The 72,089-nt window shown below is 39.4% G+C and overlaps 4 protein-coding genes and 1 long non-coding RNA gene across 5 annotated transcripts; all 5 read right to left on the bottom strand.

Moving 5' to 3' along the window:
- Window positions 1–2,121: 2,121 nt before the first annotated feature.
- On the bottom strand, window positions 2,122–5,601 carry LOC143888363 (uncharacterized). The gene is made up of 3 exons (XR_013254541.1): window positions 4,806–5,601; window positions 4,285–4,352; window positions 2,122–2,379 (listed from the first exon to the last, which is right to left on the bottom strand). It is a non-coding gene; the product is annotated as an uncharacterized LOC143888363 (long non-coding RNA).
- Window positions 5,602–16,360: 10,759 nt separating this feature from the next.
- LOC143888870 (transcription termination factor MTERF8, chloroplastic-like) lies at window positions 16,361–17,476 on the bottom strand. Its single transcript, XM_077393259.1, has one exon. It carries the CDS (start codon window positions 17,474–17,476, stop codon window positions 16,361–16,363), a length of 1,116 nt encoding a protein of 371 aa, XP_077249374.1.
- Window positions 17,477–18,889: 1,413 nt separating this feature from the next.
- Window positions 18,890–44,701, bottom strand: LOC143888869 (uncharacterized). The gene is made up of 7 exons (XM_077393258.1): window positions 43,265–44,701; window positions 36,000–36,054; window positions 35,675–35,934; window positions 35,320–35,452; window positions 35,171–35,235; window positions 30,946–32,182; window positions 18,890–20,466 (listed from the first exon to the last, which is right to left on the bottom strand). Exons 1-6 carry the CDS (start codon window positions 44,413–44,415, stop codon window positions 31,036–31,038), a joined length of 2,811 nt encoding a protein of 936 aa, XP_077249373.1. The 5' UTR covers window positions 44,416–44,701; the 3' UTR covers window positions 18,890–20,466; window positions 30,946–31,035.
- Window positions 44,702–60,194: 15,493 nt separating this feature from the next.
- On the bottom strand, window positions 60,195–61,352 carry LOC143888868 (transcription termination factor MTERF15, mitochondrial-like). Its single transcript, XM_077393257.1, has one exon. It carries the CDS (start codon window positions 61,350–61,352, stop codon window positions 60,195–60,197), a length of 1,158 nt encoding a protein of 385 aa, XP_077249372.1.
- Window positions 61,353–70,451: 9,099 nt separating this feature from the next.
- Window positions 70,452–71,990, bottom strand: LOC143887409 (transcription termination factor MTERF8, chloroplastic-like). The gene has a single exon (XM_077391499.1). The coding sequence runs from the start codon at window positions 71,738–71,740 to the stop codon at window positions 70,583–70,585; it is 1,158 nt and encodes a 385-aa protein (XP_077247614.1). The 5' UTR covers window positions 71,741–71,990; the 3' UTR covers window positions 70,452–70,582.
- Between the last annotated feature and the right edge of the window lie 99 nt (window positions 71,991–72,089).

Here is a 72,089-nt window from a genome sequence, read left to right as displayed (position 1 = left end):
TATTTTTGAGAGAAATTGAAATAATTCCCTTAGTTTCCATTCCTCTATATATATACTAGTAAAAAACCCCGTGCGATGCACGGGCCGGCAAAAAACTGTACGAACCACGTCATAGGTTGATCCAAACCGTCCATGTGATGGAACACAACATAAATAGGTTGTGCCCCAAAAATCATTTCCATAGGCTGATCCTAGCCGTCCAATCTATAGAGGTTTCCATAATTCCCCTTAAATCGGATGGTTAAGATCACCCTATAGATTTTTTATTAAAAAACCATAAAAGAGGGGGGTAAGATTGAAATTATGTGGCTTTAATGGGTGCGTGCGATGCACGGGCCGACAAAGAACTGTACGGACCACGTCATAGGTTGATCCAAACCGTCCATGTGATGGAACACAAAATAAATAGGTTGTGCCCCAAAAATCATTTCCGTAGGCTGATCCTAGCCCTCCAATCTATAGATGTTTCCATAATTCCTCTTAAATCAGATGGTTAAGATTAGGGCTGGCAACGGGGCGGGTCGGGGCTGGATGTTGGGGTCCCCTACCCCTTCCCCTTTGCGGGGAATTTCCCCCCTCCCCTTCCCCTCCCCTCTGCGGGGATGGTGGGGAATCCCCCTCCCCTCCCCGCGGATGGTGGGGAATCCCCCTCCCCTCCCCGCGGGGAATATCTAATCCCCTTCCCCTCCCCGCATCCTTCGGGGACAAAATCCCCGCCCCGCCCTGCCCTGCCCCGCTCTAACATCACCCCCTCTTTAGTCATTGATACACTGATGATGGGTGTCCCTAATCAACTTGATGCAATTTCAATATATAAAAATGTTATAAACTAACATACTTGTAGACGAAGGAGATATATTTCTTACTCTTCAGAAGATAGCAAAATCCCTTGAAGTACTGACTTGACTCTTGAGTGTTCTCGCAGCAGTCGCATCAACAGGCGTTATAAACCCAAATAGATGCCTGAGCAATGTTCAGAGGCTTGGGAATCACCAAAATACAAAAAGTGAACTGTGTCCCTAACCTGAGCAATGTTTCTTTCGTGGGAAGGAATTAATGAAACCCTAAGTCCCTAACCAAAATAAAAATGCAATTTATTTTTTTATTTTCGCCACCGATGTTGGCACTACGATTTTTTGATAATGGCATACACTCAGCTTGTCTTTATTATTTCAACATCTGTCAAAAGGTTATTATAGTTTCCAAAATGCTCTCAGAAGTTAATTAAAAAGAAAAGACAAGCTAAGTTTATGTTTGGGAGAATCTTGTAGCCGATCCACAGAGTTTCTAGTAGTTTTCCTAAAAAAAATTACTTAAAAATATATAAAAAAAATGGCATTGATTAACGGGGCGAGCGGGGTGGGGCGGGGAGGGGACAACTACATCCCCTTCCCCTTCCCCTCCCCGCACCGGGGAATTTTTAAATTCCCCTTTGCCTATCAAATCGGGGAATCCCCGCCCCAAACGGGGCGGGGCGGATCCCCTCTTTTTCGGGTGAAATTGCCAGCCCTAGTTAAGATCACCCTATAGATTTTTTATTAAAAAACCATAAAGGAGGGGCGTAAGATTGAAATTATATGCCTTTAATGGGTGCCTTTGTTAAAAGCATAAAGGAGGGGGTAGGATTGAAAATATGTGAGTTGAATGGGTGCCTTTGTTAAAAAAAGTCAAAAAAAGTGATGTGTAATTCTCATAGAATTTTCAAAAAAATCAAAAAATTCTCTTCTTTTCCATCATGCGTATTATAGTAGATATATATTAGTAAGAAACCCCGTGCAATGCACGGAGGAGAAGAACAAAGTAAAACATGATTTTAAATACAATGACAAAGTGAACAACATGTGAAACCTTTTTCTCATTTCTCATTAGCAACAAAACTCACTAATGCCATATATAACAACTGAATTAATACAATTAATTGATTAATTTGGCAAAAGATAAAGGATATATTCCTGACTGAATTTAAAAAGGATAGTCTGCTTCCACTCAGCAGGTTCAATTTATATCAAAGATGACCTGTTATCTGTTGGCTATTTTTTATGCCGATATATGGGATACCTAAACATATAGTACATAGAGTAAAGATATTAACAGTGGAACGAAGATGGAGATGGTGAAGGCTTTCGAAGTAAACGCAGAAAATCTTATAGTAATGTTTTTTTCAGAACTATTCAAAAGGTGTTACATCCGAAATAACAAACAGTAGAATACTATTGGGATTACATTCAATCAGCTACTTCCAAAAAACAAAGTCCCATTCAAGCATTCTATCAAACAATTGAGAAGCAAAATCCACGAACCCTTATAGGTAATGGAAACAACAGGAGAAATTTTGCAAGAAAACATGCGACATCAGAACCTCTCCCTGAGACCGACCGTCTGTATGAAATATGGAGGGTTAGAAAAATAAAATAGAAATAAAAAAAGCAAGAAATACCAAAAACATGTTATTGGAGGAAAAACTTTTCAAATAATTTCTTCAAAGGAAACTCCAACCCTCCCTGTTTGTATTGTAGGAAAAACTTTACAGATACAAACCATTTCCCGAAGTTTTTTTTTGTCGTTTTCGTAATTTAGAAGAAAATGATGTGGATATTGTTGATTTGGGGGATAGCATCATAAATTGTAGGTCACTCCAATTTAAAGTGATGGGTTGGCTATGCTCTTGGGAGTAGCGAACATGATATCTGAAATTCTTAATCAAAAGTCGTCATAGTTTCTCCAAGCAGGAGGATAAATATCACAATTGTAAACTGTAAAAATAGCACATGACCACCAAAGAATGATCAACAAAAGAAAGATTGCAAATGAACAAACTTAATAATAAACTCTAAAAATATCACATCATGACCAAAGAATGATCAACAAAAGGAGATTGCAAATGAAAAACCTTAATAATAAACTCTAAAAATATAACACCACCACTAAAGAATGATCAACAAAAGGAAGAAAAACAAATCTTGCGGTCCTTGGCGTCTCGCTTTCAAGATTGATGAGATCAGGGATTTGGTGGCAACTATTCGACCTGTGGTGAAGCATACTCTTAGATCGAGTAATGATATCGCGGATGTGTAGGAAGGGGTGGACCGTGAATCTTTGCTACTCTCCACTAATATTGTGTTGTAAATATTTTTGCTCTGTTTGGATGCCGGGTTTTTTTTTTTGGCCCTCTTATGGGTGGGGCCTTTTCGCATTGTCATTGTTGACCTTGGGGATGTCTCGTCCCTTTGCACTCTCTCTCTCTGATATAATGCATTTTTCGTTACCTTTAAAAAAAAAAAGAAAACAAATCGTGTGATGCCTGAAAAGGCACACAATGTAACACACTCTAGATTAGGCAGGTAGAGATATTTATATAACACATTCTCGATCAAAGATAATAAAGTAGCTTCCAATTTAAACATGCAGCAGAGACACAACATCATGCTTTCAAAGAGTACTTTGTTGCTGCAAAAGCCTAGAAGCCCACAAAAGAAGATAATCTAAGCCAGTTCCAAGGCAGACAACATCAAAGGCCTTCTGAAAAAACAACAGTTATGAGTGGAATTCATAAAAGATGTAAAAAGATGATATTCAGAGAACATGTGGATAAGAGAATCTATATGATGAAGGGTCGTATAAACCTAAAAAGGTATTACGATAGAAGTACCACTGGTGTTAATTAAAACAATTAAGGAAATATAACATGCACTAACAGAAAAGGTTTAAAAACAGAACAATTTCTTTGAGGGAAAAATTCAATCACCATAATTGAAGGTGTCTCCAATTTCAACTGTAAGCATATTGGTTCAAACTATTTCCTTTCATGTATGATTAAATAATGAGAAATTGGAAATTTTTGAAAAAGTTTTACCCCTTCCAAACTGTTACAACAATCCAAACAGAGACAACAAAGTAAAGCAGGCTTTGCAGTATATTAGTAGACTCCAACCGCACATGTTGCAGAAAAGAAAGCATGACAGAAAAATCCCAAACCCTAAAAAAAAAAGCATTAAGGACGGGAGAAAATGCCAAAAAAAAAGCTCCAAACACCCATTAACAAATAATTATGCAATATTCGAAATCCATGTAACAATTTCTTGTTCAAGCATTCCGTCAAACACCCGTCATATATCAAATAAAGAAGATACACAGTAACTTTGCAGCCATAGATACACAATAGCTGGGTGTCCCAAGTACTGAAAATATTTCTTCATCACCATAAATAACTATGACTTAAGTATAACAATTGCAAAGCCATGGTATAACTGTATATAGTAACAATTAGAATTTGACGGAATATACCATGCAAAAAACAGAGAATCAGGATCTGTTTCCACAAAAGTAGCTGTAGACAGTGGCAATTTTGTAACCTACAAAGCACATTACAGAAAATGAGAAAGAAAAACTTATTAGAACATTACACCTAAAATAAAGGATCAACTAAATTGCATTAGTAATTGATTTCTGAATTCTTATAACCTGCAAATTGTATTACATAAAAGGAAAAAGGGAAAACTCTAATGGATTGATGATTCATGCACTAAAACTCTAATCCAACGATCAGAGTATCCATGAGATAATTCAAACAATGTCGACCATTTAATCAGAGAAGAAAACATGCATGATTCGGTGGGAAAGGAAAGTAGGCCACTACCACCTACAGACAAAAAAATCATAATAATAAAAAACTCAAACCACTTCACATGTAGAAAATTCTAAATCACTCCAAAGCCCTCAAAAACCCAATTTTTTAATTGGGGTCTCAAGGGAAAAAAATTTCAGACATTGTAGAGAAGACAAAACCAATGAGAAATAAAGGGTACCTGGGGTTGTTGGGTGCCTTTTCTGCAACCTTTTTCCCGGCAATGATGGTGGCGGCTGTATTTGAAGGCAATGATGGTGGCGGCTGTATTTGAATAGCAAGAGCCTTTGCATCTGGTTCTCATAGCTCGAATACACAAAAGTGCATAAAAAAAAACAAAAAAAAAACACAATGATCAGAAACCCATGAAGGAAGGAAACCCAACAAACAAAATTGCAACAAAATATTGGGAAAAAATCACAGATTGCTAGAGAGAGAGAGAGGAGGCCGTGCGTTGATTTGCAGAGGATTTGGCGAGATTTGAAAAAATTTGAAAAAGTTCCCTTTTATAAAAATCGTAGAGGAAAACCTGGAGGATTTGCAAAAAATCAGGAAGAAACGAATTGGAAGTAAATGCCTAAAAATCTGGAAGAAACTAATTGGAGGTCAGCTGATTTGTGGAACTAGAAAGAGAAGAGGGAGATTCAAACCTTGCAATCGGATTAGGGTTACTGAAATCAGAAAACCCAAGGAAGGGAAGGGACAGTAGCATAATGCCAATGGTTAGGTTCTAGGGTATGGTGAAGGTGAGGGAGGTGATGGCGGAGGGACTGAGAGGAGATGAAAATAAGAGGGGAAATGCGGGCCGTACAGAGAGGGAGAGAGAATGGTGAATGCGGCGAGATTTTCTCTTGTATCCTAATCTCAAATCGCTAGAGATTTCGGGAGTTTTCTATGGGGTACGAAGGGAGGGGAGATTTTCTCTCGTGCGTATCGCGAGAATACGTAGGGAGAGAGAGATTCTATCTTAGATTTTGTGAAAATCTCGAAAGAGTATATCGCAATAAGAGGCAGTTTTAGGTTTTTTTTGGAATTTTTTTAATAACAAAATTGACGTGAGGAGGAAGGTGAGGCCGACACGTAAGCGCGTGAACAGTAAAACGGGCTTTCCTCCTTAATATATATATATTGGTAATGACAACCCCTCCCATTATTCTACGAGATTGGCAACCAAACACTACTTATCACTATTCTACCAGGTAAATCCTAAGTAGATCAAATACTACAAATGTTTGTCTCCTACGTATACCACTAATCTACAAGGTAACTATCAGCATCCAAACAGAGCCGGGTTGAGTTGGTTGGTAAAAAGATGAGGTGAAATAAACCCAATCCCAGCCTGAACTTAGGGTAAAAGATCAACCCAAGTTCCCAAAAATCAACCTGGAGTTGCACCCCTAGGTCACAGTGATCAAGAAGCTCGTGTGGGATGGATCCCATGGTTTGAGATACAAGTATGGAATCATCTTAATCTTGATGAATAGGCACTTAACAACAATAGCGAGTCAAGAATCGTTAGAATGTGGAATTGTGACTAGGGTTTCTTTGAAAAGATTTTGTAAGTATTCATGAGATTCAACTGCCCTCCAATCTCTTCAAACATCTACAAAACTGGGGAAGAAAAGATTTTTTTCTTCAAGTAAAACTGCTTCAATTCTGAGATATTCATCTCGGGAAGATAATTCCATCCACTGACTGAATAATATACTGAATGATACGGGGATCACAACGGGACTAAGCAATCATGAAAATCATTTTTTCCTTGGAAAATAATTTTTCCAATCTGCATCATCATGCAAAATGAAAAGAGCCCCAACAGAAAAATATTGGAAAGGTAAAATGCTTTGAGGATCTGTTCCTGTGCAGTAGTGAGGAATTCTTGAAGGTATCGAGCTGGAATAATCTGTTCTACCCCTTTGATTCAATGCTAAAGAATTTCCTGCAGCTACCATATAATATTCATGTCAATTGGTGATAAATAAACAGTCTATATACCTCTTGATCTCTCACATATTGCATAAATCGTTTTGGCAATGCCTTATTGTAGGTTTAAATCATTTCAACTAAATATTTTCCAACAAAAAACCTTTGCAAGTTCTACCTCAAACAATTTTTATCCAAAATAGGATCACCAAAAACTTGGAAAAATCATTTCTAACGGAAAAAAATCAAGAACAAAAAATTTCATGTTGGTCAAACATGAGGAAAATAAAATGATATACTGTTAATTTTGCTGAGATAATCATCAAAATTCTAAGAGCCGCAAGCAATACAAGTATAGATGAAGAAAATAGCATTTGCCGCTCTAGATGTAGAAATTATATGGTTGAACCAGAGCTTCAAAGTAAACTTTTACGAGGCTAGATGTAGAACTAGCATTTGCCGCTCTAGCTTGGAAGGGAAAGTACACGATTGTGAGAAACCTCCCACAAGCCCAAGAATTAATACTCCACCACAAAATCAAAGTCAAGTTGCATATAATCCATCCAAGTTTCCACGAGGATGTTTGTTGATTCTTGATAAGCATGGCATTTGGTGGATTGTTTAAAGTTGCATCATGTTCATAGACCATTCTCTTATTTTTCTGATTTCATCCAACCAAATCGGATATTTCTGCCAGTCAAATGTCGAGCATTTAGAGTATGGATTGATTTCAACTCCTCAAAGAAAAGCATTACCAACTAAGTTATTTGTGAACATAGAGATTGAAATATATCATACATCTGGTTTGAGCTCCAAAAAAAACTAGATGACAATGATGTAATGCATAAACTTTTAATTATTTACTAATAAACAATTATGTGTCGAAAATCCAACTTATCTACTAAAAAAGCATACAAGAACTGGCAGACTAAATTAAAAAATAATAATAAACATTTCCACCCGAAGGTTAACTTCCAATGTAGACATAAAAAGCAATAGAAAAAAGGGCACAGCATGAACTGGGAACTAACCTAGAAAGGAAGCCATTTGCCAAATCCTGCGGAGGTTTCTGGCTTTTCAGGGGCAGTTGCTAGCTCAATACATATTTGTGATGCCACTTGTGAAGGTGAGCTCCATAGCTTAGAGAATGGCCTTGAGTTCCAGCAAGTAAATATCATCAGCATGCATATTAACAGAGAAAGCCACTCTAATGGTGCTCATGTCATCTCTTATAACTTCACCAATTGCTCCACTCGACGAGTCAAGGGAGGCATCCATATTAAGTTTAATTTCTCCAACAATCGGCTTAATCCACAAACAAGCTTTGGGAGATCAGGTTATGGGCATGAAAATGCACTTAAGATTACCCATTATAGCTCTATTAATAACATTGTCTTCATCATTTAAATAGAGAAATCCAAACCAACAAGCGGTGCCATGGAGGATGTCTTTTGAGGATGAGAATCTTGTGCTTCACTTTCTTTTCGAAGACCCTCGGATTTCATTACATCCAGAGATGATAAATGCAGGTCACGAAGGCGATCGATCCCAAAGGCCATTGCAATCTGCTCCTTACAAAAGAAAAACTTCATCACCCATTGGACCTTTCTTTTGCCAGCGTCCTAACGGTTTTCCCCAACCCAAAAATCTCCACAAAATAGATATCCATGCCCAAGCAGAAGACACACAAGAATAAGTGATCATTGCCGCCAGAAGTGGATTTGCAAAAGTGGCAAACCGGGTTGGCAACTTGACATTCATTCCCATCTTGATGATTCAATCAGCAGTATTCAGTTTCTCAGGAATGACTTGCCAAGCCTTCAAAGAATTCGTTAGAATGAAACCTTTGACACAAATGATTTTGGCCCAGCCCACATTTGGATATTTCACTCTAGTAGCAGCCCTATCTCCCAGGAGAGTTGGGCTGCAAAACTAGAGTCGGTTTAGCATCAGCAACAAATATGTCCTCCAGAACCTTGTCACGGACGACGGCAAGAGAGGGCAAAGAGATGATTGCAGAGTTCAAATTCCCATTTGACTATGAAATTCACCCCCTCTCTACGTAAAGCAGAGTCCAAAGAGGATCATCCGAATTGCCAACTTATTTCAAAAATCAGTTGCCTCCCAATCGCAAATGAGGTATCTAATATACAGCCGAGCAGTGTCCCTAGTGTGGAGAAGGATTGTCCATTGTCGACGATGTTCCGTATTTGCCAATCTTCCATCCTCCTAATTCCCAGCCCTCCTCCATCTTTAGGTTAACATATTTCTTCCTAGCTGACAGCATGCATTCTCTTTTTGAGTCAGGGCCTAAAAAGGCAGCGGTAAAAATTCTCTCAATTCTATTCACACGTCTTCCAGTGAATAAAGGTTGTTAGAAGTTTCCAAGTGAAAAAGGATTTCCACCTAAGAAAACTTGTCATTACATAAAGAAACAACAAAAAGCGGTGAAAACATGGAAAACCTCTTCCTTCCCACCACTTTCCAAGAGGGATTTCCGCTTAAGAAAACTCGTCAATACACAAACAGAAAAGGTTAAAAACATGGAAAAGTTCAGGGAATTCTGCCTAAGAAAACTTGTAATTAAACAAACAAAGAAAGGGGTAAAAACATGGGCAAGCTCTTCCTTTCCACCACTTTCCACCTCTTTCTTGCTAACCAAACAACCCCTTAAGGAAGATGAGTTCAGGGTTATTAGAAGTTTTGAGTTGGTCTTTGTTTCCAACGTGGAGGAAGATAGGAGGGTTCGGGCATGACTAATTGACTCCCCATGTCTCTTCTCAGTTACCTCCTTTTCAGGTACCCAGTGGTGATGGTGGTGGTTGGGTTCTTTGGGACATCATTTATAGTTCTCTGGCTCCCCATAAGGTGCAAGAAAAAATGGACAGTTGGACACGAAATTTGCTAAGGAAGAAAATTTCTGATTGGCTAACAGATGCATCTTGAGTAATGAGAGGAAGGAATCCAGCCATCACCTATCTATTCATTGATCCCTGTGCAAGGAAGATTTGGATCTCAATTTTTGGGTGTCGTGGAGTGCGTGCTGTCTCTATGTGTGGGGCTTTTCAGTTTCTTTTTCCCTACTTTTAGTAAAAGGAGGAACTCACACCTTGAGGACAGAGGGTGTTCCCCACGGAACATGTCTTATTTGTAATGCCTTGGTACCTTCAGGAAGAATTCGGAGGATTTTTTATGACAAGATGCCTTCAGTGTAGAAGATGGATTTCTAAAAAAACATTTAGGTCTTGATCCCCTTTTGGATGTTAGTGCATGGTAATTTTTTGGGGATCATGACCCAACTTCACCACAGGAAATAGAATGGGATTATCTTTGGCTGAAATCTAAAGAGTATAAAGTTTAAGCAAAAAAGGCGGGTTCTGTATTCTATTATTAAGTTGAACCTTGATGGTTTCTCTTTTGAAATTTGGGCCTAGTGGGTACTGGTAGAATATTCAAAGATGACAAGGGTGACATGAAGAAGCATTGCTTAAGGGAGGCAACTCATTTTGTGGCCCTGACGACTCAATCATTACTTGATTGGGTCGACTCAGTTTTACCTTGGGTGAGTTCTTGTCTGAGTAAGTATTTGTAAACTTTGGTTGAACGAGGAAAACGGTAGGCTTAGATTATGATGAAACCTTCGCTCCTGTTGCCAAATTGACCACAGTTCGTGTTCTCTTAGATGTCGCTGCCATCAAACAATGGCATCTTCATCAATTAGATGTCAACAATGCCTTCCTACATGGTGCTTGTTATCACTGGAAATCCATCCAGTTTCCCAGGCGAAATGAAACCGTCAAGCTTCAGCCTCACTCCAATAACTGCAGTCTTGTTTCTAGTCGTGCTCCAGGGGCGCCGCTTTTAAGGCTTTTACGTCACGAGGGACAGCTTGGATCAGCCGTATATAGGAGTGCCTTAGTTTTTGGGCAATATCTACCCCCTCTACTAATACTCAACTCAACTCAACTAAGCCTTTGTCCCAAACTAGTTGGGGTCGGCTAATGAATCCTTTAGAAAATTTTCATGAAGAAGGTGAAAGAATATACGCGGGTCAAATTGACTAAGTCTAATCCTGACACTAGTTGAGTTTGTCTACTTGGATCATTTTCTTCCATTCTCTCCTATCCAATGTCATGTTCTCTGTTAAGTTCCTAGCCATCAAGTATTTCCTCCCTGTTTCTACCCAAGTTGTTTCTGGTCTGCCCCTACCTCTTTTTACTCCATCAACTTGGCACGAGTCAATTCTTCTCATCCAAAGGCCTACATTGGAGATGCCCAAACCATCTTAAGCGGTGCTCTCTCGTCTTCTCCTCAATTGGTGCCACCCCCACCTTTTTACAGATGTCTTCATTTTTAATTCTATCTAACCTTGTGTGGCTGCACATCCATCTAACCATTCGCATCTCCGCTACACTCATCTTATGCACATGCTGCTTCTTGGTGCCCAATATTCTAAGCCGTACAGCATGGCTGGCCTCACAACTGCCTTATAAAACTTTCCTTTCAACTTTGTAGGTATTTTAGGGTCGCACAGAATTCCTGAAGCATGCTTCCACTTCAACCAACCTGCTCTTATTCTGTGGTTAACATCCTCTTCAATCTCTCCTTCCTTATGTTTACCCCCTCTACTAATATTGTGTAATATTTTATCTTTCTTCAATAAACTATCACAATCTTTCATAAAAAAATAAAACAGTTAACTTTTTTTTTTTGAAATGATGGAGATTTTATTGATGATGAAGACCGAGGTGGTCGAAACATAACAAGATATTACAAACGCAAGAGCAAACAGAAAACTAAAAGAGAACAGAAACAAATGAAAAAAGCATAAGTCAAGGGGGAATATAGTAAAAATCTTCCAGGCTTTACCTGAACACCCCCTCCCTGGCGAGGCAGTTAGCCACCTCATTAGCGGTCCTCATGACATGATGGAACGAGATTGTACAAGACCCCACTTTGTTTTGAATCACATCCAAAAGATGGGCAGATCTCCAGGGGCAAGGTAGTGAACCTTGTAGTCATTTAATTACATTTAAAGAGTCTCTTTCCACCACCACCACCTTGTCAAACCTTTCCTCATCCAATCGCTTAATTCCTTGGTGAGCCGCCCTCACCTCCGGTTCACTAGCATCGGCTACCCCAATGGGGCCAGAAAACGACCAACTAAACCTCCCCATCCTCATGTCTAAGGATGCCATCAATACCACCCGAATTGCCCATACTGGGTCCATCAAAATTAAACTTTAGAAAACCCTGACTAAGAGGTGCCCATTCCTGAGATATCACATCCCGCCTCTCAACTCTAGTGCATACTTCTCTCCACCCATTCCAAAGATCAAAAGCCGACACAAACTTAAATTGAGGGAAAGACTTTACCCAAGATATAGATAAAGCAATCACCTTAAAGAAAAAGGAAGATGGGTTCCTATAGAGGCCATCAATGATTCTCGCATTCCGCTCCTTCTATAACATCCATGTAGTGGCTAGGAAGCATACATTCCATAAAATCGTCCTTTTTTTTCCAAGGCACGGTTTGCCAACCCTCCAATACCTCAATTAGATTCTTGGCGAAGACCCATTCAATCTCAAATCTACTTAGGATGAGGCTCCAAATCTCCCTAGCAAACCTGCAATGTATAAAGATGTGGTCAACTGATTCCACTGCGCCAATGCAAAGAGCACAGTGATAGATAATCAACATTTTCCCTTTTCTTAGAAAGTCCACCGTCTGAATCCTGGATGACGCAGGGCAAGACCCAAGATAATGATAACACGACTTGATGGTGAAAACCCTGATGAGTTCCAGATCCAAACTCGTTTATCCTCTTCCCTTAACTTAATGTAGCACCTTTCTACTATTCCCAAGAAGCTCGGCACCATCACTATTTCTCTGTCAAAGAAATTCCTTCTGAAAACTAGCCTCCAAATTACCCTCCTATCAATTTTGTCAAAACAATCTTTCACCAATGCTTCCTTTGAAACTACAATCACAAACAAGGCTGAAAACATATCTTTTTGAAGAAGGGAGCGCCACTTATCAAGCCAGAAGCGCACCCTATCCAAGGTTTTATATTTCGGTTTCGGTGTCGGTTTTGGTCACCACCGAAACTGAAATGTTTCAGTTTCGGGCCAAAATTTCGGCCGAAATCATGTAAAAATATGATAATGATTTCGTTTTTGTTTTTAATTTCGACCGAAATTTCGGCGATTTCAATGGAAATTTTGGCTATTTCAGTGAATACCTCATAAATTTCGGTGGAAATTATAACATTTCGGTGGACTTTTAAAAAAAATTTCGGTGGATTTATTTAAAATTTCAGTGGCGAAATTTCAACCAAAATTTCAGTGACATTGGTGAAATTTTGCCGAAATCTTGTAAAGAAACAACTTAATGTAAATTTCGTTTCGGTTGCGGCCGAAACCAAAATATTTTGGCCGAAACAAAACATTTGGCCGAAATTTAAAACCACGACCCTATCGCCATAGTATACCCTGAACCTGATTCCATCACATAATATCTCTCTACATCATGACTCCTGATTGCCTGAAATGATCCTCAGACTCCCAATGCCCAGGAGTTATCCCATATTTGCTTGCTATGACCTTGGCCCATAGCTGAGCTTCTTCCTCCCCAAACCTCCACAACTATTTGCCAAGAAGAGCTTCATTCACTTCCTTGATTCTCATTATACCCAGCCTCCTGCTTTTATTGACTTACATACCTCATCCCAACTAACCAATGGGATTCATCGCTTCTCATTCGATCCCCTTAAAGAAATATTCTTTGAATCTTCTCCAATCTTTGAGCTATGCTTACAGGACACTTGAACATAGATAATTGATATAAGGGGATATTTGCCAGCACCGCCTTAATGAAAGTAATTTTGCTGCCACGAGATACTAGGTTTTGTTTCCATGTATCCAATCTTCACTCTACTCTGTCCACAATCAGGTCCCAACAAAATTTTATAGGTCTTCCCATTCCCAATGGCAGCCCTATGTGATGGAGGGAAAGGAATCCAGTGAGCACCCTATAATTAATGCCATATCTTTGAGCACCTCTTGGTCCATATGAATACCAAACATTTTTTATTTGTGAAAATTTGAACGTTGGCCGATAACCGTCTCATAACATCTTAGTATGGTTTTTAGATTTAATAACTTCAACATAGAAGGAGAGCTGAACAGAAGGGTGTCGTCAGCAAATTGTAGGTGAGACAATTCCAAGGCCTTTGATCAGCTCCAACTCCTTACCCCTTTTGTAACAAGCGGCTAAGAGTCTCTGCCATTATAACAAAAAGAAACGGAGAGAATGGATCCCCCTGTCTTAATCCACGAGACGATTTAAGGAAACCTTTAGGGGCTCCATTGATGAGAATAGAGAACCATGCCGACGAGATACATAATTTCAAGATCTCCACCTAATCCCAAATCCCATTCACCCAAGAAGGTAATCCAAACAATTCCACTCCAACCTGTTGTATGCCTTTTCCATATCCAATTTACACACTACACCGCTCCTTCCCGATTTTATGTAAGAATCCACCACTTCCTTTGCAATCAACAAGCAATCCAATATCTGTCCCTCATGAACAAAGGCACACTGACTAGAGGGGATAATTTTGGGGAGGACCTTTTCTAAATGTTCCGCCAGTACCTTAGGAAGCACCTTGTACAGAAAACCCACAAGACTTATGGGACGGAAATCAGTCAACTTCGAAGCTCTTTTATTATGGGTATTAAAGTATAAAAGTAGCACCAGTTCCACGGTCCAACTCCAACCCCTTATGGAACTCCACAGAGAATCTGATTATATCCCCCTTCACATAACCCCAACAACTTTGAAAAAAGGCTAAACAAAAGCCATCCGGTCCCGTGCTCTATCTCTTCCCAAGGCAAACACCGCTCCTTCAATCGCCTCTACTATAAAAGGTTTCTCCAAGTTATATATGTGCTGCAATCCCAACTGAACAAACTCTACCTCCTCATGTAGAGGACGAAGGATCTCCTCAGAAGAGAAGCCCTGATAGAAATCCACTTTTTCTTTAGTTATTATGACAGGTCCATCAACCTCCACCATTTGTATCCGATTGCCCCCCCCTTGCACAATCTTTTATTTCATGAAGAAATAAAACATGTTCATGGGTCAATAAACTATCACAATCTTTCATAAAAAAAATAAAACATGTTCATGGATCGACATGGAAATAACTCAAATGAGTAAATCGGTCGTACTCTTCAGGATATGTCACTATGTTGCACTCTAACTCACACCGGCCACTGCCAAGGAGTTGATCCCAAACAACCGTATTTTGACTCCCCGGTGGCTGTCAATGACTTTGGGATTTTCCCAACACTGGAATATATGTAAAACAAGCAAGCTATATCAGTTTGGAGCTATGTTGCATCAGTACGAATACGGGTGTCGTAATCCGACATAGGTATCGAGTGCCAGATTCGTCAAACCTCAAAAAGAAGGATTTGTGGATTCACAAAAATATGTTATTCAATTATGAAGATTTGGTTTTTATACATATAATAATATGAATAGAGCAATGACAGATACAAGGGAGCCCTTGCATAAAGAGCCGCAAAAGGGCTTTCATTGCATCCACGTCATTTTCAGTTACATTTTAAAATCAGTTAAAAAAGTAAAATTAGTTACATTTGATGACATGGATCCAATCAAGAACCCCTTTTTGGCTCTTTATGCAAGGGCTCCCTTGTATCTATCATTCCTCATATGAATATAACAAGTAATATATTGAAAATTTTAAGAGGTTAAATACACGATATTTTATTTCCATTTAAGAAACTTACTAGTAGGATAGGTAAAACTCAAAATAGTCTGTAATTGTAAATTTGCTGCAGTGGCATTCATAAAAAAACATATAAAAGAGTCTACAAGTGTCTCAAAGAATCCTTAAGTATTGGAGCCTGAGACATGGTCAACACGGATTATTTACCCATTTAGAAGAATTCACGTAACATGGTTTTGCGGCAACCCAAACAATTTCTCCTAACACATCCAAGGTGCAATTGTGGTGAGTTTGATGTTCAAAACCAAGTTCAGCCATGTGTATGGAACTTCTTAAAACTTGGGCCAACCATATCTCGAACATCGTAAGGGAATATGGGAAAACACTCACGGCCTAAAAAAATGCACTTAAGTAACACGAGCAATAATCAACATGCTAAAAGTGGATCTTTGCAACGTGCACAGTGACCTTTGTCTTTGGTGACTATCAAACAGAGAAAAATATGTTATAAGTCTTTAGATGATTAGGATTGAGAGTGCACAGAATTTCTAGTCTAAGGATCGGATTGTAGCAACAACTTTTAGGTGTTTCTCAGGGGAGAAGACAAGAGCATTGCAGTTTAGATAATGACATTCGTGAAGGCTGTCATGATTTGTCATACTGCATTTTGCCAAGTGAAAGCGCAAAAACTCTTCCAAATTGAGTGCAGTGTCTACATAAAATGATCATTGACAACCCATCCAATTCTCCATCAGATGTAAGTCTTTGAACGACAGTTGAAAAATAAAATAAGCATTGCCTCCAATGAACTAGAACCTGTGGTACAACAACAAATTAAACTAAATTGCTGAGTAGCAATCAGTACCATACAAAAATAAAATAAAATAAACATGACCTCTAATGAACTAGAACTAGAGGTGCAAGAAAAAATTAAATTAAAATGTAAAGTAACATACAATTAGTACCATACTGAAAATGTGCATCTTTCCAGCTCTTTCATATCAACATTTTACAATTTCCAAAGCGCATCTGATTCTTTACATCCAATGTCTAATCATATATCTGCTGTCTTGCCCTGGTAGACACTCAGTATTTCTGGAACTCTCTCTTTATTCTTGGTCACATACTTCTCCATGAATTCCATCTCAGACAATCGCATTGCGGTGGACAGATTTAAATCTTTCTTAAGGATGCCCTCTGCCACCAAAACTTGCAAAACTAAACATCTAGGACGAATCTGCTTCTCCAAACTAAACAAAAGAAGATGTGGGTGTTTGGACAGAAATGATGGCTTCAGACCCATTTTGTTGATAAAGAAATCCATCACCTTCTTAAGCTTCTTCTCTGATGTGAGCATACACAGTGGTTGCTTTTTGAATGCTGAAAGAATCTCATTGTCAGACCAACCAACGCTCCGATAAACCTCCAATTTTCTTTCCCAGGTCTGTTTGCTCAACACTGACATCGTGTTGACCGCAAATACAAATAATGAACCTGACGGATTGAACCCCATTTCCTTAACCGCTGCTACAACCTCACTAAAATGATCAGATTTTAGCCCTAGTGCTGCAGGATATGTCCTGATAAGTTTCAAAATACTTGTTTCAGGCACACCATGATTTCGCAGGGTTGTGATATTGGGTTCCAGTACTTTTTGTGGGTTACATTGAAAAAGATATCTTGACTGTCTGAAGAGGAAGATGATGTCTTCGTTGGTGTGAAAGGTGCTCTTAATGAAATAAAAGATAGGAATGATTTGATTATCTAAACTCCTTAGTAACACATATGGGTTTACGCAAAGGGTCCTTGCAAGGTCAGGGGCTGAAATCCCCAAACCAAGGAAAAACTCGAATTTGGGCTTTAGGGTTTTGTCTGGATTGGATACGAGTAATTTTGGACACTTGGTAATGATATTTGAGATGTGGGTTTTGGTTAAATCATGGTTTCTGAAGAAAGCTATGACAGAGTCTGGTTTGTCTGCGGTTTTAAATTCGATCTTTTTAGCAACTTTCAGAGCTGCTTCTTCTGACAGCCCACATGAGTTCATGAGGTAGGAGACTGTAAATGATGGTTGATTTGTGGGATTTGAGAGTCGAGAGATGAATTTCAGAGATGGGTTTTGAAAAGAATAGATGTGGAATAATAGCTTTCGGCTGAAATACGTAAACATTGATGCAATAAAGGAGTAAGAGAGAGAGAGAGAGAGAGAGAGAGTTGATAGAAGAACTTACAGTTAGTAAGGAATGGAACACATCTGCGAGGTAGGTCATCCAATAATATTCGCAAGAATATCGCGGTAGAAAAACTACTTGCATATTAGTATATTACTTCTCGGAAATGATATATTCACACCCCAATTTTACATGTTGGAAGGTGGAAAATACTCATTGAGCAACAGTCTGTCTGAGTCTCTACGTTGAAATGTTTTGATAATTGCACTAACTCACCTTGTCTTTTCTTATTCAAATGGCTATTAAGACCTTTTGGGAATTGTGATAATCTTTTGCAGATGGTTAGATGATAAAAGACAATGTGCTTTAGTGAATTGTGATAATCTTTTGCAGATGGTTAGATGATAAAAGACAATGTGCTTTAGTGGAATTATAAAAATATGGTCGTGTGAATATCAGTAGCCTAATTTTTTTTGTGGAGTGACAGTCGAATACATGGATTTTATAATCCTGGTTTATAAAATCCTGAATTTTATAAGCTAAAACCTTTACAAGCAACAATTATATGCTATTTTTTTGGTGTCCCGTGGCCGTGTGACTACATGGAATTTATAATCCTTGATTTTACGAGCTAAAACCTGAATTTTATATACCAAACCTTGTTTTATATCATTCAGGATTGTAAAATCCAGGTTTTAGCTTGTAAATCCATAGATTCTCATTCAAATGATGAAATGAAGTTTACAGTTGACAATGTGGAATAGATTTTGGATAGCTACTCTGTGGAAGACACACCCCATAGTCTTATTCTCCGTCTGAATGGGAAAGAGTGTATAAAGTTACAACATCTAGTTACAACATTTGGACTTGTTCTCCATCTTCAAGTAGGTGCACAAAAAAAAAAAAAACCATTTGTTCTTTAGCAAGAGAAATTATATGGTGGCCGCCCTTTACATATAAAGGGAGGAGAGAGAAAATATCAACCCCTCGATTTTTTTATAAGGGAAAAGTAAAAAAGGAGAGTTTGACTTGGATCAAAAATCAAGGGGGAGAGTTTTTTCTCCCTCTGCCCTTTTGGTTTGACGGTCGGCCACCATATAAATTCTCAGCTAGCCATAAGGAAACTCTGACTGAAATCAAAAATCAAGGGCATTTTTTTTATGGGTGAAAGAAAACACCCGTGTATGTCCTAGATTATAGCACGCCGTGACTTTAGCTAAAGATCCTAACCATCTTTTAAAACTACATTCTCTTTTATTTCCTTGTATCCGGCAAGTAGCTCTATCTATGTACACCTTTGAAGTTTGAATATGGAGCTCCAACAACTAACTAGATATCCTTCTTCAGCATCTCACCTTTGGCGCACTTGAATTTGGTTTGTATTATACTTTTTATTTTCCAATGTAGAAACGTCATCGAAGCCCATTGCAGTTGCATCATTGAAGCTTGTAATGTGTATAAGCGTATTATATCCATTAAGAAAATCTACCTCAACCCATTTCTATCTATCTCCTTGTTTACAAAGTAAAGGATTTCAACTCAGTACCTTTCGATTGAGATTTTGACAAGAGTTGCTTTTTGGAAGTATTTCTCGAGCAATTTCTTCTTACTAGGACTGTTGTAACTTATTAAGGAAGTTGATGTCTGGGATCTTGTCATGGAGTTGTGACTAGGGTTTCTTTGACACGATTTGTTTGTTCGCGCGGTTCGGGGGGCACTTGAGTCAGCCGCCGGCGCCCGGCTGCGTCTTGACCCCTATCCCATTTTTGGGCCAATTCGATAGAGGTTGGACAGATTCCTGTTACCAGAAGGAGGAGATAATAAGGGATTCGCTGCTCTAGACTTTGCTATAGTTGAATTCACTCCTAGGCCTTCGTGCTCATCGGTAGGCGATAGTGCATGCAGTCGAGAGATGCGGATCACAGGAGTGATTGGCCAGCCTTGCCTCTCCTGCAAAGTGTTAAAGAGATTCCAGTGCCCTCCAACCTCTGCAAACATCTGAAAAAACTGGGGAAGATTTGTTTCTTTCAGTAACACTCCTTCAATTCTGAGATATTCATCTTGGGGAGATAATTTCATCCGCGAACTGAATGATACGAGGATCGCAAGGAGATTGAGCAATCATGAAAAACCTTTTTCCTTGGGAAAATACTGTTACTGATATAATGAGAGAAGCCGCAATAGAAAAATATTGGAAAGGAAAAATGCTCCGAAGATGAATATGTTCCTATGCAGTAGTGAGAACATCTCCAAGGTTTAAATCTAGAACAACTTGTTCTTCCTGAATACCGTGATTCAATGCTAAAGAATTTCCTACAGCTACCATATAATATCAATGTCAACTGGTGATAAATAAATCGTTTATAGACCTTTAGATATCTCACATATTTCATAAAACGTTTTGGCAATGCCTTTTTGTAGTTTAAAATCATTTCAACAAAAATTTTTCCAACAAAAAACCTTTGAAAGTTTTACCTCAAACAATTTTTATCTAAAATAGGATCACCAAAACCTTGGAAAAATCATTTCTAAAGGAAAAAATTTCATGGTGGCCAAACATGAGGAAAATAAACTGATATAGTGTTAATTTTGCTGAGATAATCATCAAAATTCCAAGAACCACAGACAATTCAAGTATAGATGAAGAAAACAATATTTGCGGCTCCAAATGTAGGAATTATATGGTTGAAGCAGACCTTCAAACTAAACGTTTATGAGGGCTAGCTTGGAAGGAAAAACTACTAGATTGTGAGAAACCTCTCACAAGCCCAAGATTTAACACTCCACAAAATCAAGATCAAGTTGGATATACTCTATCCAAGTTTCCAAGAGGATGTTTGTTGATTCTTGATAAGGAGGGCATTTTGTGGATTGTTTAAAGTTGCATCATGTTAATAGACCATTCTCCTATTTCCTGACTTCATCCAACCAAATCAGATATTTCTGCCAGTCAAGCATTTAGAGTGTGGATTGATTTCAATTCCTCCTCCTAAAAGAAAATCATTACCAAGTTATTTGTCAGCATAGAGATTGAAATATATCATACATCTGGTTTGAGCTCCAAAACACTAGATGACAATGATGTAATGCATAAACTTCAGATTATTTACTAATAAAATGTTGGATGTAGAAAATCCAGCTTATCAACCAAAAAAGCAAATATGAATTGGCAGTAAACTAAATTAAAATAAAATGATAAACATTTCCACCCGAAGGTATTAGCTTCCAATTTAGACATAAAAAGCAATAGGAAAAAGAGCAAAGCATGAACTGGAAAATAACCTAGAAAGGAAGTCATTTGCCAAATGCTGCGGAGTTGGGCTGCAAAACTAGAGTCGCTTTAGCATCGGCAACAAATATGTCCCCTAGAAGCTTGTCACTGACAACAGCGAGAGAGGGCAAAGAGATGATTGCAGAGTTCAAATTCTTATTGACTTGGAATTCACCCCCTGTCTCGGTAAAGCAGAGTCCAAAGAGAATTGCGAAATTGTTTCGAAAATCAGTTGCCTCCCCATCCCCAATGAGGTATTTAATAAATAACCGAGCAGTGTCCCTAGCGTGGAGAAGGATTGTGTTCCATATTTGCCAATCTTCCCTCCTCCCAATTCCACCCCCCCTCTCATCTTTACGTAAACATATTTCTTCCAAGCTGACGGAATGCATTCTCATTTTGAGTCAGGGCCTAAAAAGGCAGCGCTAAAAGATACAGCTCACCAGTGGCGAGAAGAATCCCACTGACGAGGAGATATGATAGGGTGTTGGAGACCAAAAAGGAGTACCGGAAGGAGGGCGAAGTGGGTTCGAGGATCAATTTTCTCCCGAGTGACTGGTTTTGCAAAGGGTGCAAATACCATAACTTCAGGAGGAGATTGGAATGCAGACGATGCAACAAGAAACTAAATACGAAAGCGGGAGTTCACATGGAGCAGCATCGGGAAACATCACCTCTGGCTGCTAAAACGGATGAAAATATGTTATGGCCAGAGGAAGGCTCAACAACGGTCATCGATGAGGGCCAGCAGAAGACCGTTGTGATTTTTGGGACTCAAGTGCAGACATGCACAAGGCTCCTAAGGACATGCCTAATCGGAAAGGTAAAGAAATCGGAATGGGAGATTGATGAAGTCTGGAGGTGGGCAAAATGGTTTTGGGACTTATCAGATTTATCGGAGCCCTTTAAAATTTGCTAGAACGAAATTATCTTCGGGTTTGATTCAGAAGAACAAGCCAACAAGATTTTTGCAAGGGGAGCTGCGGCTTTTGGAGAATATCTTTTATCACTTAGCCCATGGCATCCCGCCTTTAAAACGGGAGCAAAAGCTACCTGGATCAGATTTTTCGGGATTCCTCTGCATGCAAGGGCCACATCTACGGTGGAAGCCCTGGCTGGCCTCTTTGGGACTGTCTTGGAAGTTAAGTTTGACGGAGATAACCCTTAAAGTATGGAATACGCGAAAGCAAAAATCTTCACAACGGAGTGGACTTTCCTCCGATCGGTGGTCAATCTAAGGGTTGAGAATAGAAACTACGCAGTCAGAGTTGCTGGTGAGTTCGGGGAAGACGAAAAACTGCAGAAACGAGTTAATATTAAGAAGGAATGGAAGGTGATTCTTTTCTACTGTCATTTACAAACCCGTCTGCTTGGTTATTAGATGATCCTTTCATGTGCATGAATTCAAGGTGAACCGAACAAAGACCTCTTATGTCTGGTGATCTCCGTAAACCTCCATGGACCCGATGCCTTGTGCTTACTCACACTAAAGCATTCGTTGAGTTTCCAATGATTTAAGGGCCCCGGCCTATGATTTGCAAACAACATTAAACCCCATAGCAAGGTTCGCATATAGAAGAAAAGAAAGTGAACTATAAAGTTCTCCCGAAATAAAAACATAACAGTTTTGTACTAAAATACCCTCTAATGACTTAAAAGACTATCCCTACTTAAAATTTTCATAATGCATAAAACACTCATAACTCAAAAGAAGTTTAGTGATTTTGATAAGAAAAGACTCTACTACCCCCCATGACTTAAAAAGACTTCAACAATAATCTTAAAACTAAATAGAACTCTTAATACTAATAGTAATGATGTTCCCAAGGTTTTAAATCTCGGTTTCGGTTTCGGTCATCAGTGAAACCGAAACGTTTCGGACGAAATCTTGTAAAAATTTCACTGAAATTTCGGGTGAAATTTTGTACTTCACCGAAACGTTTCACCGAAATTTCCGAAACATTTCGGTGAAGTTTGGTACTTTTCCGACTCAATGTGGAAAACGAAACCGAAATATTTTGGCCGAAACGAAATATTTCGGCCGAAACGTTGGATGTTCCCCATCTTCTTAACTCCTTGATTCTTCATAGTCCATAGCATCTTGGAAGGCCCAAATCACCCACTTGATACCAAAGCTTTTAAAAAGAGACCTACATAGCCTAACGGAGAAGGAACAATGTACCAAAAGATGATACTTGATACTCTTCCTCTGCCTTACAAAGGATGCATTCACTTGCAAGCACTATCTTCTTCTTTTTCAATCGATTGCAAGTGTTGATTTTCTTCGTCGCCACCGTCCATGATGATGCCGTTTTCGAAAGTCTAGAATAGCGTGGTGTAGTATTCCTTCCTCAATCAAACTATGGAAAAAAGAACGAAGGTGTCATGTATACCAGGTATCCAAATCCTACGGTCCAGTTTCAAGGGTGAACAATACCAGGATTTTAGACGACCAAGCAGGGTGGTTAAACTCTCAATTTGAAAGCCTTTTAGGTTGCACCTACGCCTAATGACCCAATCCAAGCCCCCGCCACCCTCCTATCAATATAATCACTCACCTTGGCCGCTCTATCGGTCACTAGACAGAACAAGTTCGGCAATGCATGGCACAACAGACTCCCTTATCCAGAGGTCTACTCAAATCTGGTCCCCTCCCCCCTCTAAATCTAACTAACAGCTCATATAGGGGTCTGGCACCACAATTGAACTTCAATTCCTTTACCTACAAAAGGGTTACTCTCCAAATCCCTCAAACCCGCTGATATTTATCCCCGATGATTTTTGTTTACTCTTGAATCTCCATTGCCAATTGCCCAACAACGCCGTGTTCCTGAATTTTAAACCTCCAATCCCAATGCTCCCCTGTTTCTTCTTCCAGCACACTTTCTTCCAATTCATAAGGTGTTTAAGGTTCTTTTTGGTTTCTCTGCCTTCCCATAGAAAATTCCTTTGTAGTTTTTCTAAGCGCTTCACTACTTCTAAAATTTTGAAGAGCGACATGATCCTTCCACCCAAAGAAAGATACTTCTTTTTCCATGCGGCTAAGCTTCTTTCCATCCTTTCCTATCGTATCCCAAAGTGATACTTGTGGTACTTCGTAACCCAAGGGGAGCCAGATATAGGTGATGGGCAGATCCTCCTTTCTACACCCCAAGGCCTCTGCATATTCTAAGGATTCCTCATTTACTCATAAAAAAAAAAAGGAGTCCTCATTCTCCATATTGATACCCACGAGAAGGCTCTGGGGAAGATTGATTTTCTATCCTGACATCATCTCAAGCCATCTAAAATTCCCACAAATCAAATCAGAGTACGAAAAGATTGACTCATTTGTAACCTGCTGCCAAAAAACATAATATCAAATGGAGAAAATGGCATTACTATATTATGGGTAGGGGTGGCCAACCGGTTCGGTTCTCGGTTCTCGGTTCTGTTTTTTTCGGTTCTCGGTTCTCGGTTCCATGAACCGTAAGAATCGAACCGAACCGTAGTACACAGTAGGACCGAACCGAACCGGACCGAACATAATCGGTTCGGTCCGGTCCGGTTCTTCGGTTCTAATGGCTAATTATTAATTATTAAGTTATAATATAATTAAATTATAATATAAGTTACTTTCTTATTATAAGAATAGTATTAACTATTACTTATTATTATTATAAGTAATTTATATTATTAAGTATATATATAATAGAAATATAAAAATATTATATATATATATATTCAAAGTTCGGTTCTTCGGTTCCGGAACCGAACCGAGAACATTAGACCCGGAACCGAACCGAATAAGTTCGGTTCTACATCAGTGGAACCGAACCGGACCGAAAATATTTTTAAACAGTTCGGTTCCGGTTCGGTTCTTCGGTTCCGGTTCGGTTCTTCGGTTCTGGTTCGGTTCTGGCCACCCCTAATTATGGGAAACATACCCTTCTAGTATTCTACAACAAAAATCTAGCAATACCGAAACATCTAGAAAGCAATAGCTGCAACTAAAACCTTTTTAGTTGGAGAAAATTAAACATAATCTAAAAAAATCACATGTTTGATGGATACTTGTCGAAGTAACTCAAAAAATGCTATCGTACTGTGGAAAGATCAAATGAGCACTAGTCAACTACTAAAAAAATATAACACCAATTCGCTATTAATACATCACTACATTCCAAGATGAATATTGAATTGCCAAAAGGACTATAGAGTAATAAAATCAATTAAAACTAACTAAACAAAACATTATAGAAATCTACACTTCTTAATGGGTTCCAATCTGAAATAAATCGAGCAGAAATTCACTGTACTCCAAATAGAGCTCACGAATATTTAAGCGTTACTATTCTACCATTAAAAATGATTAACATCTAACAAAAAATAAAACAAGTATCAGTACAATGTCAAAACTATACAAATCTAGCATTCTATTACTAAAAACTGAGAAAAGAAACTCAAATTTCTAGCCATTTCTGCATAAAAAACAAGCATTGATGTTTTACCAAACTATAAATTAGTGTTTTATCATTTCCCTCTTTCTTTTTAATTGTCTTTTCTTTCATGGTCTCTGCTTCAGAAAATCTGCCAAGTTTTCTCTTCTTTTTAATGGTCGTTTCTTACGTGGTCTCTGCTTTAGAAAATGTCTTCTATTTTGTTCCCTATTATTAGCTGATAAGGGTAGCTTTCTATGCATTAATGTGAAATTTATAATTCCTCACCTACCTAGCCAAAAAAAATTTCAGCGAAAGTCGAATACAAGGTTATTAGAAGTTTCCAGATGACAAAAGAATTTCCACCTAAGAAAAGTCGTCATTACATAAACAAAGAACAAAAAGGGGTAAAAACATGGAAAAGCTCAAGGAATTCTGCCTAAGACAACGCGTCATCAGACATACAAACAACAGAAAGGGGTAAAAACACATGGACAAGCTCTTCCTTTCTACCACTTTCCACCTGTTTCCTGTGCTAACCAAACAAGCCCCTAAGGAAGAAGACGAGTTCAGGGTTATTAGAAGTTTCGAGTTGGTCTTTGTTTCCAATGTGGAGGAAGATATGAGGGTTTGGGCATGACTAATTGACTCCCCGTGTCCCTTCTTAGTTATGCTATTTTCAGGTACCTAGTGGTGATGGTGCAGTTGGGTTCTTTGAGACATCATTTAGAGTTCTCTGGCTCCCCACAAGGTGCAATCGTTTTGCTGGTTTGAAGGCTCTATAGAGAATTGACACACAATTCTCTAAATAAGAAAATTTCTGATTGGTTAACAGATGCATCTCAGGTAATGAGAGGAAGGAATCCATCCATCACCTATGTATTCATGAAGATTTGGATCTCAATTCTTGGGTGGCTTGGTGTGTCTCTGTTCTAGGTTTTTTCAGTTTCTTGTACCCTACTTTTAGAAAAGAAAGGAGGAGCTCACACCTTGGGAAGAGAGGGTGTTTCCTATGGAACGTGTCTTATTTGTGATGGCTTGGGACCTTTAGAAAGAATCCGGAGGATTTTTTTATGCTAAGATGCCTTTGGTGTAGAAGATGGATTTCTAAAAAACATTTAGGTCTTGATCCCCTCTTGGGTGTTAGTGCATGGTATTTTTTGGGGATCATGACCCAACTTCCCCATAGGAAATAGAATGAGATTGTCTTTGGTTGAAATCTAAAGAGTATAAAGTTTTACAGCAAAAAGGGTGAGTTCTGTATTCTATTACTAAGTTGAATTTTGATGGTTGTAGGCAACTCATTTTTGGCCCTGGAACATGTCTTATTTGTGATTGCTTGGGACCTTTAGAAAGAATCCGGAGGATTTTTTTATGCTAAGATGCCTTCGGTGTAGAAGATGGATTTCTAGAAAACATTTAGGTCTTGATCCCCTCTTGGGTGTAAATGCATGGTATTTTTTGGGGATCATGACCCAACTTCCCCATAGGAAATAGAATGAGATTATCTTTGGTTGAAATCTAAAGAGTATAAAGTTTTACAGCAAAAAGGGCGAGTTCTGCATTCTATTACTAAGTTGAATTTTGATGGTTTGAGGAAACTCATTTTTGGCCCTGACAACTCAATCATTACTCGACTGGGTTGACTCAGTTTTACCTTGGGCGAGTTCTTGTCTAAGTAAGTGTTTGTAAACTTTGGTTGAACGAGGTAAACGGTATTATGGACTCCTTGGTGAAGGCAGGCTATATAGGAGTGGCCTTAGTTTTTGGGCAATCTCTACCCCCTACTAATATGCTGCAATGTTTTATCTTTCTTCAATGAACTATCACAATCTTTCAAAGTTGTTGGGGAGGCATTGGAAAAGCTTGATAGGGAAGCATTGGAAAAGCCCTTTGGGGGAGAGGAAGTTGAAAATAGTGTCTTCTCTTTGAGTCGGGACAAGGCTCCTAGCCCCTTATGGTTTTTGTCTCGCATTTTTCCATAGTTGTTGGGGATATGTAAAGGATGATGTCTTACGATTCAGGAATTTTTCGAGGGAATGGATTTGGACAGAGGTACAAGAGCAACTTTCATCGCTCATATCCCTAAAGTCATTGGCACAGTGAAGGTCTCTGATTTTAGAATAATAAGCTTGGTGGGTTGTCTTTACAAGGTTTTGGCAAAGGTTTTAGCTGAACGCCTAAGAATAGTTCTACCTAAAATGATTTCCCTTAATCAAAGTGCCTTTGTTAGCCAAAGGCAAACCTTGGACTGTTCCTTGGTAGCAAACGAAGCTGTGGAATTTCTATCGAGATCTGGAGTAAGAGGAATTGTTTGAAAGATGGACAAGAAGAAAGCTTACGGCAGGGTAGAGTGGCAGCGTTTGGATTATTTATTCGGAAAAATGGGTTTTGGCGAAAGGTGGAGAGGATGGATTAGAAATTGTGTATCCTCAGCCTGGTTCTCTATCCTCATTAATGGTTCACCAAAAGGTGTTTTTAAATCCTCGACTGGTTTGCACCAAGGTTACCCTTTATCCCCCTTCCTTTTTGTTATTGTGGCCGAGACTCTGAGTCGTCTTATGGAGAAAGGGAGATCACAGGGCTTGATTGATGGTTTCAAAGTGGGCGAAGGTGGAGAGGTAGTATCTCGTCTTCAATTTGCAGATGACAATCTGCTATTTTGCTCGCTTCAAGTGCCAATGATCATGAACCTTAACGCGATTCTCAGGTGTTATGAACTAATCATAGGACAGAGATCAAATTTCAATAAGTTAAGAATGTTTGCTTTGAACATGGAAGCTTTAGAGGAGCATGTTTTAGCTAGCCTTTTGGGCTGTCCTTTGGAGAAATTCCCCACCTTATCTTGGGCTTCCTTTAGGAGCTGGAAGACCTCGCAAGTTAGCTTGGGATCCAATAGTGAAAAGAATAGAAAAGACGTTAGATACTTGGAAGCGGAATCTAGTGTCGAGGGGAGGCAAGGTTACTCTCATTAAGGTTGTTCTGTCAAATATTCCTATTTACCAGTTGTCTTTGTTCAAGTGCCCTACAAGTGTTGCGAAACGCATAAAACAGATTCAAAGGAGATTTCTATGGGGAGGAGGGGTGGAATGAAGAAAAAAGGGAATTCTCCTAGTTAAATGGGGTGGTGATGTTTGCAAATCTATCAAAGGTGGTGGGCTGGGCATCAGAAAAATAAAGGAAAAACCATTCTCTACTAGGGAAATAGTTATGGAGGTTCGGGGAAGAGCAATCACAGCTATGGGCTAAGATAATTATTAACAAGTACAGAGTAGAGCCAGATAATGGAAATCCAAAGGCTGTTTTAGCAAAAAAGGGGTAACTATTTGGCGAGATATAATGCAAGTAAGTCACAGTTTTAACAAAGGCATCAGATATAGTGTACTCTGGTGGCAGAATCAGCTTTTAGCATATGAGTTGGTGCTCCCTTCTACCTCTCAAGGAGATTTTCCCGAATCTTTTTGCAGCAGCTGTCTATAAGGACGCCATGGTAAATGAGCTTTTTGTGAGACAAGGTGAAAGAGTAATTAGAAAATCGGTTTTCAAAAGGAATTTTTTTGATAGGGAGTTGACCTCAGTGGGAAGATTTTTGGACATTGAGGGTTTCTATACAAGTTTTTCAGGGGTGGATAAGAGTGTTTGGATTTGGGGTTCTATCAGAGTCTTTTCAGTTAAATCCTACTACAATCATCTGGTGCCTAGGCATGTGTGCCCTATTGAAGCTAAGGTATGTTAGATCCAAGCTCCGCCTAGAGTATGCACATTTAGTTGGGCGGCTCTGCATAACCGGATCCAGACAGTGGACTTTCTTAGAGGCCGAAGAATGATGATAGTTGACCATTTTGCGTTATGCATAGCGGCAGGGGAATCTATGGATCATATTTTTATTCATTGTAGTGTGGCCAAAGAGGTGTGGGGTGGCATACTCTTCAGGTTTGGAATCTCATGGGTCTTCCCATCATCTATACAAGGGCTTTTTGAAAATTGGTCAGTAGTCCCTTGGAAGAAAAAAGGGAAAGTCCATTGGTCATTAGCGAATGATGAGTTTTTGAAGGGGTATCCAAATCGCCTCACTTTCTTTTCATCAAAGTCATTGCCTTAACTATAGTTTGAGCTAAATCCCTTCCATTATTCCGTTTTGTTCCGGCTTACTCTATGGGAGGGGTGGAAGGAAATTTGTTTCAGTGTAGAGCGTAGACCTCCTATTGTACAACAGTGGCAGGCCCCACCTCAAGGGTTATTGAAGCTCAATGTTGATAGGTCTAGTATTGGAAATCCGGGGCCGGCAGGTATAGGTGGTGTTTTAAGGGATTCCAGGGGTGAAGTCATTTGGGCTTTTTCTGGCCTATCGGGGTTTCGGATGCGAGTGAAGCGGAAGTTAGATGCTCACCAGGGGATCATTCTTCTCCAAAGGGATTACTTGGATAGAGTTATAATATAAGGAGACTACCTTTAAAAAAAAGGAAGGAGACTCTCTTAATGTCATCAGATGGCTTAAAGGTTCTTTGGCCCCTCCTTGGAGATTCGCTCAATTCTTTGATGAGATCCAAGATAGACTGAGTGGTGTCTCCTTATCTTTTATGCATGTAAGAAGATCAGTAAATGGGATTGCGGATAGATTAGCCAGAGAGAGAGAGTAGACAAGCAGAGTCTAGAGCTTTTTAATTTCCTTCCGCCATAAGTGGGGCATTCTCTTTTTTCTCTGAAGGCTCTGTATTTCTCGTCTTTCTTGTATGTTCTCTTGGGGTGTACTTACTCAGTCGCCCTCTTATTAATGAAAACGGCTACTGTCAAAAAAAAAAAAAAAAAACTATCACAATCTTTCATATAAAATAAAACATGTTATGGATCAATAAACAATCACAATCTTCCATAAAAAATAAAACATGTTCATGGATCGACATGGAAATTACTCAAATGAGTAAAATTGTCGTAGGATATGTCACTGTGTTCCACTCTTGGTTACTCACACCAGCCACTGCCAAGGTGTTGATCCCATGCAACCGTATTTCGCCTCCCCGGTGACTGTCAATGACTTTGAGATTTTCCCAACACTGGAATATATGGGAACCCAAAGAATTTCTCCTAACACGTCCAAGGTGCAATTGTGGTGAGTTTGATGTTCGAAACCAAGTTCAGCCATGTGCATGGAACTTCTTAACACTTGGGCCGACCATATCTCAAACACCATAAGGGAACATGGGAAAACACACACGGCCTAAAAAGAATGCACATAAGTAACACGAGCAATAATCAACATGCTAAAAATGGATTTTGCAACATGCAGTAACCTTTGTCTTTGGTGACTTCAAACAGAGAAAAATATGTCATAAGACTTAAGATGATTAGGCCTTGAGAGTGCAAAGAATTTCTAGTATAAGAATCGGATTGCAGCAACAACTTTTAGGTGTTTCTCACGGGAGAAGACAAGAGCATTGCAGTTTAGGTAATGACATTCATGAAGGCTGTCATGATTTGTCATACTGCATTTTTCCAAGTGAAAGGCAAAAACGCTTCCAAATTGAGTGCAGTGTCTACATAAAATGATCATTAACAACCCACCAATTCTCCATCAGATGTAAGTCTTTGACCGACAGTTGAAAAATAAAATAAGCATTGCCTCCAATGCAATAGAACGTGTGGTACAACAACAAATTAAATTGTTGAGCAGCAATTAGTACCATACAAAAAAAAAAAAAAAAAATATGGCCTCTAATGAACTAGAACTAGAAGTGCAACAAAAAAAAAATTAAAAGGTTGAGTACCATAGAATTAGTACCATACGGAAAAATGTGCATCTTTTCAGCTCTTTCATATCAACAGTTTACAATTTCCAAACCGCATCTGATTCTTTACATCCAATGTCTACTCATATATCTGCTGTCTTGCCCTGGTACAGACTCAGTAGTTCTGGAAGTCTCTCTTTATTCTTGGTCACATACTTCTCCACGAATTCCTTCTCAGACAATCGTAGTTCGCTGTACAGCTTTAAATCTTTCTTAAGGATGTCCTCTGACATCAAAACTTGCAAAACCGAACATCTAGGACGAATCCGCTTCTCCAAACTAAACAAAAAAAGATTTGGGTTTTTGGAAAGAAATGATGGCTTCAGATCCATTTTGTTGATGAAGACATCCATCACCATCTTGACCTTCTTCTCCGATGTGATGATACACCAGGGTTGCTTTTTGAATGCTGAAAGAATCTCATCGTAAGACCAACCAAAGCTCCTAAAAACCTCCAATTTTCTTTCCCAGGTAGGCTTGCTCATCACCGACATCGTGATGACCGCTAATACAAATAATGAACTTGACGGATTGAAGCCCATTTCCTTAACCTCCGTGACAACCTCACTAAAACGATCAGATTTTAGCGACAGGGCCCGAGAATTTGTCATGATAAGTGTGAGAATCCTGGAGTCAGGCACACCATGATTTCGCAGGGTTGTGATATTGGGTTGCAGTACCTTTTGGGTATTAACTTGAATAATGTTTCTTGACAGTCTGAGGGCGAGGATGATGTCTTTGTTTGGGTGAAGGATGCTCTTAAGGAAATCAAAGGTAGGGATGATTTGATTTTCTAAACTCCTTTTGAAAAGGTACGGGTTTACAATCCTTGCAAGGACAGGGGCTGAAATCCCCAAACCAAGGAAAAACTCGAATTTGGGCTTTAGGGTTTTGTCTGGATTGGATACTAGTAAAATTGGACACTTGGTAATGATATTTGAGATGTGGGTTTTGGTTAAATCATGGCTTCTGAAGAAAGCTAGGACAGAGTCAGGTTTTTCTGCGGTTTCAAAGTCGACCCTTTGAGCAACTTTGAGAGCTGCTTCTTCTGACAGCCCACATGAGTTGATGAGGTAAGAGACCTTAAACGATGGTTTTGTGGAGTTTGAGAGTTGAGAGATGGATTTCAGCGATGGGTTTTGAAAAGAATAGATGTGGAATAGCTTTCGACGGAAATACCAAAACATTGATGCAAGAAAGGAGTAAGAGATAAAACTTACAGGTTTGATGAGTTAGAAATTAATGGAACACATCTGAGAATAGGGTTGCTCTTACTCTTTTCTCCACCAATAAGCTCCGCAGCTTTCTTGTTTTTTAATGGCTACTCGAAGGGTTTTACAGGATGCTCGTCGCACCGTAGTCTCTTCCTCAACAGAAAAATACACAATCCTCGTCAAAATAGGTTAGTGTTATATTCGGCCCCGACTCTTCTTCTCTTGCCACCCCTCCACGGGTGTATACATTAGGGGTGGACATGGTTCCGGTTCGAACCGAGGAACCGAACCGGTTCGGTTCTATTTCTATATGGTTCGGTTCCGGTTCCAAAATCCAGAAACCGGTGAAAATTCGGTTCGGTTCTGAGTTTGGGATCCCGGAATCGAGAACTGAACCGATAACCGAATTGGTTTAATGAGGGCCTGTTTGCTTTGGATATTAGGGCCTAATTATTTCCCAAATTTGTAGTTCATGGCTTCATGCATTGCCAAAATTTGTGCATGATTATCCCACCTGTTTGTACTTCTTCATACTTCATATAAGTTTTGCATTGCCCAAATTTGTGCCTGTTACTATTACTGTTAGTGCTTGTAATTCATATATAAACAGGGCCATTGGTGAAGGTTGGGAAAACCCAGAACCGAACCGATTATATATGGTTCTGGTTCGGTTCGGTTCCACAGATATATGGTTCAGTTCTGGTTCCAATTTCAGGGAACCGATTATACATGGTTCGGTTCTGGGTTTAGCCCAAAACCGAACCGAACCGAACCATGTCCACCCCTAGTATACATGACACCTGCTTGGCTCCTTTTACAGTACAAGGGGGTGCCCCAGGAAAAAAAGAAAGGAGGGAATACTTCAATGAGGTGCCCCGAGAAAAGGAAGGGAATATATTATCATTCCCTATTACTTATGGCTCCGTTCACTTGCCTTCTTAAGAAAGGAAATGAACAGAAAGTAAGCCAAATTTTCCCGTGATTGGACATGATTTGACATTTTCCGCCGTTCACTTGTTTTCTCGGGAAAGCGGAATTACGTGGAATAATGACGTGGAAAACCAACTTTTTTGCACTTTCCCTCTAAATTTTCTCACCAAAAGTATGGGAAAATAACTTTCCTGAGAAAGCCACTTTGCCTGCATACTTTCTTTTCCTTTCTTGGCCAAGTGAACAACGGAATTTTCTCACAAAAGGAATTTTCTCACAGCTTCTTTTCCTTTCTTTTCCAGTTTTCACACCGTTCTACTCATTTCCACCCCAATTTGTATGTTGCAACTTGCAAGGGGGAACTGGAAACTACTTATTGTGTCATATTGAGCAACCATCAACAACAATAATAATTTTTTGTGACTATTATCTTGTCACTTGTACCATTTTATAAAAATGAGTTCTCTAGGTGTATGCTATTTTATAAGAGTAATGCTAGATTGAAGGGCGCCCTTGCAAATGAACTTCACCCATGTGCATTTATGCCCCTTCAGTCTAGCATGGGTCAAGTATCCATAGAGAGGGTGCAGCCATTTTACATGGTGGTTCTGTAGCCTCGCGACAGATCAAGTCATCTCCTTCTCTGACAAAGATTTGGAGGGAGTACTTCTTCCCCATGACGATGCCTTGGTAATCACCATGCTCATCGCCAACTTTGAAGTACACAAAATATTAGTGGACAACGGCAGTTCTGCCGACATCCTGTGCTATCACGTTTTTAACACAAATGTCCATATCAAAAGCTTGCCTTCAGCCAGTCAGCTCAAATTTATATGGGTTCTTTGAGAATGCCGTCTGAGTGGAAGGATCCATAGAGTTACCTGTTCTTGTGGGATCTCCACCTTGTCAAGCATCTTCCATGCTAAATTTCCCTGTGGTCAAGGCACCCTCGGCCTACCGTGCAATACTCGGAAGGCCCAGGCAAAATCTCTTAAAAGAAGTTACTTCAGCTTACCATCAGAAAATTGATTTCGTTACTCTAGACGGCATAGGCGAGGTTCGAGGAGATCAGACCGACTCCTGGGATTGTTACGTGTCATTACTTAAAGGCAAATCAGGAGTAGAAACACTCCTAATTGAGATGTTCGACCTGAGGGATGAAACCCAAATCACAAGGAACGAATCGGACGAAGACCTTATCCACATCCCACTCTTAGAAGGAAACTCAGATAAAGTCGTTCAGATAGGATCCCTCCTCCTAGATAACATCTGGGCAGAATTAATTCAGTCCCTCAGACAAAACTTAGACGTGTTCGCATGGTCGCCAACAGATATGCTGGGGATAGGCCCAGAGCTAAGTGTTTACAAACTAAACGTCGACCCCTCACACAAAACTGTCAAGCAAAAAGGAGAAATTTTGCACCTGAACGACAACGGGCAACAAGGGAGGAGGTCGAGAAACTCCTTCAAGCAGGATTCATCAAAGAAATACGCTACCCAGAATGGCTCGATAATGTCGTAATGGTAAAAAAAGCTAATGACAAGTGGATAATCTGCATCGACTTCACGGATACAAACAAAGCTTGTCCTAAAGACAGCCACCCACTTTGAAAAATTGACCAGTTCATCGACGTGACATCAGGACATGAAATGCTGAGCCTCATGGATGCCTTTTCCGGATACAATCAAATTCGAATGTATAAGGATGATGTACCCAAAACAGCGTTCATAATGGACCAAGGCTTGTACTGCTACAGGGTTATGCCCTTCGGTCTGAAGAATGCTGGGGTGACTTACCAATGACTCGTCAACAAGCTCTTCCAGAATCAGATCGGGCGCAACACTGAAGTCTATGTAGACGACGTGCTAGTAAAAAGTCTAAGACTAACCAGCACATAGACGACCTCAAAGAAGCATTTGATGTCCCGAGGAAAAATAATATGAAGTTGAACCTGACTAAGTGTGCTTTTGGGGTGACAGAGGGTAAATTTCTAGGATTCTTGGTTAGCCAAAGGGGGATGAAGCGATCCCTGAAAAGATCAAAGCCGTACTGAATATGGCTCCCCCCAAATACCATCCAGGAAATTCAACAACTGACACGGCGGATAGTAAAAACCAGTCCACTACTCCAGCCGCGTCCTGCACGACTCAAAAACTAGGTACCAGAAGGTGGAGAAGTTGGCTTACGCCCTCATAATGGCGGCTCGAAAACTGAGGCCATACTTTCAGGCCCACACCATCAATGTTCTGACAGATCAACCATTGAGGCAGATACTGCACAACCCAGACTGCTCGGGCAGACTGATGAACTAGTCGGTGGAGTTGGGAGAATTCAACATACGATACAAACCACAACCTTCAATCAAAGCTCAAATATTAGCAGATTTCCTAGTAGAATGCACTATTCCCGGAGAATTGAGTGGGGGAGGTGCCAAACCCAGAATTAGTCACTACCGACAACCACGATATGCGGATTGACACACCAGGGCTCGGCCTTAGAGAGGGAGTGCCGGATGGAGAGCATTACATACTTGGGGGGCAGAGACTAGGTGACGAGGTGGATAGGCCCAGATGGGACCTCTTCGTTGATGGCTCGTCCAGCTCACATGGAAGTGGTGCAGGTCTCTTCCTGATCAGTCCGAAAGGATTCACCCTGCAGTACGCCCTACGTTTTTGTTTTAGAGCCTCCAATAATGAAGCAGAGAACGAAGCCCTTATTGTGGGTATGAACTTAGGTCTTGAAGGGCAGAGAACCTCCAAGCCCACAGTGACTCCCAGTTGATCGCAAGTCAGATCAAAGGCGAGTATGATGCCAAAGAGCCCAGAATGATGAAATATCTGGAAAAGGCAAAGGCTCTAGCAAATACATTCATTAAATTCGAGATCGTTAGGATACCTCGAACCGAGAACACGAAAGCTGATTCTTTATCCCGACTACCAGTGTCGGGGTTCCCAAACCTGGGGACCATTTATACAGAAGTGCTCAAGCAAGCAAGCATCGACCCCAAAGTGCTATAGTCCTACACTGGGACCAAGAATCGAGCTAGATGGATGACATCGTTAAATATCTAAAGCAGGGGACACTCCCCGGGGACAAAAAGAGGCTCGTAAAATCATTCAACGCTCTGCTCTTTTTACGATACATTGCAACGACCTACACAAGAGATTGTATACCTGGCCCTATTTGAAATGCCTTTGACCCATTGAAGCAGAGTGCTCTCTCAGAGAGGTGCATGAGAGAATCTGTGCATGAGGGAATTTGTGGGGATTACCTGGGAGGAAAAGCCTTGGCTCATAAAATGCTCTACTACGAATATTATTGGCCAACGCTGAAGAAAGACGCGTTGGAACTTGTAAAAAAGTGTGAGAAGTGTCAAAGGTTCGCCTCCATAGACCACACACCTACCACCGCACTTGTCCCAATCTTAAGTCTGATTCCCTTCACAGTGTGGGGAATGGACATCCTGGGACCTTTACCCCCAGCCAGTGGGCAGAAAAGGTTTATGGTTGTAGCAATCGATTACTTCACGAAGTGGGTAGACGCTGAGCCCGTTGCTAAAATCACCAGCTGCTCGAGGGATTTTTACATTGTACTTCTTTCAACAAAATACACACCCTCCTTGCCTTTCCCAATGGACCTAAGGAGGAGAAGTAAGTGATATATATTAGCCCCTTTCTTCCCGGGGCCATCCCACTAGTGTATTTATGGATTGCCCCTCTTTTTACACTAAAGAGGGTGGTGGCCCGGGGAGGAAATGGTGCTAATATATCAACCCCAGTTTAAAATATGGGATTTGCTAGCGTCCATCGCAGAAGATCAACCATGTTTTAATAATTGCACAAACCCAACTTGTTTTTCAAAATAGGGATTTGCTACGGCAGAAAGACATTTCGCAGCTGGTTGTTGCATGTGAGAGCAGCCACATATGTATTGAAGTGAAATTTGTGATTTGCCCGTTGGAGCATACCTCCTCACCACTCGAGAAGGGCTTCTCCTCGAACCCATCAACGGAAAGTATCTCAAAAACGATACTATCCATAAAGCCTAAACTGCATGGCACTCCTAGCCCGCACGAGCCTAAACTGCATGACGCTCCTGGCCCGCACGAGCTTAAACTACTAACGGCATAAACAAATGAATCTTTTATTCATTGTACTACTCCTGGCCCACATGAGTATAAACTAGTGATGTTAGGCTGGTTTGGGCTATCATTGGGCCCAGTACTAGAAGGGAAGCTCGTTAGGTTAGCTCGCCCGGTAAGAAAAAGTGCAAGTGACTTACATAATTTCTAGTTCCGTGCTCTAGGGCTTTGACTTCTATTTACGAGATTTGCAGGGTGGCAGCTTTCACACAAACAACCATCCGTGGAATGCCTTTCATTGTACTACTCCTGGCCCACATGAGTATAAACTAGTGATGTTAGGCTGGTTTGGGCTATCATTGGGCCCAGTACTAGAAGGGAAGCTCGTCCGGTAAGGAAAAGTGCAAGTGACTTATAGGATTTCTAGTTCCGTGCGGCTTTGACTTCTAATAACGAGATCGCAGGGTGGCAGCTTTCACACAAAACAACCATCCGTGGAATGCCTTTCTACGGGCCCCTGCTTTCAACAACGCACCTTGTCTTTTCTTGTTCAATTGGCTATAGAGAGCTTTTTTGGGAATTGTAATAACCTACAGATATAGACAAGGTGCTTTAGTAGAATTACCAAAATATGGTAGTGTGAATATCAGTACCCTAATGTTTTGTGGAGTGGAAGTTGAATACATAGATTTTAGGGATTTGCTAGGCAATTTCGCGGAAAGCCATTTCGCGGCCGACTTTTGCATGTGAGAACAGCTACACAGGCCCACTTTTGAGCAGACTTTGTCTTATTCATGGATTGTAAAATCCTGGATTTATAAGCTGTTTTCTTTTACAAGCTAAAACCTGGATTACAAACTAAAACCTTGATTTTATAAGTTTTTTTTTTTTTTTGGTGTCCTGTGGCCGTTCCAATACATGGATTTTATAATCCTGGATATTAAAAGCTAAAACCTGAATCTATATACTAAAACTTCTTTTTATATAATTCAAGATTGTAAAATCCAGGTTTTAGGTTATAAAATCAAGATTTTAGCTTGTAAAATATAGGATTTTACAACCTTGGATTATAAATCCATGTATCGAAACGAAGTTTACAGTTGACAATGTAGAAAAGATTTTGGGTTGCTACTTTGAGGAAGGCACACCCCATATAGAGTCTCATTGTCAGCCTGAATGGAAAAGTGTTTACAGTTACAACATCTGGACCTGTTCTACATATTCAAGTATGTGTGAAATACAAAAAATGAGAGCACTCATTTGTTCTTTTGCCATAAGGAAACTCCAACCGAAATTGAAAATCAAGGGCATTCAGGAGGATGTCTTTGAGGATGAGAAATTTGTGCTTCACTTTATTTTTGAACACCCTCAGCTTTCATTCCATCCAGAGGTGATAAATGCAGCTCACCAAGGCAATCCCAAAGGCCATTGCAATCTGCTCCTTACCTGAGAAAAACATCTTCACCCATTGGACCTAGCTTTTGCCAGCATCTTAAAGGTTTTCTCCAGCCCAAAAATCTCCACAAAATAGATATCCATGCCCAGGAAGAACACACAAGAATAGGTGATCAATGCTGCCAGAAACGGATTTGCAAAAGTGGCAAAAAGGTTGGAACCTTGACATTCATTCCCATCTTGATGTTCTGATCAGAATGGCTTGCCAAGCCTTCAAAGCATTCCATAGAATGAAACCTTTGACACAAACGATTTTGGTCCAGCCCACATCTGGGTATTTCACTCTAGTAGCACCCCTCTCTCCCATCAGAGTTGGGCTAGCACAACCTTTGTCGACGAGGTTCGATATTTTCCTAGATAGCACTTCCTTGCTCCAATATTCCACTCTCCTGATTCCCAGCCCTCCCTCATCATTAGGTTGGCATATTTCTTCCTAGCTGACGGCATGCATTCTCTTTTTGAGACCGGGCCTAAAAAGGCAGCCGTATAAATTCTCTCAATTCTATTCACACGTCTTCCAGTGAATAAAGGTAAGCCAAGATAAGGGCAGAAATCATTCCTGCATATTCAGGATGAGTGGTAGCATTCGCCTGGACAGTGTTAATATAAATTATCAATACATGCGAAAGATTAAAGCAAAGGCATTTCCATCTTGCAAGCTGGTGCGTTCTTTGCAGAGAAGCAGAGGAAAGCCTCGATCATCTTTTGTTACATTGTCCCTTCTCATACTAGCTCTGGATGAAATCGATGCGATCCTTTGGTGTACCATGGGTATTCCAAAAGGGCATTAGTTCGGTATTACTGAATTGGCATGGTGGAGTATTTGGCACTACTGGGCAAATGCTATTGAAACTCCTACCACTCGCAGTCATACGGAATATCTGGAAAGAAAGAAATAGGCGAGTCTTTGAAGAAACGGCAAAGAATATGGGGTCCGTGTTGCTGTAAATGAAAATCGAGCTTATTTCGTGGGTTAAGTAAGAGGAAACCTCCACTATGAAATAGAGGAGATACTGAGGAACTCGAAAGATATAATTATGGAAAGGAAGGTCAAAGAGAAGGCGTCCCCAAAATGGAAACCACTACCAACTGAGTGGTTGAAGTTGAACTTCGACGGGAAGGGCCGGAATCGGAGGTGTGATCCGAGATTCAAGCGAGGGTGATTATAATGTCACATTCCGGTCGAGTGGGCACCTACGATGCAAACGAGGATGAAGTGAGAGCACTGCACTTTGGGCTCAAATGGTTTGCCACGAACAAAAGTGGACCACTAATTGTTGAGGGAGACTCGTCAAACACGATCACTTGGGCATCGACCAACTCGAAAGGACCGTGGCGGATTCGGCACCTCATCACGGAGATCAAGGACCTTGTGACTGCAATTAAACCTTCAATCGAACATAAGAGGAGATTGGCTAACGAATTGGCAGACAAATTCACTAAGGAAGGCGTTCTACGGGTATCTATGTTGATTATTGTGGCATCATCACAGAATACGGTCAACTGAATGTTACCGTGTTGCTTTTTGAATAATCAGTTCATGATTTTGATGCTGTAAACACAGGTCTAGGGACCGCTGTCCCCTGCCTGTAGATTTTATTTCGTAATAAAGTCATCTTTAAAAAAAAAAATAGAGACTCCTAGCTTTATCTCTCCCTTCTGTCTGTCCATGTAACATGACTTCTTTGTTCCCCACCAAAGTACTTTAAAAAATGTGGTTTTGTGGTAGGAGTCTTGTGATTTAGTTCTCTTCTCTTCTCTCTTTATTTATTGGTAACTAGGGGTGTTCATTATTCGGTTAAAACCAAATAACCGAATCTCAATTCGGTTCGGTTCAGTTTTTTTCCTTTTTGGTTCGGTTTCGGTTTTTTTTTTTTTTTGGAAATTCGGTTATTCGGTTATTCGGTTTCGGTTTCGATTATCTCAAAAAAAAAATCGGTGAACCGAAATAACCGAAATTATGATAAAAACCATTAATTTTTCAAAAAAAAAAAAGTGCTATATGGGCACTCCGTAGGATGTTCAAAACCGTCCATCTGATTGATCACAACTTAATTAGGTTGTGCTAAAAAAATCATTTCGATTGGATGATCCTAGCCCTCCGATCGAAACCAAGATTTTGCCTTTTTTCCTCTTTTTCTCCCACTATTCGGTTATAATATAACCGAATAACTGAATTTTTAATCGGTTATTTCGGTTCGGTTTCGGTTACCGAAATTTGATAAAATTTCGGTTATTTCGGTTCGGTTATAACCGAATAACCACCCCTATTGGTAACTAGTTCAGTTGACCAAAAACTATTTACCACTATTCTACGAGGAGACTACTCTATTATTACATTTGTTTACTACTTCAGTTCTACTTCACCATTACTCTACGAGGCAACTATGTGCAACCAAACTGACCCCAAGTGATATTGACAGAACCCTTCCAAATTGAGTGTAGATTCTACTTAAAATTATTATTGACGACCCACTCGCCATCAGATGTAAGCCTTTCAAAGACAGCTGAAAAATAAAATAAGCATCGCCACCAATGAACTAGAACTAGTAGTACAACGATAAAATTAAACTAAACTGTTGAGTAGAAATTAATACCGTATAGAAAAATATGAATCAGACGAGCACTTTCATATCAGCATTTTACAATTTCTGAACCACATCTGACTCATTAGATCCCATGTCTAATCCTATAACTGTTGCTGCGTCTTGGTATACACACAGTATATCTGGAACTCTATCTTTATTCTTGGTCACATACTTCTCCATGAATTCCTTCTCAGTCAAATGTAGTACGGTGGGCAGCTTTAAATCTTTCTTAAGGAAGTCTCATGATTTCAAAACTTGCAAAACCGAACATCTAGGACGAATCCGCTTCTCCAGACTAAGCAAAAGAATAATTGGGGTTTTGGAAAGAAATGATGGCTTCAGATCCATTTTGTTGAGAAAAGAAATCCATCACCCTCTTAACCTTCTTCTCCAATGTGAGCATATGCTGGGGTTGCTTTTTGAATGTGAAAGAATCTCATTGTCAGTCCAACCAAAGCTCTTAAAAACCTCCAATTTTCCTTCCCAGGTTGATTTGCTCAACACCGACATTGTGATGACCGCTAATACAAATGATGAACCTGTAGGATCGAACCCCATTTCCTTAACCGCGGTGACAACCTCACTAAAACGATCTGGTTTTAGCCTTAGTGCTCCACTATTTTTCATTAAAAATTTCAAAATCCTGGACTCAGGCACACCATGATTTCGCAAGGTCATCAAATTGGGTTCCAGTGATTTTTGGGTATTACATTGAATAAGATATCTTGCGTGTCTGAAGAGAAAGATGATGTCTTCGTTGGTGTGAAGGATGCTCTTAAGGTAATAAAAGATAGGAACGAGTTGATTTTCTAAACTCCTTTCCAACATATATGGGTTTACACATAGGGTCCTTGCAAGTTCGGGTACTGGAATTCCCAAACCAAGAAAAAACTCGAATTTGGGCTTTAGGTTTTGTCTGGATTGGATAAAAGTAATCTTGGACACTTGGTGATGATATTTGAGATGTGGGTTCGGGTTAAATCACAACTTCTGAAGAAAGATAGGACAGAGTCTGGTTTTTCTGTGGTTTCAAAATTAATCATTTTAGCAACTTTCAGAGCTACTTCTTTTGACAGCCCACATGAGTTGATGAGATAAGAGACCTTAAACAATGGTTGATTTGTGGAGTTTGAGACTTGGGAGATGGATTTAAGAGATGGGTTTTGAAAAGAATAGAGATGGAATAGGTTTCGGAAGAGATCGTGAAACATTGATGCAAGAAAGGAGTAAGAGGCAGAACTTACAGCTTGGACAAGGATTGGAACACATCTGAGATTAGGGCTGCTCTTGCTTGCTCTTTTCCCCACAGCTTTCTTGGTAGTTTTGTGGCCTACTCGAGGGATTTTTACAGTATACCCCTCGCCTAACCCTCTAGAACCCCTAGTCTTTTCTCCTCCAATAAAAATAATCAAATGCTAAAACTATCTTTACTACTGGCATAGTGACCTCTAGCTTTGGTTACTTGACATCTAGCTTTGTTGACAGACTTACATGCTATAGGACTTAAGCTATTTAGGCCCGAGAGTGAAAAGAATTTCCAGTATAAGGGGATTGGAGCAACAAATTTTCATTGTTTCTAAGAGGAGAAGACGAGAGCATTGCAGTTTATATAATGGCATTCATGAAGGCTGTTAAGATTTGTATTACTACATTTTGCCAAGTGAAAGTGCAGAAACTCTTCCAAATTGAATGCGAACTCTATTAACAAGCCACCCAATTCTACATCAGATGTAAGTCTTTGAACGAAAAAATAAAATAAACATTGCCTCCAATGAACTAAAATAAGTGGTACAACAGAAAATTAAACTAAATTGTTGAGCAGCAATCAGTACCATCTCAACCCAACTCAACTGAACTAAGCCATTGTCCCAAACTAGTTGGGGTCGGCAGCAGCAGTCAGTTCTATACAAAAAAGAAGAAAAGGCATTGCTTCCAATGAACTAGAACTAGAGTACATCAACAAATTAAACTAAATTGCTAAGTAGCAATTAGTAACATATAGAAAATGTGCATCGTCCCAGCACTTTCATATCAACATTTTACAATTTCTGAACCGCATCTGATTCTATAGATCCAATGTCTAATCCTGTAACTGCTGTCTTGCCTTGGTACACACTCACTATTTCTGGAACTCTCTCTTTATTCTTGGTCACATACTTCTCTATGAATTTTGACTCAGACAAATTCAATGCGGTGGACAGCTTTAAATCATTAAGGATTCCCTTTGACATCAAAATATGCAAAACCGAACATCTAGGACGAATCCGCTTTTCAAAACTAAGCAAAAAAATTTTTGGGTGTCTGGAAAGAAAGGATGGCTTCAGATCCATTTGGTTGGCAAAGAAATCCATCACCCTCTTAAGCTTCTTCCCCGATGTGATCATACACCGGGGTTCCTTTTTGAATGCTGAAAGAATCTCTTCCTCAGTCCAACCAAAACTCCTATAAACCTCTAATTTTCCTTCCCAGGTCGATTTGTTCGTTACCGACATTGGGACGATCGCAACTACAAATGATGAATCTGACGGATCGAACCCCATTTCCTTAACCTTCGCTACGACCTCACTAAAATGATCAGATTTTAGCCCTAGCGCTGCAGGATATGTCTTCATAAGTGTCAAAATCCTGGAATCAGGCACGCCATAATTTTGCAAGGTCGTCAAATTGGGTTCCAGTGTTTTTTGGGGATTACATTGAATAAGATATCTTGCTTTTCTGAAGAGGTAGATGATGTCTTTGTTGGTGTGAAGGATGCTCTTAAGGCAATAAAATATAGGAATGATATGATTTTCTAAACTAATTCGCAACATATACGGGTTTCCGCAGAGTGTCCTTGCTAGTTCGGGTGCTGGGATTCCCAAACCAAGGAAAAACTCGACTTTGGGCTTTAGGGTTTTGTTTGGATTGGATAAAAGTAATCTTGGACACTTGGTTATGATATTTGAGATGTGGGTTTGGGTTAAATCATGACTTCTGAAGAAAGATAGGACAGAGTCTGGTTTTTCTTCGGTTTCAAAGTCGACCCTTTGAGCAACTTTGAGAGCTGCTTCTTTTGACAGCCCACATGAGTTGATGAGGTATGAGACCTTAAACGATGGTTGATTTGTGGAGTTTGAGAGTTGAGAGAAGGATTTGAGAGATGGGTTTTGAAAAGAATAGAGATGGAATAGCTTTCGGCGGAGATAGTGAAACATTGATGCAAGAAAGGAGAAAGAGAGGGCGTCGATTTAACTTACAGTTGGATGAGTGAGCAAGGAATGGAACACATCTGAAATTAGGGCTGCTCTTGCTCTTTTCTCACAGCTTTCCTGGTCGTTTTGTGGCCTACTCGAGGGATTTTTACAGTTTACCCTCTAGAGCCCCTACTCTTTTCTCCTCCAACTCTGCCGGAGTCTCTTCATAACAAAAATGCAAACCCCCATTGTATTTCCTGACGGATAGCTCCTTATAGGAACAGGGAACTAGGGAAGTGACGATATATTCGCCCCTTTTTCTTTCCCAGGTCACTCCTCCTCTGCTGTATTTATGGCCACTCTTTTACAATTCAAGGGGTGGACTGGGGAGGAAAAGGGGCAAATCTATCAGTATGGTGCCCTTAGTATTGGGTCATCTGAACCATTCATTTATTGGGTCCTAACTTAGATCGGTCTTGCAACGAAAATCTTCCTCATAGGATGATCCTAGCCCTCCGATTTATGGATGATATTGGATTAATGATATAAAATCACTTGAGATTAATATCATATGGATGATATTGGATTAATGATATTTTTTGCTTGGGTACCAAGAAGTGGGTGTTGGTGGGGTTTTCATCACTGTAGGAGAGGTAAGGGGTTTTTCACACTAGTTGTAATTTTCCAACATTGCTAGTGAATTTCTGCTCGCTGGATTGCCCGTGGAGCCAAGTGGCGAACCATGTAAATCTCTCGTGTCTCTTTATATCTTGCTTTTTTATTTACTACATTACATACTTGATTTGTTGCACACACTCATTTGGGCTGATTCTGTGGATTACCAAAGGCTATTTGTTATTCTATGCTTTGAGTAGTTTCCAATAACATGATTTCTAGCGGCGGATTCTTACCGCAACAAGTGGTATCAAAGCATCCGGTTTTGCACACAAAGTGTTTTTGAAATTGCTTCGTCGGTTTGAGGTGGAGAAGTTTGATGAAAAAAGAATTGAGTTGTGGAGATTAAGAATCTATCACTTGTTAATCCAACATGGGCAACATAAAAGCGTAGCTTGGAAGAGACAAGAAACTAAGGGGCCATTTGGATACGCGGATTTTAGAATCTTGGATTTCCTCAAAATCGTAGATGGGAGACGAGAAGAAAGAGACCATCTATTTCGCTTCTCTTTAGAATCTTGGATTTTAAATAAGAAATCCAAGTTTTAGAAATCTCTCCCCCATTCTAAGATTTCCAAAACCTGGAAACATGGGATGATCTCCTACTCTCTTGCTGACGGAAAGAAGGTTGAGAAATTAGAAAAAGACGGTTGCTCTCTTTCTCTCGTCTCCCATCTACGATTTCGAGGAAATCCATGATTCTAAAATCCGCATATCCAAACGACCCCTAAACTCCATGTCAAGTGATGATTGGGAGGAATTGGATTTGAAAGCAAGGTCTATTGTTCGCTTATGTCTAACGAATGAAGTTTTATTCAATATAACAGGAAAAAGATGGTGGCAAACTTGGAAAGTTTATATCAAAGAAAGTCTCTCACCAATTGGATTTCTTAAAGAGGATGCCATATTCTTTCAGAATGAAGGAAGGCACATATATAATAGCACTTGAATACGTTTAACAACATCATTTGCAAAGCTTATATCAAAGAAAGTCTCCCACCAATCAGATTTTCTTAAAGAGGATATCGTATTCTTTGAGAATGAAGGAAGGCACATATACAATAGCACTTGAATACGTTTAACAATATCATTTGCCAACTTGAAAGCGTTGGTGTGAAGATTGATGATGAAGATAAGGTGGTTACATTGCCAAATAGTTATGAGAACTTGGTCACAACTTTGAGTTGTTCCAAGGATGATTCTCTTAACTTGGATGATGTGTGTAGTGCATTGCTTGCCGATGAATTCCGAAAAAGTCATCATTGAAGAGTTCTGACAAATAGAAAATGAAGCTCTTGTGATAAGATGCCGATCAAGTGAGTTTAGTAGCTCATCAAAAGGCACTTTAAGAAGCAAGTGCAAGTACTTCTCAAAATCAAGAGGCGGGTATGCAAAGATGCTTGTTGGAATTGTAGAAAGAAAGGTCACCAAAAGAAAGGTTATTAGTATAAGGGTTTCAAAAAAGAATATAACTTGGGTTAAAAAAGGGTAAAAAGAAGCAAAATATTGAAGCCAAGAATAAAGCCAATCAAGTTTAAGAGTTTACATTTGGGTTCATTGAATAAGAATTATTCATGGCTAATAGCAATCCCACTTTTTACAAAAATTGGATCCTTGATAGTGGTGCCACTCAACATGTGACCTCATCGGTCATGGCTTGCTACATATGAGCCATGTTAAGGTGGTTTGATTTTGATGGGGAATAAATCTACAAGTATAATTTTGGGAGTCGATACGATGCAACTAAGAATGTTTGATGGAATGGTGAGAACACTTGGGAATGTGTGGCATGTACTAGAATTAAAGAAAAGCTTGATTTTACTTTTGAGTAAGATTCAAGTGATTACAAATTTATTGGGTAAGATGGGGTTCTTAAAATTTCTAAAGGTGTTTTGGTTGTTATGAAGGCATCCGGGTTGGTAACTTGTATAAGTTGATTGGAAGCACAGTAGTTGATGATGCACACATGGTGGCAGAAAATGATGAGTTTCTGGTTCAGTTATGGCATAGACAGTTAGGTCACATGAATGAAAGGGGCATATAAATTTTGATGAAAAAAGATCTTATCCCTAAGATTACCCTTGGTGAAAAATGAAGGAATTCAAAAGGAATGAATTCATCAAGTTTTGCAAAGATGAAGGAATTATTATACACAATTGTGTATACACCTCAACAAAAATGGTGTAGCAGAACGCATGTACTTGACATTGGTAGAGTGCTCAGTGTATGTTAAGCAATGCAGGCTTAGACAAAGAGCTATGGGCTGAATCGGTGAATATGGCTTGCTATCTCATTAATCGATCTCCTTCAGTGGCATTGGGTGAGAAGACAATCCAAGAGGTATGATTCAAAACTACTTACGATTATTTCAATTTAAAGATAATTGGAAGTCATGCATATGCTTTAATTCTTAGTTGTCAAAGAAGTAAATTGGATCCAAAGGTGAAGAAATGTGTTTGTTGGTTATAATAAAGGTGTCAAAGAGTACTGTTTATGGGACCCGATTTCTCGTAAGATTATTCTTATTCAACATGTTCACTTTGACCGAATCATATGTACTTGCCAAGAATTTGGAAAATGATAAGGAAGGGGTTTATAATAAGGTGGAGCATTTTGAAATTGAATCAAGGCATCATACTTTGGAAAAATGACAGTCCCATTGAACATGTAACTCATGAAATGATGGGGAAGTTAGAAATGATAAAAATGTTAAAGAAGCATCAACATCATTAGTGGAACGCCTAAGAAGATAAATTCGTTTATTGGCACGCCTCAAAGATTGTGTGGATCCTAGTACAATGGAAGCTTTATTAACCAAAGATGGGGAACCTAACTCATTTGAAGAGGCCATTCAAGGTATTGATTCATCGAGTTGGATGTAAGCCATGAGTGAAGAAATGAATGCTCTTAAGAATCAAACATGGGATTTTGTGAAGTTAACGAAGGGTTGGAAAGCGGTTGGGTGCAAATGAGTTCACAAAATCAAGAAAGGAATTGATAAAAAGATTGAAAGGTTTCGGGCAAGGTTAGTTGCTAAGGGATTTGCACAAAAGGAATGTATATGGCTTTGTTGAAGTTTTTGCACATGTTGTCAAGTTAGTAACCATTCGGCCTGTACTTTTACTTGTTGCCACACTTGATCTAGAACTTCGGCAAATGGATGTCAAGACGACATCATTGCATTGTGATCTTGAGGAAGAAGTGTACATGAAGTAACTTCAAGTGTTTATTGAAGAAGGCATGGAGAAGCTTGTATTTAGGCTTAACAAGTCCTTACGCTTGCTAAATTGCTTCAGACCACAACCGTATCTGAGTATGAAACAGAATTTGAAGCGCTCGCGAACCGCACCGAAGGTTTGAACGAGTCATTTATGATAAGTTGCTTCATTGGTGGCCTTAAGGATGTTTCGACCACTCTCCCTCTCAGCTGCCTTTGGATTGGCTTGATTACAAGAAGAAAAGATGATAGCCCGTCCCCAGCGAGGCCAAATTGAAGAAAGCAGAGCCTCTTTGTCAACCGGTGCATTGCTCCCTAAACCTTCTAGACCACAAATTAAACGACTTACCGAAGCTGAGCTGAAGGATCGACGTGATCGGGGACTTTGCTATAATTGTGATTAGAAAAACTGACCTGGAGGAACCTTTACTGGAGGAAGTGGAAGGAGATGCCAATTTCGAACCCATTGATGCAGCAAATGTTGAAGGAGATCCCACCGCCGAAATTTCACTACATGCCATTGCGGGTGCACCAACGCCTCAAACTATGAGACTGAAGGGTGTTATTGGTCAACATCAAATGCTGGTTTTGATTGACTCCAGCAGTAAACATAACTTTCTTCATCGGAGTATTGCTCGTAAGGTGGGACTACCAATTAGTTCGGGTGGCCACTTCAGGGTGATGGTGGCGAATGGAGAAAAGCTTGCAAGTGAAGGCTGTCGTTTGGGAGTTACTATAATCATACAAGGTTTTCCCATAACCACTGATTTTTATCTATTACAATTACGAGATTGTGATGTGGTTCTTGGAGCCCATTGGTTGACGACCCTTGGCCCAATCTTGTGGGATTTTGCTAATCTCTCTATGCAATTTACAATTGATGGGAATACTCACCAATTTAAGGGTGAGGTGACAAAAGAGCTAACTGTCACTAGTGAGGATGGCATCAAGACGGCTTCTAAAACTGAAACAAGAGGAGTACTTCTCAAATTATTTAGTGTGGAGCGGACTCTGCCACAACTAAATCCCAACTCATATCTCAACACATCGCTGGCTGAATTCCAAGATGTCTTTGGAGAACCAAAAGAACTACCACCTCAACGCCAAATGACCACAGATTTCCTTTGCTTAATGGAACTTAGGCAATCAGTGTTAGGCCATATAGATACCCTCATTGTCAGAAATCAGAAATTGAGAAGTTAGTAAGAGAGATGATACAACATGGTATAGTTCGACCAAGCGAAAGCCCCTTTTCCTCACCTGTCTTGCTTGTGAGAAAAAGTGACGGAAGCTAGCGTATGTGCATGGGTTGTCGTTCTCTCAATCAGGCTACTGTCAAAGACAAGTTCCCAATCCCTGTAGTCGAAGAATTGTTGGATGAGTTGCATGGTGCCACAATCTTCTCTAACTTGACCTTCGTTCAGCCTACCATCAGATTCGAGTGCATCCGAACGACATTTCTAAGACAGCCTTCAGGACTCATGAAGGCCACTACGACTTCCTTGTAATGCCCTTTCGGCTCACCAATGCACCATCAACTTTTCAAGGTTTGATGAACAAGGTTTTCAAACCCTACCTACGCAAGTTTATTCTTGTTTTATTTAACGACATACTTGTGTAAAGCCAATCATGGGATGCACACCTTTTACATCTTCGTACGACCTTGGAGTTATTAAGATCTCACAAGCTCTATGCAAAGGAGTCTAAATGTAGGTTCCGTTGTCACAAAGTGGAGTACCTTGGTCATGTAATATCAACAGAAGGAGTACCTGCTGACCCAAACAAGATTTCTTGCATACTTAGTTGGCCTTTACCTACTTCAACTAAAGCATTATGCGGGTTTTTGGGGTTAAGTGGGTATTATCGGAAATTTATAAGGGATTATGGTAAAATCGCAGCACCTTTGACGGCTATGCTAAAGAAGGATTCTTTCAAATGGTCCGATGTAGCAAGGGAAGCTTTTTAAGACCTCAAAAAGGCAATGGCTGACCCCCAGTGTTGGCTCTATCCAACTTCTCCAAGCCTTTCCCCATTGAGTGTGATGCTTCAAGAAAAGGGGTCGGTGGTGTCCTCATGCAAGAAGGGAGGCGGCCTTCTTCAATCAACCCGGTATTTTCTTTTCATGTCTCTTTCCTCAAGAAGAAGTTGGGAGAGAGCATTCCAACCCAGACCTCGCTGCCACCAGTTATTGATGAGGGATTAATCCAACCTCAACCTGAAATCATCTTAGATCGTCGAGTTCTGAAGCGTGGGAATCGAACCATGACTGAAGTGCTAGTGAAATGGCAAGGAGCTGAAGTTGAAGATGCAACATGGGAGCGCTACCATGATCTATTGAAGAGGTTTCCAGATTCAAACCTTCAGGACAAGGTTGCTTGAAGTGGAGGGGAGTGTTACGTGCACAATCTGTAGCATTTATTTAGTTATTTTCTTTTCTGTTATGTGTCTCTAGGGTCAGTCCCATATATGTAATGGAGTTGGTTTTGACTCATTGTGGTGTCAGTTATGGAGTCCTGTTACTAGTACGTGGAGTCAGTTTTGGTAGTTGTCATTTGGAGAATTGAATTGTACTTAAACTCTTTTCTCATGAATGAAAGACATACAACTTTCTTCTCCTAAAAAGTATACTCTTTCCTGGAGGTTGGCTCCCTCGAAGTACCCATTTTTAACCATAGGAAAATCCAAGATAAAGAACGTAACAATCCTTCGAACCACAAATATGAGGGTTCGAACCAGAAGTTACATAGTTAGAACCACAATTGAACCAAAATTGACAATTGAGATAAATATTTCCACAGAAGGAACAATAGGAACCACTATTTTAGGAACAATAGGAACCACTATTTTCAAACTTCGAACCACTTCAAACACAGTATTAGACAGTTGGAATCAAAATCACTACTTACAAGGATCCTTGGAACCATACTTGCTGGTTTCAACGGTTCTAAAGTATGAAAAATCCCAAAAATAATGGTTCTGCCTCTTTCCCTTCTGTCAAAAGAGTGCAACAGAAAATCGATAACGATCCTTCTGCCAACAAAATCAAATGAGACAATTTCAAAACATAAATAAAACCCTTGCCCACGAGAATGAAACCCTTAAAAACCTAAAAATCCTGAATGAAATCCTAACAGACCACAATTACACCTTTCATAACAAATGGAAACCTTTGGAACCCTAAATGAAACCCTTTAAAACATAGAAACCCTAAATTAAATCCTTCTAAACCATAGTCAAATACATGGAAACTAAGAAATTTTTTTGCTTTCTAAAATATATTTCTTTCATTCCATCCAAACCCTAAAAAAACAAAAATCAACAACCAAACCATTTCAAACCTTTGATAATCTAGAAATCAACTCAAACCCTTTCAAACCCTAACAGAGGAACTAATTATAGCTTTATACAATTTCAATAATGGTTCCAACTATTTCATATCCAACCCCCCAACAACAAAACCGAAAAAATGAACCCTAGATTAAATGGTTTAAAAATAACCTTGGGAGAGTTCAAGTAGTGGGATTAAATGGTTTAAAAATTACCTTAGGAGAGTTGAAGTAGTGGTTTCCGCAAGATGAGCTACACTTTCCAGCGAGGAGCGAATCTTTCCGACGCCGACAAAGCTTTCCGGCAACAATAGTGACCGTCGGCGAGGTAAAATGGGGAGGAAGAGGGACCGAAGCTTTCCGGCGAGGACCGAACCTTTCCGACGCCGACCGAAGCTTTCCGGCAAGAATAGTCACCGTCGGCGAGGTAAATGGGTGAGAATGAGTGAAAAACACGAGTGAATGAGTGAAAAAACAAAGAAAAGGGGGAGAAGGGTAAAAACGCGTGGGTAAAAACGATGGAGGGTATTTCTGTCATTTTACATACCCAAACGTACCTGCCAGCCCTTTTCTCCATATTTTCAAAACCCCACCCTTTATTCACAATTTCGAATAAACTTTGCATTTTTTTCATCATTTGCCCTATAATATATAGATGAGTATTTGTTTTTTTGAAAAAAATTGTTTAAACATATACTTTACAATATTATACGTAGCTACGACAAAGGAGAGGTGATATATCGGCCTTATGAGTGAGGTTTAAACTGTAAGAAATAGTTTCAATTTTTATCATCATTATCATATATCCAAGCCAAGTTGAGTTGAGTACAGACGATATCCTTTCCGAGCGAAGCCTTTGTCATTTTCGTATTGAAGCGAATTTATTGTGACTTTCTGCTTCCTTATTTGTAGAGAATTTCAGATGATAGAAAATTTCATAACTATTACAGTCAACAAAACTCTGGTTAAATCCATCCATCTCTTAGCCCGGATTACTCGATACACAGATAATATGCCTGTGTTAGAAACCATCAAAAAGGAAAGGAAATATACGTAAACAAAAAGGGAAATTAAGTGTTTTTCATGCCAAAAGCATGGGAGGTGGTGATAGAATACTTAAAAAAATTTAATACTAAATATTCCCGAATATTTTATATAAAATGATGCTACCGGGAATATAAAATATAAGCACAAGCAATTCACCATGAAATTGATATTCAAAGCTGCTAGGGACAAAATTCTTTTCCTCAAGCTGGGATGATCTGCAAAGTGAGAAAAATCAGAAAATCTCAGCTCACCGGAACCTCCCACTGATTCAGAGAAATTCCTCCCCGAAAACCTGCACTTGGACCCCCCACCACCCCACAGTAAAGCTCACCTCTGATGCATCTCTTACAAATGGTACAGGCAGCATTGGTGGCATCCTAAGGAACAGCAAAGGTCTCACATTGAAATGCTACTCTCTAGGCCATCCTCTGGCCTCCATCAATGACCTTGAGATAGAAGCCATTCTCATGGGTATTCGCCTTGTTGTAAAGATCAAGTGTGACCAATTATGGATTGAATCGGATTCCCTTCTAGCTGTGGAGACAATCAGAAAAGAAATCTCTTGCCCTTGGAGGAAGATCATCTCTTTGGAAGCAATAGAATCCTTGCTATCTAAATTCCACTCCTGGAAAATATCTCACATATGGAGAGAAGGGAACAGAGCAGCTGATTGCCTCTCTCTAAGTCCAGCTGCCCTTTAAAGGGTTTTCCTATTCAAGAATCTGTTTTTCCTAGGGATTTAGACTCTATTATGTATGAAGACTCCTCGGGAGCCATTTATAACCGCTTGTAATTTCTCTTGTTTTTTGTTCAATATATCTGGTTGGGGTCTGCCTAACCCCAAATTACCGATAAAAAAAAAAAAAAAGCAATATAAGATCGCCAACATGTTCCCGAATATCCTACTTCAACACCAAAGAATTTTTCTTTCCCGCTACAACCATTAAATATTCATTTTTATTTGGTTATGAAAATAGACATTATGTACCTCCTTTGATCCCTCAGATATTTCATAAAGTACTTTAACAAACCCCCTTCTGTAGGTAAAAATCATTCCATCTAAAAATTTTCCAACAAAAAACTTACGAAAGTTTACCTCCTACAATTTGTACCTAAAATTAGGTCAGCAAACCTTGAAAACAAAAATGATAAACATTTCCACACGAAGATATTGGTTTCCAATGTGGAAATAAAAAGTGAGAGAAAAAAGAGCATGGCATGAACAGGGAAATAACCTAGAAAGGAAGTCCCTCGCTAAATGTTGTGGAGGAGTCTGGCTTTCCACAGGCAGTTGCTGACACAACAAATACCCTGTACCGCTAGAGAAGGCGGGCTCCATTTCTTGGTGAATGGCCTGCAATTCCAGCCATTAAATGTTATCGGCATGCATATTAACATAGAGAGCCACTATAATGGAGCCCATGTCATCTCTTATAACTCCACCAATGCTCCATCTGATGAGTTAAGGGAGGTATCTGTATTGACTTTAACCTCTCCGACATTGGCTTAATCCACGAAAAAGCTTTGGGAGATTGGGTTATGGGTATGAACATGCACTCAAAACTACCAAGTATAGCTCTCTTAATAACATCATCTTCATCAATGAGATTCAGAATTCCAACCGAAAAAGCAGTGTGATGGAGGATGTCTTTGAAGATGAGAAATTTGTGCCTCACTTTCTTTTCGAAGACCCTCGAATTTCTTTCCATCCAAAGGTAACAAGTGCAGCTCACGAAGGCGATCCAGAAGGCTATTGCAATCTGCTCCTTCCCTGAGAAAAACTTCGTGACCCATTGGACCTTCCTTTGCAAGCTTCGTAAAGGTTTTCCCCAGCACAAAAATCTCCACAAAATACATATCCAGACCTAGGCAGAATACACAAGAGAACAGGTGATCAATGTTGTCAGAAGTGGATTTTCAAAAGTGGCAAACCGGGCTGGCATTTGATGATCCGATCAGCAATGTTCAGTCTCCCACGAATGGCTTGCCAAGCATTAAAGCATGACTTAAAATGAAACCTTAGAAGCAAACAATTTTGGTCCAGCCAACCTTCGGTTTCACTTGAGCAGCGCAACGCAATGAAAGAATGTACCTTGCATAAGAGTCGGGCTGCAAGCAAAACTTGAGTCCCTTTAGCATCAGAAACAACTATGGCCTCTGGAAGCTTTTCATTGATCATGCAAGAGAGGGCAAATAGATGATTGCCGATTCAAATTCCCATTGACTATAAATTCACCCCTCAGTGCCCCAGCATGGAGGATGCTTCCAATTTACATTGCATTTGGAATTCATCCGGCAGCACGGCAAGGATTACCTATTGTTGATGAAGTTCCATATTTGCCCAGATAGCACTACCTTGTTCCAAAAATTTCTCTCAATTCCCTTGAGGAGGTTGAAATACAAAGTCTGATATGTATTAAGAACGTAAATTATGAGCTCAATCCTCCTCCCTTAAGGGAATAGGTGCACCAATTAGCAAATTTCTTCTTGATTTTATTAATTTGGGAAATCCAGTCTTTCTCCTCACATCTTCCCGTGAAGAAAGGTAAACCGAGGTGTGAAAATGTTGGAGAAGTATAGCTTGCATTTTGTACCGTTGATTTCAAGCCTCGAGTGGGATTTAAAATTGGGGAGAGTCCAGGATGCCATTGGCATCAGAAAGACTTGCTGATAAAAATATCAAAACACCATCAGAGAAAAGAAGGAGAAGGTGATTCTTCAGTTGAAGAGGTGGAAGTTATGCGGTAGATCGTGAGAGAAAAGAAGATTATCTGAGATTTGACACCCCTTAATCAGGGCAGATTGCACCAAACTAATTACTTCCCAGTAACCACCTGAAGTCTATTGGCTAAGGTTTTGGAGTTGACTTTATAGAGGCAATTGCATAATGCAATAGCTCTAAACTTGTCAGGGAAGAAGTCTACTGGCTAAGGTTTTGGAGATGACTTTATAGAGGCAATGCATAATGCAATAGCACAGTGAATGTGAAGTTTACCTAGGTAAGCAATCTGTCTATCTCGAAGAAATTCTTTATGGCAATGAAGACATATGTTGTGATCTCATACCAGAAGGTTTTGAACAATTTCCCCTTAAACTCATCAAGCCCCTGGGGCTTTGTTCTAGCTAGAATGCTTCATAACTCCTCCATTTCATCCAGAAGGATAGGCTGAGATAACCTCTCCCTAGCAACATTGGTGAGGATTCTTAAGGGTGTGAGGACCTGAGTGAGGAAGTCAACCTGAAAGGCAACCAAATCATGATAGAAGTTGAGAAAAGTCTCATTAATCACCCCAAGATTTTTTGTCAAGGACCCATCCTCTCTCAAACTTTAGAATGTTGCTTTCGGTTCCTTCTGTTGGTGACAGAGTTAAAAAACAAGGAACCGGTGTCACCTAAGTGTAACCAACTTTACTGAGACTCGTGCCAACAATCGAGATCATTGAGTAGCTAGTTTGCTTTTATATAACAATTGAGATTCCGTTCAGCTTGCACCAGTTCCATAAACCGAATAATATCAATGTGATGTGACCAAATAATGTTTCTACTGGAAGTGACAACTACAACAAACTTTAACATCACATTAGGTTAAAAAGATGAGCATAAAATCTAGCGAACTCAGAAAAAATCAAAACATTTAAAACAAGCTTCGAATATTATAAAAGAAAGATTATATGTTACTAAGTTGCCTCTCATGAGCATTATTACAAGGGACAGGAACAAAAAATATACAAAATGATAACAAGTACACTAGCATGTCCTGACATGTCCATCGGTCATCTACTAACCCGAGAAGGTAAGTACTTAGCAGTGACAATAGAATTAATGTTTGCTTCTCTAACAAGACACTTTAGGCATCATTAATAACTGGTGTGAAAACATGTCTCTTAGTCATAGAATGTGGTATGCTTTCAGATTGTAACTTTTAACTTTACTCCTATGAAGGTCACAATTTACATTCGGCACTTGAGGAAGGACTATATAGCATCTTATGGAGGATAAAGTATTCATTAAAACTAAAACACTAAGGATTCCACCCTAATGAAGTGAAAAATTGAGCAGTAAATACTCTCAAATGATCCCACCCAATCCTTAGTGACTTCAGAAGATATGTGACAATAAGGCCATAGGTGAGCTCAAAGGAATATTATTTCTTCACCCATTTAGGATTGTTTGAGCCATGAATCTCTGCTTCTTGCCAAACTATAATGTGTAGCCCACAATATCACACACATTAGTATTCGTGATTCATTATTGTATGAGCAAGTGTGATTGTGATATTTCGATGATATACTTAATGATTAGTTTAGGAGAATTTTAAAGAAGGAACCACTCTCACAACTAGGTGTTTTTTCGAGTTACAAGTGTGGAAGTTGGTATGGGGGGAGCTTCAACTACTCTTAAAAACATAGAGTTTTTTGGAGTTTGATATGTGCGCACATTGTTCTGCAAGGAGCTCACCTGTCAATTTTTTCTTCAAAAGCTACTGTATGAATAGGCACTTTGAACAAAAGTCTTTCAAGCACTCCCAAGTCAACATGTAGTACGATATAAATTCCACCATAGGAAAATTGATGCTCTAAATAGATATTACCAAAACAACTGGAAGTTCGTAAAGGAAACAAAGACTTACTATTACCACAACTAAGAAAATTTTTACTAGGTAGTCACATTTTGTAGGATTTAAGTAAAAAATCCATCAATAAAAAATTCACACAAATCCAAATCAGAGTACGAGAGGATTGACCCATTTGTAACGTGCTGCTAAAAAGCACAACATCAAATGGAGAAAATGGCATTACTATATTATGGGAAACATACCGTTATAGTATTCTACAACACAAAACTGATAACTGAAACAAATAGAAAGCAGTAATTGCAACTAAAACATTATTATTTGTGGAAAATTAAACATAATGTAAAAAATCACATTTTGATGGATATATGTAAAAAAATCATCAAAAAAATAACTCACAAAATGCTATCAAATCTTGGAAAGATCAAATGAGCACTAGTCAACTACTATAAAACATAACATCAAATTGGTAGCAGAATATCACTACATTCCAAAATGAAAATATTCTAGTATTCTACTAAATTGAAATGCCAGAGGGACTATAAAGCAGTAAAAGGAACTAAAACCTAACCAAGCAAAACATTACAAGAATTCTTTGATGGGTTTCAATCTGAAATCAATCGAGAAGAAACTCATAATACTCCAAATAGAGAACGCAAAGACTGAAGCGGTACTATTCTATCCTTAAAATTGAATAACATCTAACAAACACGTCCAACAGAAGATTGAACAAACATCATCACAATCTCCAAACTAAACAAATCTAGCGTTCTACTATAAATAAATAAATTTTAAAAAAAAAAACTGAGAAAAGAAACTCAAATCTCATGCCATTTCTGCAACAAAAAAACAAGCATTGATGTTTTAGCATAGTAGAAATTAGTGTTTTATCATCTCTCTTTCTTTTAAATTGTCTTTTCTTATGTGCTCTGTATAGAAAATATGGTTGGTTTTTTCCCTATTATTAGGTGATAAGGGTGGTTTTTTGTTGCCAGTGTATCTACTAATATGTCTCGGTTTTTCCCCCCATTATTAGCTGATAAGGCTTGGTGTGTCTCTTTGCTGGGCTTTTTTAGCTTCTTTTATCCTACTTTGGGAAAAAAAAGGAGCTCACACCTTCGGGTAGAGAGGGCATGCCCGATGGAACATGTCTCATGTGTGATGGCTTAAATCCCTCAGAAAGAATCCAAAGGATTTTTATGACAAGAAATCTTTTATTGTAGTAGATGATTTCTAAGAACATTTAGGCCTTGGTCCTTTTTTGGGCGTTAGTGCATTGTTATTTTTTGGGGTTTATGACCCAATATCTCCATGAGAAATAAAATGAGATTATCTTTAGGTGAAATCTAAAGGGAATAAGTTTTAAATCAAAATCGCTGGTTTTGCCTGGTATTATTAAGTCGAAGGTTGATGATTGCTCTTCAGGATTGACATAATTCAAAGGAGTAGAACCCTCGTACTTTTCAGGACATGTCACTATGTTCACCTCTTGATAAGTCACACCAGCCACTGCCAAAGTGTTGATCCCAGATAACCATATTTTGACTCCCCGATGTCTGTCAATGAATTTGGGATTTCCACAACACTACAACATATATTAAAAAAAGCAGCTATATCATTTTTGGGACCACCCAAATAATTTCTCCCAACACATCCAAGGTGCAATTGTGGCGAGTTTGATGTTCAAAACCAGGTTCACCCATGTGGATGGAACTTCTTTACACTTGGACCGACTACATCTCAAACACCACAAAGGACTATAGGAGAACATACTCAGACACATAAAAAGTGCATTTAAGAACACAAAGAAAAATAATCAACATGCTAAAAATGGATCTTTGCTACAGGCATAGTGATCTTTGTTACAAGTTTTGGTGACTACACAGAGGAAAACATACTATAGGACATAAGTTGTTTAGGCTTGAGAGTGCAAAGAATTTCTAGAATAAGGATTGGATTGGAGCAACAACTTTTAGGTGTTCCACAGAGGAGAAGAAAAGAGCACTGCACTTTAGATAATGGCCTTCACGAACACTGTCAAGATTTGTCTTACTGCATTTTGCCAAGGGTCCATTTGGTTGCACAATTTTTGGGGCTTACTAGTTGCTTTGACTGGTATTGAGGTGTCACATCATCTACTAGTGGTGTTTAGCTGCATGTTTAGATTCAAACTAACAGGAGACTACTTGCCCTGTCTCTTTTTCGGGATTTAGTACTCTTCACTATATATATATATATATATATATATATATATATATATATATATCGGTAATGACAACCCTACTGCCCCCATATTTTGGTAATGACACCTCACATGGAAACTAATTCACTTGACAACCAAAATCTGTTTACCACTACTGTATGGGGAACTATTTCACCATTATTATTTCTGTCGACTACTTCAGTTCTACTTCACTACTACTCTACAAGGCAAAGGTAACTATGTGCAAGTGCAACCAAACTGACCCCAAATGAAATTGCAAGAACTCTTCCAAATTGAGTGTAGATTCTACTGAAAATGACTATTAAAAACCCACCCAATTCTCCATCAGATGTAAGTCTTTGAAAGACAGTTAAAAATAACAGAGCAGTGCTAGGAAAATGAGAATCTGTTTTGTGGAAAAAAAAAACGGGCATCATTTATTGGAGCCACACCCACAAAAAGACAAAGTAAGGGAGCTCAAATCCCCATACAAGCAATAAATAAATCTTGAAAACGTCAAACCAACGGTCACACCACTCCCGTTTTTTATTTTCCACACGGAATCCCGTTTTCAAAGTGTTTTCCAAAATAAAATAAGCATTGCCGCCAATGAACTAGAACTAGTGGTACAACACAAAAATTAAACTAATTTGTTTTTATTTTTCTTGAAAATAACAATAAAATTAAACTAAATTGTTGAATAGCAATTAGTACCATATAGAAAAATGTGTATCTTCCATGCACTTCGATACCAACATTTTACAATTTCTGAACCGCATCTGATTCTTGAGATCCAATGTCTAGTCCTGTAACTCTTGTCTTGCCTTGGTATACACTCAGTATTTCTGGAACACTCTCTTTATTCTTGGTCACATACTTCTCCATGAATTTTTTCTCAGTCAATGGCAATACGGTGGACAGCTTTAAATCTTTCCTAAGGATGCCCTTTGACATCAAAACTTGCAAAACTGAACATCTAGGACGAATGCGCTTCTCCAAACTAAGCAAAAGAAAATTTGGGTGTTTGGAAAGAAATGATGGCTTCTGATCCAATCTGTTCACAAAGAAATCCATCACCCTCCTAACCTTCTGCTCCGATGTGGTCATATACCAGGGTTGCTTTTTGAATGCTGAAAGAATCTCATCGTCAGTCCAACCAAGGCTCCTATATACCTCCAATTTTCCTGCCCAGGTCGATTTACTCAACACTGCCATTGCGATGACCGCTGCTATAAATAATGAACCTGACGGGTCGAACCCCATTTCCTTAACTGCCGTGACAATGCCACTAAAACGATCAGATTTTATCCCTAGTGTTCTAGGATTTGTCATGCTAAGTGTTGAAATCCTGGATCCAGGCACACCATGATTTCGCAAGGTTTTAACATTGGGTTCTAGTACTTTTGGGACATTAAATTGAATAAGAAATGGTAACTGCCTGAGGGCCACGATGATGCCTTCGTTTGGGTGAAGAACGCTCTTAAGGAAATCAAAGGTAGGAATGATTTGATTTTCTAAACTCCTTGCCAATATATATGGGTTTAAGTGGAGGGTCTTTGCAAGGTCAGGGGCTGAAATCCCCAAACCAAGGAAAAACTCGAATTTGGGCTTTAGGGTTTTGTCTGGATTGTATACGAGTAATTGTGGACACTTGGTAATGATATTTGAGATGTGGGTTTTGGTTAAATCATGGTTTCTGAAGAAAGCTAGGACACAGTCTGGTTTTTCTGCTGTTTCAAAGTTGATCTTTTGAGCAACTTTCAGAGCTGCTTCTTTTGACGGCCCACATGAGTTGATGAGGTAAGAGACCTTAAATGATGGTTGATTTGTGGAGTTTGAGAGTTGAGAGATGGATTTAAGAGATGGGTTTTGAAAGGAATAGAGGTAGAATAGCTTTCTACGGAGAAATTGAAGCATTGATGCCAAAAAGGAGTAAGAGAGGGCGTTGATAAAACTTACAAGTTGGATGAATTAGAGTAGAATGGAACACATCTGATATTAGGGTTGCTATTACTCTTTTCCCCACCAATAAGCTCCAGTGCTTTCTTTGTTCGTTAATGGCTAATCGAGGGGTTGTCTAGTGTATTTTATTGCTACGCTTTTTACACTGTCAGTGGGTGGCCCGGGGAGGGAAAAGGGGGTGAATCAATCACATTGGTGCCCTTATTATTGGAGGCTTTAAACCATTCATTTATTGGGTCCCAACTTAATTAGGTCATGCCACGAAAATCTGAATGTTTTAGATCATCCAATAACGTTGGACTCACTGTACTTTTTTGCAACAATTACATGTGTCCAAAGTGAAAACTAATCATTCGGCAACTATCTTTAGTTTCTTTGTTGTATTTTCTTAACTAGCCATTTTTTTTTTTTGCGTCTTGAAATTTTTGTTAGCTTAATCAATGGTGAGAAGAAGCAACTCATGCCAAGTTGATGTAGTAAAAAATAGGTAGGGGCAAACCGAAAACAACTTTGATAGAAACAATGAGGAAAGACTTGAGGGCTAGGAAAATGACGGAGAACATGACCTTAGATAGGATAGAATGAAAGACAATGATCCATGTAGACGAACCCGACTAGTGTCAGGATTGGACTTAGTCAATTTGAGCCGGGTAGACCATTTCATCTTCTTAATGAAAATTTCCTAAAAGGATTCAGGATTGGACTTTCTCAATTTGAGCCGGGTAGATCCTTTCACCTTCTTCATGAAAATTTTCTAAAATGATTCATTAGCTGACTCCAACTAGTTTGCGTCAAAGGTTTAGTTGAGTTGAGTTTAATTAATGGTGAGGGAGGACAAGAGAGGAGAGACATCTGAGGGATTGAGTGAGGAAAAAGAAAACTCAACTCAAAGCACGGCTTATTCTTTCCTTACTTTTTAACCACTTCTTATCCTCTCCTCATTGATCTTCTCTCCACTTTGGTTGTGTCACATAGACTCGAAGAGGAGTGGAATAGGTATTGAGGAGAGAAGCATTGGTTTTGCTTGGAATTAATTGTGTCATACACCCATCCCTAGAAAATCAAGTCGATCAAAAAAAATAGACGCAAGCATGGAAATTTTTCTTGAAAATCTTTTTTTCTGTGGACATTGATTTTTCCAACTCAAGGGATCCTCTATTATCCCTTGGAGATTTGCGGCCTTTTCCGACGACATTCGTGATCGTCTTGGAGGTTAGGAGATTTCTTTTAGACACGTGTGAAGGACCGCAAACAAAGATGCCGATAAGCTTGCTATGGATGGTGTTTCCAAAGAGGGGTTGGAGCTCTTTGACTTCTTGCCGCCTTGATTCTCGTTTCTTGTGTATTGGGGATGTTTTTGTTTCTTTTTCTTTTATCTTTTTTCTCATTCTTTGTATTATTATTGACCAGCTAGGTCGCTTTTAGCCATTCAAAATAATAATAATTTTTCCAATTTGCATTGAATGAGGGAAACTCTGATAGAAAAATTTTAGAAAGAAAAAATATGTTTCGAAGATGAATATGTTCCCATGCAATAGTGAATAATTCTTGATGACATTGAGCTGGAACAACTTGTTCTTCATGAACACCTTAAGGCTCTGTTCACTTGTTTTCCCTGAATAGGAAAAGAAAAGGTTTCCTGGGAATCTGACGTGGCATTAGGAAACGAACTCCAGGGAAACTGTGCAGGACAAGGTTTCCTGTGCTTATGCAGGAACTGTGCAGGAAAAGGTTTCCCGAGAAACTGCTTGCCCACTTTTTTCACTAGTTTTTTTGGGAAAGCAAATCTGACCAAAATAAACGGAAAAGGAATCTCACACTTGTGAGAAAAGACTCATTTCCACATATTTTTCCCAATTTCCATGTCAGATGTGACATTTTCCACCTAGGCTCCTTCAAAATCCTCTGAAGACAAGTGAACATGCGAATTTTAGCTTTCTCGGGGAAAATGGGGGTGTTTTCCCGGAATTTGGTCTTCCGGGAACGCGAGTGAAGAGAGCCTAATTGAACACCAAAGACCATTTTCTTAAATTCATTTTTGTTTGATTATAAAAATAAACCGTATGTATCTCCTTCGATCTCTATGATATTTCATAAAACATTTTAGCAATATGTTTTTGTAGGTAAAAATTATCTAAAAATTTTCCAACAAAAAACCTTGGAAAGTTTTTAACTGAAACAATTTTTACCTAAATTGGGTCAGCAATCCATGAAAAAATAATTTTTAAAGGAAATATTTTTTTTCATGGTGGTCAAATATGAGGAAAACAAAATGATAATGTTAAAATTTACTTAGATAATCGCCTTTCAAAAAAAAAAAAACAAGAAAATTGCTGAGCTAATCATCATTATTCCAAGAGCCTCAAACAATGCAAGTATAGATGAGTCAAATTACAATTCATGATCCAATGTAGAAATGGTGGAAGCAGAGCTTCAAAAAGCTTTTTTTTTTTTTTTTAAGAAGGTTCGCCTGGAAGGAAAACTACTAGATTGAGAGAAACCTCCCACAAGCCCAAGATCTAATACTCCACCACAAAATCAAAATCAAGATGGATATACTTCATCAAGTTTCAAAGATGATGTTTGTTGATTCTCTTTTTTTTCCTGGATTGTTTAAAGTTGCATCACGTTCATGGACCATTCTCCAATTTCTGGACTTCCTCTTCCCTCATACTGAGAAAGAAAACATTCATTCTTCATCACAGTTTATTTCAAAATACTTCAATTGGTACACGCAAGAAATAGGCCGATTCGGCAGCTTTTTGTTTAATTTCTCGTGGAGTCAAATTCTCATCAGTTCGAGTCAAGGGGATAGCTCCCTGGCCTCTAATTTCCATATAAAGGGAGCCTTGCCCTCTCTCTGAACATGGTCAGGAAGTGGGTTCGTGTAACAAAATCATATATTTCTGCCAGTCAAATGTAGCGCAATGAAAGAGATATTTAGCACTAGCCACAAATATGCCCTCTGGAAGTTTGTCATTGATGCTGGCAAGAGAGGGCAAATAGATGATTGCCAAATCAAATTCCCATTAACTAGAAATACACCCCCTCTCTAGGGAAGGAAAGGTCCAAAGATCTGAAAAAGATCTGGGTCAAAGAGGACCTCCCTCATCTTTGGGTTTACATATTTCTTACTAGCTGTTGGCATGCATTCTCGTTTTGAGTCAGGGCCGAATCATAGGAAGTACCCAAAAATTCTCTCAATTCTATTGATAACTCCCTTCCGGAGGTTGAAAAAAACACACTAAACTCACTTAGGGAGGTTGAAAAATACATACTAAATTTGCTATGTATTAAAGAATATAAATGATCAGCACAATCCTCCTCCCTTAACGGAATGGGAGCTCCAATTAGCAAACTTCTCAATTTTATCAATGAGGGAAATCCAGTCTTTCTTCAGTTGAGGAGGGCATCCTCAAGACCAAGAAACAACATTTCCATGGCAATAGTGAAAAGGTAGACGATGGATCCCCTTGCTGCAACCCATTGAGCTGGAGAAATTATTTTAAGGAGACCCATAGATCAATATGGATAACTTTGGAGTGTTAATGCATTCATATACACACTTTCCACTGGTTTTATCCAACTCGTGCTTTCCCATGAATTCGATGAGAATATCTCTATTTACCCAATAAAAAGTTTTCATCAGATCAAGCTTGAGGCACACAGAAGGCCTAACGTTGTTGCGTGGAAGTTATTACGCAGTAGATCATGAGAGAATAGAAGATTATGTGATAATTGACACCCCAAAATGAAGGCAGGCTAATTAGCTTCCAAATAAACACACAAAGTTTGTTGCCTAAGGTTTCGGAGATGACTTTACTGAGGAAATTGCATAACACAATAGGTCTAAAATCGTAAGGGGAGGAGACATTGGAACCTTGGGGGGTCAGGGCACTAAATGTAGGGTTTAGGATTCTTTTTGTGTGTGTGTGTGTGCGTGTGGGGGGGGGGGTTGTTATTACTCAGGTCAACCCGAAAGGCGTAACTTGAGTAAGAAAAGTCAACCCAAAAGGTGGGCAAATCGTGATAGACGTTGAGAAATGTCTCATTAATCTGCACAAGATTTTCAGTACACGACCCATCCCCTCTCCAACTTTTGAATGTTGCTTCTGGTTCCATCTGTTGGTGATAGAGTGGAAAAACAAGGAATTGTAGTCACCTGAGTTTAACCAACTTTACTGAGACTTCTGCCTGGCCATACTCTCTTCTATATTTGCAAGAGTGAAGAACTGACTAGTGATATTTCCTTCTTCAATGATAAGGGTCCGGTCAAGGGGAGAATCAGCAAGAACAGTCTGGACTTTTTCTAATGCATTTCTGATTTGTGACAACAAGAGACCAAATCTACAACAAGTACTGGCATTCCAGATTTCAATATGAACTTTGTGGGCTGTTTGGATATGCGGATTTTAGAATTCAGATTTTAGTTTGAAAACAGTGTAAAAGAGAGTTCATGATCAAGCTGCTGTATGTTGTCCGGACAGTGCTTCTTGGATTTTAAGTAAGAAATCTAGGTTTTAGAAATCTCTCCCCATCCTGAGATTTCTAAAACCTGGAAACATGGGACGATCTCCTGCTCTCTGGCCAGACGGAAAGAAGGGATTTTGTGACCAATTTCTTTCACCTCGAGGAGAGAACAGTTGAATATGCATTGATTGAAATCCCACATATCCTTCAATGAGGGGTCAACTCCCCCAATTTTCTCATTTGAGGATTTGAAGAGGTTGAAGTGCCCAACACAAATCCATGGGACGTCAATAGATTTCGATAAGGTGATCAAATGGGCCCGGTGATATTGAGCCCATGATTTATTAACCAACATTCAGAGCAGAACTATTAGTGCCACATGGCCATTATTTATGTAGAATAAGGGCAAATCAAGGTGGATACAAGTTTTCAAAGTGTGAAGAAGTGCTCCATTGGTTAAGGTTGCATCCCTTAGGACATTACAATCATATTGGCTGTCTATAGTGCAGTTGAGCAGAGTCTTGAATCTAAGAAATTAACTAACATGAAGGTTAGCACTTTGCTGTAGTTCAAATTGAAGATTCATATGCCCAATTAAAGTGATGGCGATGGCAATATGGAATGTGAATAGAAAACTGCAACCAGATAGCACATTGAACAACATCTTGGATTACATTTGGGTGTGCAACCCAATTACACACCCAAAACGCAATTGGGTTGGACACCCATACGGTACATTATAGCAATTCAGAAATTGCAAATGCACAAAAGGTCTTACTTGTTGGAGAGCCAACAACAATAACCATATGGAACAATAGCAATTCAGAAAATGAAAAGCCATGAAAAGTGTTCACAGATACAGAACCAACAACAATAATCATGATCATGGTTGGCAAGTTGTATCTAGCATAGAAAGTTTAGAACAAACACAACACAACTCCATTCTTTAATAACAAGCAAGGACCGGTGGTCAAGAGAGGTCCCATTATACGACTCTACCCACTTAGAGCTACTAATAAACCAATGGTCTGCTTCTTCGAGGTGGATGCTGTGTGTGGACCGATAGCGGACTTGGATTCCAAGCTGAACGTGTTGTGGCTGAAGAGCAAGTGCAAATTTGATTTTCCCACTCCAAGCCCTAGATGAGCACCCCTCGATCAGCACCAACTTAAACAGTTGATCATAGTCATCATCCACACGGTAAGAAGAAGAATAAGCTATTTTCTTTTGATTCTTGGCTAGCTACCTTCCCTAATCTTCCATGGCTGATCGATATAACAAGCAAGAACTGGTCAAGAGAGGTGCCCATTCTACGACTCTACCCACTTAGAACTAACTCCTAACAAACACTGGTCAAGAGAGGTGCCCATTCTTCTTCCAGGCGGATGTTGCATGTGGACCAATAGCGGACTTGGATTCCAGGCTGAACCTGTTTTGGGTGAAGCGCGAGTGCAAATTTGATTTTCCCACTCCAAGTCCTCGATGAGCACCCCTGATCATCACCAACTTAAACAGCTAATCATGGTCATCGTCCACATGGTAAGAAGAAGAAGCCATTTTCTCTTGATTCTTGGCTAGCTACCTTCCCTACTCTTCCATGGCTACTCTATATCGATCGATCAATCGAATGGGAAAAAGGGGGGAAAGGAAAGCTACCAGACTTGCTTAATACTTATGAGAGAAGAAGAAAGAAAAGGGAGAAATGGAAAGGTGGGCAGTCTCTCTCTCTCTCTCTCTCTCTCTCTCTCTCTCTCTCTCTCTCTCTTGTGTGTTTGTTTTTCCTCGCTTTCTTCGGGGAAGTAAACACCCAACTCCCCTTTTGCAAGAAATGCTTGAGCATCTTCTCCGAGCCATCTTACTGTTTAAGAAATGCAGAACAACATGTGTTGTCCGGAAGAATGAGGATTTCCAGCAAGCAGGCCAGAGATGGAGAAAAAACTGATGAGAGAGAGAGAGAGAGAGAGAGAGAGAGAGAGAGAGAGAGATTTGGTGTCTCTAAGTGGAAAAATCTGGAGTAAAACCACTGGTCCTTAAATTCGTTCGGAGGGATGTGGCCTAAAACTTAGAGCAGGGGCGAGTGATTTTCCATGGCCATGCATCTTGGAATGTAGAGACGAAGAGGGAACTGAAAGTAGAAGAGTGGGATTTTTTTGTTTCCTTTTTTTTTCGGAGAGAGATGTACCTGACAAGCTAATGAGAAATCCAAGTACATGTAGAGAGAGTAGCAATGAGAGAGAGAGAGACAAAGAGAGAGAGACCCGGTATTTCTTTCTATCGGAAAGGGAAACCACATCCTAGGTTTTAAGGCGGAAAGATTTTAGGAGTATTAAAAGTGCTTTCTTTTCTAGGCGGATAAGGCTTTCCACCCGAAAAATCTTTTGTCATGTAACCAAACAGTGAAAAGCAGTGAAAACATGGAAAAGGCTTTCCCTTCTATCTTTTTCCACAGCATTCTTTCAAACCAAACAACCCCTTAAGGAAGAAGAATTCAAGGTTATTAGAAGTTTCGAGGTGGTCTTTGCTTCCAATGTGGAGAAGATGGGAGGGTTTAGGCATGACTAATTGACTCCCCTGTATCCCTTCTCAGTTAAGTCCTTTTCAGGTACTTAGTGGTGATAGTTGTTGTTGGGTTCTTAAGGACATCATTTAGAGTACTCTGGCTCCCCTAAAGGTGCAATCATTTTCCCGGTTTTCAGGCTCTATAGAGAGTCAACACAATTTGCAAAAGGAGAAGAATTCTAATCGGTAAACAGATGTATCTTAGGTAACAAGAGGAAGGAATCCAACCATCAACTATGTATTCAATGTTCGCCAGGAAAGGAAGATTTGTAGCTCAATTCTTGGGTGGCTTAGTTAAAATAGAAGGAGACACCATCGTTTTTGTCAAAGAAATTTCCGCTAAGTTCATTCCGAATCTAGATAAAGAAAGAATCCAACAATAAAAGAAAGAAAGAAACTCGAGAACTGTGATAGGTAGTTGAATAGAGTCAAGTAGAACCTGCGAGTGGTGCTTTAGAAGAGTTAGTTGGAGTTGAGCCAGCGAGCGCAATAAATGAGCGTGCCAACCATTTTAAGAAGTCGCTTTAAGAGTTGATTTAAAAGTAGAATAAAAAAGAGTAAGAAGAACGGAGTGAGAAAGCATGTGTTGTCCCTTCGGTGTCGTTGTTTCCTTGTTGGGCTTCTCAGCTTTTTTTACCCTGCTTTTTTGAAAAAAAAGAGAGGAGGAGCTCACACCATGGGGAGAGAACGTTTCCTATGGAACATGTCTCGTTTGTGATGGCTTGGGTCCTCCATGAAGAATCCAGAAATTTTTTTATGAAAAGATGCCTTTAGTGTAGAAGATGGATTTCTAAAGTACATTTAGATCTTGATCCCCTCTTGGGTGTTGGTGCATGATGATTTTTTGGGGATCATAACCCAACATCACCATGGGAAATAGAATGAGATTATCTCTGGTTGAAATCTAAAGAGAATAAAGTCTGATTCTGCCTTCTATTTGAACTTTTCCCTTTGGAAATTTTGGCCTAATGGGTACCAGTGGAATATTCAAAGATAACAAGGGTGACATGATGAAACATCGCTTGAGGGAGGCAACTCAATTTTGGCCGTAACGACTGAATCATTTACTCGATTGGGTCGACTTAGTTTTATTTTTAAACATTGGTTGAAAGAGATAAGGGGTATTACAGACTTGCTGGTGAAGCCAGCATATATAGGAGTGATTTAGTTTTGGGGCAATCTCTGCCCCTTTATCAATATGTTGTAATGTGTTGTCTTCAATAAACTATCACAATGTTTCATAAAAAGATAAAACATGTTCATGAATTGAAATAGAAATAAGTCAAATGAGTATAACAATCGTAACGTACTCTTAAGGACGTGTCACTATGTTCACATCTTGGTAACGCACACCGGCCACCGCCAAGGTGTTGATCCCAGCCAACCATATTTTGACTCCCTGGTGTTTGTCAATGACTAACAAGCACTGACATATTTTGACTCCCCAGTGTATGTAAACGACTAACAAGCAGCTATATCATTTCGACAACCGAAATAATTTCTCCTAACACATCCAAGGTGCAATTGTGGTGAGTTTGATGTTCAAAACCAGGTTCAGCAATGTAGATGGCACTTCATAGCACTTAGACCAACTATATGTCTAACACTATAAGGGACTATGGGGGAACTTTCTCAGCCTCAGAAAAAGTGCATTTAAGAACACAAGAAAAATAATCAAATTATAAAATTTGATCTATGCTATTGGCATAGTGATCTTTCACCTTGGTGACTTCAAAAAGAGAAGCCCATGTTATAGGACTTGAGCTGTTTAGGCCTAAGAGTGCAAAGAATTTCTAGTACAACGTGGTTGAAGCAACAACTTGTAGGTGTTTCGTAGAGGAGAAGAAAAGAGAAATGCAGTTTAGATAATGGCATTCATGAAGGCTGTCAAGATTTGTATCACTGCATTTTGCCCTGTGAAAGTGTAAAAACTCGTCCAAATTGAGTGCAGAGTCTACATAAAATGACTATTAACAACCCCTCCAATTATGCATCAGATATAAGTCTTTGAAGGGCAGTTGGAAAATAAAACAAGCATTGCCTCCAATGAACTAGAACAAGAGGGTACAAAAAAAAAATTTTAACTAAATTGTTGAGTAGCAATCAGTAGCATATAGAAAAAATGTGCATCTTCTTTGCACTTTCATATCAACATTTTACAATTTATGAACCGCAACTGATTCTTTACCTCCGATGTCTAATCCTGTAACTGCTGGCTTGCCTTGGTATACACTGAGTATATCTGGAACTCTCTCTTTATTCTTGATCACATACTTCTCCATGAATCCCTTTTCAGACAATTGTAGTGCGGTGGACAAATTTAAATCTTTCTTAAGGATGTCCTCTGACATTAAAACTAGTAAAACCGAACATCTAGGACGAATCCGCTTCTCCAAACTAAGCAAAAGATAATTTGGGTGTTTCGAAAGAAAAGATGGTTTCCGACCCATTTTGTTGACAAAGAAATCCATCACCATCTTAACCTTCTTCTCCGTTGTGATCATATACAAGGGTTGCTTTTTGAATGCGGAAAGAATCTCATCTTCAGACCAACCAAAGCTCCTAAAAACCTCCAATTTTCTTTCCCAAGTAGGTTTGCTCAAAAATGACATTACGATCACCGCTAATACAAATAACGAACCTGATGGATTGAATCCCATTTCCTTAACCACGGTGACAACGTCACTAAAACGGTCAGATTTTAGCCCTAGTGCTCCAGGTTGTGTCATGATAAGTTTTGAAATCCTGGATTCAGGCACACCATGATTTCGCAAGGTTGTGATATTGGGTTCCAGTACTTTTTGGACATTACGATGAATAAGATATATAGACTGTCTGAGGATGACAATGATGTCTTTGTTTGGGTAAAGTATGCTCTTAATGAAATCAAGGATAGGAATAATTTGATTTTCTACACTCCTATTCAATATAGACGGGTTTGAGCAGAGGGTCCTTGCAAGTTCGGATGTGGGAATCCCCAAACCAAGGAAAAACTCGAATTTAGGCTTTAGGGTTTTGTCTGGATTGGATACGAGTAATTTTGGAAACTTGGTAATGATAGTTGAGATGTGGGTTTGGGTTAAATCATGGCTTCTGAAGAAAGATAGGACAGAGTCTGGTTTTTCTGTGGTTTCAAAGTCGATATTTTTAGCAACTTTGAGAGCTGCTTCTTTTGACAGCCCACATGAGTTGATGAGGTAAGAGACCTTAAATGATGGTTGATTTGTGGGGTTTGAGAGTTGAGAGATTGATTTGAGAGATGGGTTTTGAAAATAATAGAGGTGGAATAGCTTTGGACGGAGATAGTGAAACATTGATGCAAAAAAGGAGTAAGAGATAGAACTTACAGGTTGGATGAGTTAGGAAGCTCTTACTCTTTTCCCCACCAATAAACTCCAGAGCTTTCTTGTTGGTTTAATGGCTACTCGAGGGGTTTTTACAGGATGCTCCTCACCAAACACTTCGACAAAAATATTCAGTCCTTGCCTTTTCCCAACTCATCATGCCAAAAGCCTCCATGAAATAGGAAGTGGATTTATGGCTACTCTTTTTTACGCCGCAAGGGTGTGACCCAGGGAAGTGTATATCATTTCCGTTAAGATATAGGTTACTTGTATTGGACTACCATGTTTTGATAATGGCACGAACTCACCTTGTCTTTTC

Source organism: Tasmannia lanceolata, unplaced genomic scaffold (genome assembly GCF_043159265.1).
Source record: "Tasmannia lanceolata isolate RefF3 unplaced genomic scaffold, GAP_Taslan_0.1 ptg000012l, whole genome shotgun sequence".
Lineage (NCBI taxonomy): Eukaryota > Viridiplantae > Streptophyta > Magnoliopsida > Canellales > Winteraceae > Tasmannia > Tasmannia lanceolata.
The sequence above is the reverse complement of the archived record's forward strand: the minus strand, read 5'-3'. Positions and strand labels throughout refer to the sequence as shown.

Coding starts and splice junctions, on each gene's coding strand:
- LOC143888870 (XM_077393259.1), bottom strand. CDS start 17,476: ATGTTTACGTATTTCAGCCGAAAGCTATTATTCCACATCTATTCTTTT.
- LOC143888869 (XM_077393258.1), bottom strand. CDS start 44,415: ATGTTTCACTATCTCCGCCGAAAGCTATTCCATCTCTATTCTTTTCAA. Junction 36,055..43,264: donor TCAGATGCGGTTCAGAAATT/GTAAAATGTTGA, acceptor AATGGTCCCCAG/GTTTGGGAACCCCGACACTG. Junction 35,453..35,674: donor GACGAGCCATCAACGAAGAG/GTCCCATCTGGG, acceptor CTTTGATTGAAG/GTTGTGGTTTGTATCGTATG.
- LOC143888868 (XM_077393257.1), bottom strand. CDS start 61,352: ATGCTTCAATTTCTCCGTAGAAAGCTATTCTACCTCTATTCCTTTCAA.
- LOC143887409 (XM_077391499.1), bottom strand. CDS start 71,740: ATGTTTCACTATCTCCGTCCAAAGCTATTCCACCTCTATTATTTTCAA.